Here is a 72,089-nt window from a genome sequence, read left to right as displayed (position 1 = left end):
CAGATTTATTGCATGTCAACATCTAAACCTCAACCAGGAAGGCGATCCACTCAGGGCGAGAGGCCAGCCTCCATTTTAGCACAAAAGCAGATCAGAAAATGAAGCTCTCTGCTGCTGGAGGGAACTGGCTAGTTAGTGATGTAAGCACTGGAGGAGCGCTGTGATTGGCCGAGGCCGGACCGCTCTGGACCAATAGCGGCGAAGGCTGCTGCGAGAGGGGCGCATCTATTGGAGGAGATTGTGGACAAGGGGAGGGACGTGCAGAGGAATTTTCAGCTCCTCCTTCCCACTCACTGGTCTCTGGTGACGGTCTGCAAAGGCAGGCCTCGCCACAGATCTTAGATCAGATTGACTTAAGTCTTTTCCACAGTTTAGCCATTAGCAGGGGTTTCAGTGTAATCTGACTTAGGATAAGCAGCTGGAAATAACTTACTCTGAGTGTGCCTAGAGAGAGAGAGAGAGAGAGAGAGAGAGAGAGAGAGACCCTGGCTAAATCTTCAAAGTCTTTCATTGTTTCCTCCTGTCATTTCTGCTTGGTTCTTTATCAAAGGGAGGTGGAGAAGAGGGTCAGATGGGGCCTGGATCTTTGGATTCAATGAGGAACAGGGACAAGAACAAAACACAAGGACTACTGAGGATGCAAACTCCAGTGGTTTCCAGGGAGAAGAGCTGCAGAAATCCAGTTCAAGCTATCCTATGATAAAATAATAATGGGAAAATCAAATAAACTACTAGACCCTGCACATAAAATAGATTGTCACACTCCCCAGTATGACCTAAATGAAACCACAGTGAACCACCTTTGATGTGAAGCCATCATGACTCACACATTTTTCAGAGCAATGACAGAATTTTCTGCATAGTGTTATTGTAAGTGACGTCCCATGTGCACAGCAAAAATTAGCAGCAAACAGGAAACGAAAGTGAGAATACAGAAAATTATATACACAGGAAACTGCTGCAGCTCCACACAGCGCCGACTGAAAGTTTATCTGATAGCTCAAACATGAAAAATTAATGATGAACACCACATGTGCTCATATGTCATGTCATGTGTTGGTCTTTAAACTGTACATGTTGTGCTTATTTCATTAGTTAATGAGTTTATTAGTTTTTAATGTGACTAATGCTGCAGTGTATAATTACTCCGACAACGATTGCAGCAGCATATCCAGCACTTGCAGACACTGAATGGATAATCTGCATTACCATCTTTATATAATGAAGTAGCTGTCCCTCTTTTCATGTGATTTATCAGAGGACACACAGAGCGAAACCACAACCACACCACAAGACAGACCATTTTTTTCATAACACCAAGACTCACAAAACCATGTTCACAGTCATTACAAAACAAAAGGGACTGTGCAGTTTTCCAACAATGGACACAGTCAGACAATGATTTCAAATGTAATGAAGAGCAAACCAAAGAGGTTGTGATGTTGCAGCTGAAACTACCACACAAAAAGCACCACAATCTGGGGAAACTTAGGGGTTGTAACTGCTTTGTCCCAGTAATCAAATATGAAAGAAATAGTATGGTGCAACAGACCTCATTTAAAGACATACAGCCAAAAAACTGTATGTATTAATTATTTTGACAGGTAAGTTTTCATCATGGCAGGTTTTTTTTTTTGTTGGAATCGTAAGTTCATTTTTGACTCTCTTTCTTTTGTTCTCTTTCCTTTAACGTATCACAAAGTGAAATAAAATACAAAAGAGAAAATGAAAAATACACGATGTAAGACGGAGGAATACACTAAGCAAAAAAAGGGAAACAGGATAGTAAGGGATGGGAGGGGGAGAAGAGGAAGGGCAAGTGTATCGCAGTTCTCACTCCTGGCATTCTCTCACTGAGGGGCCAAAGCCTCTCCAAGAGGTGCCATTACATTCCACAGCCATGACAGCGGGTGCCAGTATTTTCTGAAAGCTGCCACTTACTTCCTACTAGTTACTCGGCTGAGGGGAAATAAATGGCGTTGAAAGGCTGATTGATGATTAGAAAACCCTTGTGCAATTATGCTAGCACATGAAGAAAAGTGTGAGTTTTCATGGATAGATGTACACTGCTCAAAAAAATTAAAGGAACGCTTTGAAAACACATCATTATTTCAATGTGGGGAAAAACAAACTGGATATGAATATTGATATCGACTGGATAATGTGTTAGGAATGAAAAGATGCCACATTGTTTGATGGAAATGAAAATTATCAACCCCCAAGTGGGCTAAATTCAAGACACCCCAAAATCAAAGTGAAAAACTGATGTGGCAGGCTAGTCCATCTTTCTGAAATTCTTTGGCAGCAACTCAAAATGGTATTCAGTAGTTTGTATGGCCACCATGTGCTTGTATGCATGACTGACAATGTCGGGACAAGCTCTGAATGAGACGACGGATGATGTCCTGGGATGTCTCCTCCCAGAACTGGACCAGGGCATCACTGAGCTCCTGGACAGTCTGAGGAGCAACCTGATGGTGTCTGATGGAACAAAACATAATGTTCCAAAGGTGTTCTATTGGATTCAGGTCAGGTGAGCATGGGGGCCAGCTAATGGTATCAGTTCCTTCATCCTCCAGGAACTGCATGACTTCTCTTATCACATAAGACTGGGCATTGTCGTGTACCAGAAGGAATCCAGGACCACTGCACCAATGTAGGGTCTGACAGTGGGTCAAAGGATTTCATCCTGATACCTAATGGCAGTCAGAGTGCCATTGTCCAGCCTGTAGAGGTCTGTGCGTCCCTTCATGGATATGCCAATCAGACAGTCATTGACCCACCACCAAAACGGTCATTTTGAACAATGCTACAGGCAGCATAACATTCTCCACGGCTTCTCCAGACCCTTTCATGCCTGTCACATGCACTCAGGGTGAACCTGCTCTCATCTGTGAAAAGCACAGGGCGCTCGTGGTGGACCTGCCAATTCCTGTGTTCTATGGCAAATGTCAACCGAGCTCCACGGTGCCAATCAGCGAGCACAGGGCCCACTAGAGGACGGTGGGCCCTCCGACCACTCTCATTACATCTCTTTCTGATTGTTTGGTCAGAGACATTCACACCAGTGGTCTGCTGGAGATCATTTTGTAGAGCTTTTGCAGTGCTCATCCTGTTCTTCCTTGCACAAAGGAGCAGATACCTGTCCTACTGATGGGTTGAGGACCTTCTACGGTCCTGTCCAGCTCTCTTAGACTAACTGCCTGTCTCCTGGAATCTCCTCCATGCTGTTGAGAATGTGCTGGGAGACACAGCAAACCTTCTGGCAATGGCACGCATTGATGTGCCATCCTGGAGGAGTTGGACTGTCTGTGGAACCTCTGTAGGGTCCAGGTATCGCCTCATGCTACCAGAAGTGACTCTGACCCTAGCCAAATGCAAAACTAGTGAAAAACAGTCAGAAAACATTAGGAAGGAAAAAAATGTCAGTGGCCTTCACCTGTAAACTCATTCTCGTTTTGGGGGGTGTCTCATTGTTACCCCTCTAGTGCACCTGTTGTTAATTTCATGAACACCAAAGCAGCTGAAACTGACTAAAAACCTCCTCTGTTACTTACTTGACCAGATCAGTATTCCACATGTTTGACTGACTTGATGCAATACTTAGATTAAAAAGTGTTCCTTTATTTTTTTTGAGCAGTGTATATATATATATATATATATATACATATATCCATGAAAACTCACACTTTTCTTCATGTGCTAACATAATTGCACAAGGGTTTTCTAATCATCAGTTAGCCTTTCAACAGCATTAGCTAACACAATGTAGCATTAGAACACAGGAGAGATGGTTGCTGGAAATGTTCCTCTGTACCCCTGTGTAATTATTCCATTAAAAATCTGTCGTTTCCATCTAGAATAGTCATTTACCACATTAACAATGTCTAGACTGTATTTCTAATTAATTTATTATTATCATCATTGAAAAAAATGCTATTCTTCCTAAAATAAGAACATTTCTAAGCGACCCCAAACTTTTGAACGAACCTGTATATATATATTTTATTTATTAATTTAATTACTTTTCAAATATACCCTCAAACTAACGTTGGAGTTTTACTTGACAATCAGTATTGTCAGCTGGTTCTATAGTTGTTTTCTGGTAACAAATCCCATAAAAAAGTCCAAAACCAAGACTAAATCGATTCTACTATCAAATACTGTCGCCTACTATTTTTGCAGTGTTGTCCAAAAACTGTCATGCTATAGCAGTGGGTTCCATATATCTCTACCACAAATACACAAACTGTAGTAGTCTAAGCAACATATCTTACTTTTCACACAAAATCAGCTCTGGGGTCACAGTTTAACTCCAGTATAAAACATCCATCTATCATCTATACACTGCTTAATCTTCATTAGAGTCACAGGGGGCTGGAGTCTATCCCAGCTGACTTAGGGTAAAGGCAGAGGACACTCTGGACAGGTCACCAGTCTGGCACAGGGTTACATGGAGAGACAAACAAGCACATTCACATTTACAGACAATTTTACAATTACCTCAGCATATTTTTGGACTGTGGGAGGGAAAGTAGGTGCAAGGAGAACATGCAAACTCCAAACAGAAAGATCCTAGGTTAGGGTGACCATATTCTGTTTCTCTGAAAAGAGGACACACTTCCAGCCCCATTTTTAGGGGTTTTCCGTGGGTCAGGGGGCTTTCTGTGCTTCAAACTCAGTTAAACAGATATTCTGAATTCCCCAGAAAAGAACACTTTACCTGGATATACAGAAAAATAGCCCAAAACACTCACAAACAGTTGCTTTATAAATAATATATTTATTAATTTAAAGCAATTCTCCTAAACAATATAATCAGTCACATACAAATATGGCATGCTCTAGTCTTTAATAGTTATTGACTCAAGTTGTGTAGGAACACATGTATTCAGATGTTTAACAAAATAAGAAATAATCATCTCTCTTAAGTCTGACATTTACACCTTAGTTAGGAAAAGTGAGGTAGAGTACCATTCTTCAAAATAACCTCCCAATTATCAATTATGTAAAAATAGAAATAATGCCTCAAAATATTAAACAAAAAGAAAAAAGAGAGGTAGCCTATTCTTCAATGTTCAGTTAGCCCATTCTTCAAAATAATGTCTAATGGCAAATGAAAAAATATAGAAATAATGCCTCAAGTCAACAGTCCTTTTTTTCCTTCTTTTTCCTTTTCTTATTAGCTACAGAGACATAAGTCCCAGCTTTGCAGACTGTACATTCTGCCTCCCATTTGACATGACCCGGACGAAAACAGGGGTACTTTTTTCGCATTTCATCAGTGAAATGACATTTGCGTTTCGGCATTTTCTTTCGGTTCGAGTGTTCTCTCGCAATGTGCCTACCTGCCTGTCAGCCTGCGAGGAGTGAATGAGTGTGGAGCGTTCCGGGGTTCGGCTCAAACTCCGCCTCTCAGAGCGTGTTTCCAAAAGAACCATTCAACGTGAATGGTAACCGGCTCATTAATATTTATGTCCGTCGGATTACCAGCCAATCACGAAGCGCGTTCATCAGTCGGCTCATTAATATTTATGTTCGGCTCATTAATATTTATGATAAGGGAAAGTGCCGTATCCGTAGGCCACGGGCTACGGGTACGGGTCCGTATCTGTAGAACCTACCATGATAAATACACTGGTCTGTGACACGCTCAAGCTAGGCAAGATCAAAAACCCGGACATTTGAAGGACTTTATAAACGCCGGCCGGACAGGCCGGACAGCCTCTCAAAAGAGGACATGTCCGGGCAAAAGAGGACGTATGGTCACCCTATCCTAGGTCCAGGTCCAGGCCCAGATTCGAACTGGGGATTTTCTAGCTGCAAGGCAACAGTACTGACCTCAGAGACACTGTGCAGCCCCAGTGTAAAGCATCCATCCATCCATTCTCTATACACCACTTTATCCTCACTAGGGTCGCGGGGGGACTGGAGCCTATCTCAGCTGATTCGGGCGAAGGCAGGGGACACCCTGGACAGGTCGCCAGTCTGTCACAGGGCTACATATACAGACAGACAATCACTCTCACATTCACACCTACGTGCAACTTAGAATAATCAATTAACCTCAGCATATTTTTGGACTGTGGGAGGAAGCCGGAGTGCCCGGAGAAAACCCACGCATGCACAGAGATAACATGCAAACTCCATGCAGAAAGATCCCAGGCCCACCCCGGGATTTGAACCAGGAAGCTTCTTGCTGCAAGGCGAAAGACCATGAAACAATGAAACATCACGGCCACAGCTTTTCCATTTTTCAGCCAACAGATGGCAGCACAGGCTGTGGGATTTATGCAAGAGTCTTTTGAAACACCAACTCATCACTAAATGTTTTACTAACACCTGGAGCAGCATCTTCTTCATCAAATATGCATTGCTGTCCGACTAGCAACAGTCTGTCCACAGCAGCGAGTGAGTGAAACTGTGGTGTCTTTATATGAACGACCAAAACATAAGATAAAAATGTGATTGCTTACTAAAACATCTTCGATCACTATGCATTTGACAGGTTTCCCCCAATTCAATTCAGTTTGCTTTATTTGCATGAAAGGCATGTTGACAATATTAACAAGGCTTCCCCTCTCCCTGGAATACACAAAATACAAAGAGAACAGAAATAACTTTAAAGCCTGTGGCACTGAATGGCCATTTTGAGATGTTTGTGCAATAATGGAGAGCATTTAAAGCTACAAACAGAATCCATTTACAAATACCATCTTGGCAGCCTTGTTCAAGACTGTACTTTGATTCTCATCTCTCAGTGCTTGTGAGTGAGCTGTTGTTATGGTATTTGTAGTAGGTAGTAGATATAGAATTGCTTGTTTCTGCCATGCACAGACAAGTGTGTACAGCGTGGGAATACAGTGCTGAGAAATCTAATAAAAAAGTGAAAACAAATCAGTAGTATTGACAGTTTTTCCATGAATCAATTAATAATTTGATGGAAATGAATAAAGGAAAACAATCCAAGGGGACACTAATAAATGTGTTGTATTCCTATCAAACAATCAAAATCCCCAAAATATGTAGTTTAGAATGATAAAAAGCAGAAAACAAACCTGATAGAATTATTTTTGAAGAGACTACCACTGACTTACAGCATTTAGTACAACTGATATACACATATTCAATCGTCAAAATAATTTCTGGTAAATGTTTTCGTCCATCTATGAATTAAATTAATTATCTAATCTTTGAGTTTTAGTTCAGATGTGTATTATAATGTAAGCGCATTTTGTTCCAATTTTTAAAATGCATGATAAAGATACAATAATAATCATTTCGGCAAGATAAACAGTAGTTTAATCATTATTTTTTAGCAAAATCAGTTATCATTAATTGAACTCTCCCCACTGTGGACGTGTCTCCCTCCTGCCTGCAAATCCTCTCTGCTATACACCTCTATTGTTTCTGTGTAGCATCACCCAGCTCATCCAGGTATGAGAACAAAGCATAGCTGGGTATAGTTTACAGGAAACCACTTAGGCCAGATCCTGCCTGTAATGCTGTGTGTAAACAAAGAAGCCATGAAAGATTGATGCAAATGTTTCAAACCTCAATCTCGCTGTCTCGTCTCAGAATCAGAATCTGCATCAGCGCAGTGTGTTCTAATTGAATCAATCGATATGGAAAATGAAAACACTGACGGTGGCACCGGCTTGTTTGCTACGTATGTAATTATGAGGGTTAGTGTACTCATTGGTGATTACAAAGACAACACCGAAACAAGTAGCACATTGCTTGGTCTGACTGCATTGTAAATTGTTTATCTGAAATGATGCAAGAAATGTTGAGAGTTTACAGTTTAGGTTTGATTGGAGGCTAGATTTTTGGATGGTCCAGATTCCACCACTGCATTCTGGTCTGGGGGTAATATCTGTTTCTTCCAGGTACAGCTTGGAGATGCAGCTGATTGCACATCATTTGCATTACAGCTAAAGCTGATGGGCAGTCTGCTTTGTTATAAATTATGTAGTGAGCAAAGACCTCAAGGTTAAAAAGGCGGTTATGAGGATCCACCGAGGCTATGAATTGTTAATATGATTGCCTTCAGCCATATAGGCCAAACATGCAATCTAAGAATTCCAGATGAAGAGTAGCTTATCTCTGTATATGGCTCATTGCAGATGAGGAAAACAGAAGAGAGCAAGAAGAGAAAAGTGATAGTCCCTTATAGAGATATGTTGAAGGAGGCGTACCTGCCAGCGCAGGTAGTTTCTGCAGCTCTCTGTTAGCACTGAGGGGGAAAGAGGAAGTGCTGAACCTCTTCTCCCTCTTCATGGCCGAGTGTGACCCCGGTTGCTTTACCCTCATCAGCTGAGTTGCGGGAGGCACTTTCTTATTGGAGCCCTGCAGAAACAAGAGTCGCAGAGGAAGGGCTCCTGTTACTGGAGCAGGGCAGGACGAGGTAGTTCCTGCCCCAAAGGAAATGGCTCAGGAATCACTTTACTCAAGTCTCACTATGTAGTCCAAAAGTGGGGAGGGGGAGAGAGGAAGGGGGTAGAACTGGAGAGGAGAGGAGAGGAGAGGAGAGGAGAGGAGAGGAGAGGAGAAGAGAAGAGATGAGGGTGTCATGGTCAAGGGTCAAGTTCCTTTTCCGAATCAGATCGGGTGATTCTCAGCGAAGCAACCTGATCACGGCCGCCGGTGTACTGTACTGCATCTGTTGACAGAGTTTGTGATGGACCTCAGTGGACAGAATAATTGAGCACAGATGGAGCTGATAAAGCTGTCAGTGGGAACAAACAGCCGCTCCGGCAGTCAGTCAATCAATCAGGTCACTTCCAGTCTCCATGCAATGCAGCAACATCACTGAGAAATAATGAGGACAGAAATAGCTGCTACAATGCCGGGTATTGTACTCAAAAAGCCAACCAAGGCATGATGGGGTGAGACTGGGGGTTAAATGTTTTTTTTTTTTAAGTCATAAGATCACATCACATGAGCAACTTTCCCGGCATTTCATGTGGACAAAAAGTCAGTAGGCTTAAAAACAAAAGGCATGGGCATAGGAAATGTGGGGAAAAGAGGATATTTGAAGGTAAAGTGTGTGAGCTGTGGGAGACAGAAGGAAAATCAGTGAAGCTTCAGGGCAAAGATCAGAAGAAGTTTCCAGAGAAGCTCTTGTCTTGGGGCTACTAAGGTCGTTCTCTCATTTTAATACTAATACCATCACAAAAAAAGACTCAGCAAACTTATTTTTATTAGCAGTGCACCAGCATATAACAAGCTTTAGCCCAATAAGCATCTGTAAGCAGACACAGGCTACTTCTGAGTAGGTACTTACTCCACAGTGACCTTACTTTGTTTATATATGCTGGTAATGCATTTCTTAGAATAACCAATGCAAAAGTTCAAAAACACTTACTTCTTGGTCATCTGCAGGCCCATTTTTACTTCCAGATTTCTTAGATCTCCCAGATTTGGAGGATTCCTAAAGAGGTAGGATTAAAAAACAGCAAAATTATACATCCCATGATGCTGACATTGTAGTGCAATGGCATGAAAATCCACTTTACCTTCTCTTTCTTGCTCTTGTGAGGCATCCTGAGCTGGGAACCCCCGGTGTCAGCAGGGGGAAACTGTGGTCACACTGACAGCAGATGCCTGGTTAACACGTCTGTCTGCACACAGCTGATCAGCTTCACCGCTGACCGTCCAAACACCATGTGACCGAGGCCGGGACGCGACCAGCTGTCATCCTGCTTCCGCGGCGGCTGCGTGCCATGACTCAGGCTTTGCAGGAAGGATGTAGTTCATAACTGGAGAAAACACCCGTCTGTGTCCGCTGTCAACATCCAACTTAGTGCTGCCGCCGTGGCTGCACTTCCCGGTACCCTCCAGCTCTAACGGCAGTGGTGTGTCCTGTACCGGCAGCACTGACGGGTTCCTACCACAGGGGGGCACTGTTGTATCTGCAGAACACCAGGACAGTCTGGGGCTGTGAGGGACTATTTCCGACTATCGACTATTTTACCGATTAGTCGATTAATGTAAATGATTGCATTTCCTCCAAAAAGCAAATTAAGTTAAGTCATTGTCATTTCTACAGACCATTTAAAGCAACAGTCATGGTAGGAAAATACAATAAACAAACTTCACAAGTTCAGTTATTGAGGATAAGATCCTAAAATGTTATTAATGTTGTGAATTTACCAGAATGATTTCAATATATAGAATATAACCCTGACTACACAGTGGATCAGTGGTTAGCACCATCGCCTTGCAGCTATAAGATCTCTGCATGGAGTTTGCATCTTCCCCCTGTACACGCATATGGGCTTTTCCGACTTCCTCACAGTCCAAAAACATGCTCAGGTTAATTGGTAGCTCTAAATTGTCCATAGGTGTGAATGTGAGTGTGCTTGTTTGTCTCTATATGTAGTCCTATGATAGACTGGGGACATGTTCAGGGTGTCCCCTGCCTTCGCCTCAAGTCCATAGGCTCCAACCCTAATGAAGATTAAGCGATGAATAGATAATAGATGGATGGATATAACCCAACAAAAATCATCTCTGGGTAAGTTAACACTGATGGATGTAGATCGTTTTGTCATTTGATCATGGTACCAGTGAAATTGACAGTTTACATGCCAGGCAGGGAGAGACTGGGTCAAGGTGGAAGTACTGTTTCCAACCACAATAACTGTGGTGACGGAAGGAACCAGATCAGCTCATCAGACCAGATCATCATACCCTTGAACAATACAACCATGTTACATTCCAACTCACACACTCTTAAAAATAGTTGCATATGCAACTTTATTGATCGTAGTCTTGAGCCCTGTTGTTATAACATAAATCACATTCATTTATCAGATTCAGAAAAATACAGGTGCCCAGATAGCTCAACTGGTTGAGCAGCCGACACATGAACAGGGGTTATAGTCCCTGATGCAGCAGCGTGGGTTTGATTCCAGCTCGTGGTTCTTTACTGTAGGTCTTCTCCCTACTTTCCTCTCTGCTAACCTGTCCAATAAAGCCAAGAATTACTTTAAAGACATATTTCTCGTGGGCCATATAAAATGACGTGGCAGGCTGTATTTGGTCCACGGGCCTTGAGTTTGACACATGTGCCCTACAGTATGAGCACAGAGAGCAGGAGAAAAGCTCAACACTGAATAACATGTAACATCCTTCCATGCTTGTGCGTTTCTCTCCAGATGTTTTGCATTGTGCTGTGCTGCTGTGGTCTGCCACTACAATGCCGCACAGTGCTCAGATCATTCTTTATGTTTTGTTAGAATTTCAAATAGTTCCGTACTTTTGAAGCCTTGAGTGTTAAGAAACTTTTACACTAAACTGAGGCAAACTTTTCTGTCAGTGAAGCCAAGAATGACTTTCACAACAATGATACTGAAAAAAAACATTTGCTATGATGGACAAAAGTAAATAACAAAAAGTGCTGGTTAAAAATATCGATGTTGACTAAATGACAGCATTGAATATGCCAGTTCATCTCAGTACCTCCAGATGGGTCATGGGTTCTACAGGTTCTTTGATCACAACTCGAGACAGTTACACTGTGTGAACATTATCGTTCTATTAAAGCACTCTGTACAGATATTCACCTCTGTTTAAACTATATAATAGCGAACATTTTCAGTTTCAAATCGGCAGAGAGGTGGACTTCTCTGAGACCTAGCAGAAGTGAAAGTATCGAAGTCCAGTAAGTATAATGCTGCTTATTCTGCTTGTATGTGGATTTATTTCAGTCTCTACCGCTGACACAGTGCCAAGACGGCATATACATTCTTCCTCAGTCCTAGACTGAAGAAGATTAGTGGTCAGTGCTTGCCTGTTGGTCAGAAGTTGTATTTCAGCATTCTGTAACCTAAAAATGGCTGAAAAGTTTAGCTAACAGATTAATTTACTTTGTAAATTTGGCTACTACATGACCAAAATATTCAGTTTCTTGTGGCATTATGCATAGATAGGTAGCTGGTGTTTGTTTATCATTTATTAACTTACTCTGGCTAATACTGCGTAATCAGTAGGCAATTTAGCAGGTGATGAAATGGTTCATCCCTGTTTGTGTTTGCAAAATGATCAAAATGCATCGTTCTTATTAACCTGCCATCCTTCTTCTAGTACCAGAGAGAGAGCAGAGGCAGAGGAATTGTTTAATTGAATTTGTCTGTCAGGTCATGGTCCTTTGCGTGGCTGAGGTTTGCGCAGGTAAGAATCTATGGAGATGACCACAGCTTTGAAATATCAGTAGCTTGACTGTGCAATTACTTTATATGGTAAAAGATTCCAATGGGCCATGTCGATCATATGAATTCAAATGGGTGCAAGGAGAAACTTGAGAAAATGTGCCTGTCAGTCAGTTGGAAACAACAACAAGATGTATGGACTTTAAGACAGGCTGACAATCAGTTGGTGTTGGTTGGTGGTGGGTGTCTTCATTGGGCCATCCAGTGTGTCAAAAAATCACTTACTGAGTAATTTCATTTTGGATGTAAAGTTTGTAAGGTAATATTTATTGAATTTTAACTAAACCTTGTGAAAAATGTGGCTGTCCAGTGAGACTAATAAAATTATAATAACATGGTTGCACATTGGTTCCAGCAAGCTTTCATGAAACATTCATATGCCAAACCATCGGTGTAATTCAAATATCTTGAAAACAGACCCTCAAATGACCAACTGTGAGTATGTAAAGATGTCACAACATAGTATTGTAGGTGAAATAAGCATAAAATCAAATTACTTTCCATTTTTAGTTGAACAGTAAGATGCAACAAGTAGTTTTTGCTATAGTTTAACTCAGTAATAGTTTGAAAGGTAATGAACCACTGTCTGATGAACGTCAGCGGGGTTACTGTATTCGGTGCGGTATCTGGCTGGGTAAGTATGTATGTATGTATGTATGTATGTATGTGGCTATGTCCGTTCCGATATCTCTGCAAGTGCTGAAGTCAGGATAATCAAACTTGGCACTGAAGATCAGTGTAAGGTCCCCTGCTCAGTTGTGGAGTTACAGGTCAGCAGATCAAGTAGGAAGGGAGATATGTACGATGATCAAAATGGATACATATTGCATCATTTGTATAGGGAGGACAGGGTTTTCGCCAGTAGAGGGCGTGGTTCTGCCCTCTACCGAGGGCTTGTCTAGTTCTTTCTCTGAATGGCTTTTCCCTTGGTGTGTTTCTTGCCCATGTAACTTTGTTATGTCACTGTAATAACTATCTTTGTCCACAGGGTGGCAATGTTGCATCCTTTTGAACTTTGTGTCACATTCATTTCTTGTGGGTTGCATTTACTTTGAAGCAGGCTATTATGAAGAAATCAGTAAATTTTGCAATCTGGACGATTATTTCCTTCTCTATGTGTGTGTGTGTGTGTGTGTGTGTGTGTGTGTGTGTGTGTGTGTGTGTGTGTGTGTGTGTGTGTTTAGGAGTTTGTTAAAAATTCTGCAATGCGAATGTAACTTTGACAACCCAGTATCTGATTAGATTAAAATCAAGGTGGAAACATAGACTACAAAGTGATTTATATTAAATCAGTGTCAGTAAAATTATGCCTCTCGTTCAATTTCTTCACCCCCATCTGTTGGTTGAAAAATAAACTGCTCTGCTGAATCCCGAGAGAATACAGTTCACCAGTCTTGACACTTATTTTTTCCCCACATCCACAGCAAGCATGCATGTTTTATCATGCCTGATTAGACAAGAAAGTGCAGACTGACATAAGCAATGAACGCATGTGTGGGCTACCAGCAGAGTAGGACTGTTTCTATTCTGGTTGTTGATGCGGTACACTGGTGTGTATTGATTAGGTTGTGAGAGTGCTCTGTTCTCTGAATCATTGTGTTTCCATCTCTCCCTCCACCCATGGTCAGAGCTTCATCATCAACACTGCGTTATTACTGGATGATACGGCTCCCTTCATTTCCTGTCTCAGCAACAGCAGTGAATGCAGCAACATAGGGGAAGAAAGGATCTGCTTTTTTACGTGCATGCATGTGTGCGTGCATGGTTGGGTGAATGGATAACTGAGGCAGCACAATATGTTCTCCTTTGACAAAGAAATGCAATAAATGGGCTAGAATTTCACAGGCAGCTATTGTAATGAAGAATATTAGTGGTGTAAAGGAAGATTTGTTTGTCTGCAATAAATGATTCTTTTTTTCCCAGAACATCTGCCCAATAGCCTTCAGACTGAGGCCGAGTTTCCTCTCACAGATATTTCTTGTCTCTTTTCCCGATTCTTCATTAGGCAGCTCTTTGTGATATTGACCTGGTGTAAATTCTTTAACCTTTGCTACAGCTGCTCCTTTTTATTTTCTTTTTTTACACCAGCACTGTGTAGCACAGTGAAAGTTGCCAAAACACCAGCTTGTTTTCTAAGAAAGCTGTCCAGGCAATGGGGCTAATGAGTGGAGCTGCTCAACAAGAGCTTGTTTACTTTTCCAAGAGAGAGAAAGAGAAAGGAGCAAAGGCAGAGGGAGATGGACAGCTTGTTATAATGGAAGGGGTTTGCTTGGTAGAACAAAGGAGGGCCTGAGGGCAGAGATGGCTGGGCTGACTGTAATCACTGGGCTGTATCGCAGGTGCACGATCCACAATGATAACACAGAAATGTGTATTGATTGTGTCGCAACTTGTCACATACAAGCTGGCACTCATATGCCAGTCTGTTTACCTGCTTCCATCATGAGAGGGAACTGTGATTGTGCAGCAGATTGAATAATTTCATTTTTTTTTCTTCAAGAGGATGGATGATTTTGGTGATCCCTGGAGTTTTCATTAGGCACTACCAACAGGTCAAAAAATTGTGCAGCAGTTCAGTTTGTGAAAGGAAACCTTCCACAATGAGAGCCAAATTCTCATGTTTGGGATTTAAAAATAAGAGAATGCTATATGCCCTTTCAGGTAGTATAATATGTTTATGTTGCTTGATGTAATCTTTTATATTTAAGCTCAATGAATTTTAAAGCCAACGCAACCAGAAATCTGCAGACGCACAAGATAAGTGAACTATTTTTGAGCAGTTAGCTATTTAATCGGCAAGTTTTTTCATTTTAATAAATGATTAATTGTGCTTTTTGAAAATAAAAAAGTAAAACAATAACAAATGCAATATTTAGAGCAAGTGGCTAGCTCCAGGGGTGAAAAAAAATGTAGCCAACATGGAAGTGTGACCTGCAGTTCCTTGAATGGCCACTGGAAGCTGACTCCAAAAGTGAGTCAATCCCAATAGACCCCAATGTTAAAAGGTTCAATTTTATAGCAGAAAAAAACTGGTTTACAGCCTTTTTTTTTTTTAAACTGCTTTGGTCTCAGGAGCTGATTTCATCATCTCATGATAATTGTACCCTTTAATATATATTAAGACTTGAAGTTATGCATAATTAAGATCATGGTTTCTTGCCCCACCTCAATTTCACTCCTCTACTTTACTCATCTTTTTGGATTACCTGGGAGTGAGGAGGAGCCATGTGCTGCCAAGATGGTGACAGTTGAATCCAGCACACTGAGCTTCAAAAATTGCTATTCAGGGAACCTGTAGGTGACGTGACGTCACATGGAGGGTTGTCCATCTTTGGATGCACTCATGATTTAGAGCATTACATGTGAAACAGAGAGGGGTGTGTATCCATCAGTTTAGAAGCTAATTCATTACATTAACTGTAAAGATTTAAAAAAAACATTTGCATATTCTTGTCTGCATGTCTGCACCAGCATAAGGCTGAGATTGCTGTGTTTAAAAGAAAAACTCTTGGCTGAATGATAAACGAAGAGACAGATTCATTACTGTTTGTTTCTTACCACACAGGCAAGAGGAAAAAGCCATGTACTTGCTTCACTGTGCTACTGTATGTATGTTACCATGCATGATGTACACTGCTGGATGTTGACATGCTTATGTTTAGCATGATGGAGCACTGTCACTCTGTGCACAGAGATAGCTTCCCGGTGCTCTCACCTTGCCCCAGCAGACGGGTTTTATGTTGGGCTCAGAACACATCAGATTCTGGAAACTTCCTCCTCTGGGAAGCAGTTTTCCAGTTTCTCCAAGGTGACCTAATAGTCTTATCACCTGTAGCTATTTCCTACAGTCAGCTTGCTTTTTAATGCCAACTCTTATGGATCTCACTGCCTACAGCTCATGCTGTACCAGCTTCAACCTCTTTTCCTTTCCCCTGGGTGTTGGACGGCTCCCCAGACAGCTCCTCCCTGCATGGACTATACCCTTTTCTTTTGTGTTTCTGCCTTTTACAGAGATGGAGTTGGACTTTCAGACACCTTTTATCAGTCAGCCACAAAAGTTCACAGGACGAATTTAGGTTGGCTTTATATCCAAGTTCTTTCTACAGCTTCAGGTTCAACATGTCATCAGTCAAGTTGATGCAAAAATGTTTCAATATCAAATCAATCAACACATATTTTAAGGCAAAGGAATCAAACTTATATTGCCAAAAAATACTGAATGGGCCTTTCAGCAGTGGTATTACTATGCTACAAACATAAACCACTGACAATGTCAAGATACTTATGAAAAAAGAACGTTGAATCACAAGTGGAATGCAATGATGTATTTGACGCTAAACACCTTAAATACTGATTATATCTGAATGAAGATCTCAAGAACAACAGCTACTTTTTTTGTGCAGACAGATTTTGACCTACACATGGATGTCCACAGAGGGCTTCATGTGGACTCTTGAAGACTTGGGCAGATGATGACATTTATATGACTGGGACCCAAGCGGCTTGAAGAGGCAGAAAGTTTAGCATCGCATTCATATGAGTTAAATGCCAATTAAAACTTCAACAAAAACACAATCCAGACATTCAACCGGTGAGCTGTACATCACATTTTGGTCCTTATCATTCTACATGAAGATCCCTGTACAGTGCTGAAAGTAAAGAGAGAATATAAAGATCCTCAAAGTCAAAGTTTGTTTGTTAGCCTCCATCCATTACATGCCATTACGGTTGATGCCAGACAAGTCATTTCTAATCCAGAACTTCATTAAGAACAATTACTCCAACCGTTCAGCTCCAAGGCAGACATAATGGCTACTGACAGGCTGATTTCTGACACTTTGTTTTCTACAGATGCATGTCATCAAACTCACCTCTGTCTTGCTGCAGCAACTGAATTCCTTTTCAAAATGACAGTGCACTTTCTTTTGGAGCCAATAACTAAACAGCTCATCCACTTCAGGATCAGAAAAAAGTTTGAGAGACTGCCAGACGACTGCCTGCTAAGTCACAAATGTAATTGGAAGACCTTGTTATGTTTGTAAAATCCATCGAAGAGGAAATAAAATAGCTAGAATTTTCAAAAGAAAGCTGAAACATTTGTGTATTTGTGTCAGGATTAAATTGCACCGCACAGTTAGGGCAGCACAGTAATAAAAGTCCAGATATAGATGGAAGAAAAGAAACAAATTCAGTTAATGAAAAGGTTTTCCGAAAGGACCACAAATATCAATATCTTAAATTCTATCCACATCCTGAGTGCACAAACAGCATCTCTCACAGAATCCGGATTCCGGTAGGTCAGAAGGGTCTGACTTTAAAGAAAACCCTTCAGACTTTTTAATCAGGAAGCACCCACATGCATACAAATGCAAATATAGCACGCCTAACACAAGTGCTGCGTGAAGCTGCTCCGGTCTGATATGCATTTTCAGATCAGCATTGCTACTACTATGAATTTGTTTGAAGTGCATAGTGCTGTGAATCAAATACCAATACTGCTTTGTTGCTCAGCTAAGTCTTTGTGAGGAAACCTGAGATTTCTGTATTTTTTTTTCTCTTGAGCCTTGAGCTGAGGGGATAATATGATTACAGCACACATATTCCTTTCCTTTGGTGTGTAAAGGCTGCAAATGAATGCGTGTCAGATTACAGGAAGGAAGAAAAGCTCGTCAGAATAAAGTTAACTTATATCTGATTAAAGAAACTGTCATCACACAAGTACTGTGCAGGCATGAAAACATAGATAGACTTTAAAAAGAAATGTGATGCAAGCAAAAATGTGCACAAACACACATTGGAACCAGACTAGCATCGTAATACAGGTGTAAGCAATAAAATGGCTTTTACTAGCAGTTATATTACATGTCAGAAAAAGAAAGTGGGGCCACTGCTTTTTGCACCACCCTTAAGATGGAACTGTAATGGTAAATACTCTTATTTGTTTCCCGCTGACAGCTAAATGAGAAAATCAATACCATTCTCATATCACCGAAACGATTCACTTAAAGCCCGAATTGACAGCACTGATCCAGCACTCAGCTGCATCGTCATAGCAGATCTCACCTCTAGTCCAAACTGATGAATGAGGTTGAGAATGTAAAAAAAATCCTCGACAAAACAAGTAATGACCTTAAATCAGTGAAACTGTTTGTAAGACGACTTGAGCCAAGTTGAGAAATAAAATGTTTTCCGCTTTTCTAATAGCATCTGTACACCCACACATGCCTGCACCGACAAACACACATCACACTCAATGAAAAACACCCTCATAAAAATAACATTGGCCCATTTGACAAGGCCCAATTACTGTACAGAGCAACACGTGCAGGGTTCTGCCTTGTACAGCACCTATTGTCCTGTGTTTGTGACTGACTGACAGTCTCCAGGTGCAGCTGCCATCCCCATGTGATGTGATGTGTGTTCTGACACAGATTTGTCTTTTTTCTTCTGTAAAGAAGGAGCCTGGCTGAGATTTTCAGTCACTTTTAGTTCCTGCAGCTTATTCATCCTCCTGCCTTGGTGAGTGAAAGGATCACTCTTATCTGCTGGGATGAAATCTGCCGGCTCTTCAGTGCCATGGGGGACATCTCAACGGTGTAACTGAATCCCCTCTGTATGCGGGTCAGACCTTTCCTTTTATTTATTTTTTTTGTCTTCACCTGCCTTTATCTACTATATAAAAAAAGCTTTCAAAAAAGGAAAGACGGATAGAAAGGCCTGTCACAGCTGCAGGGCCATAAAGTGAGGAGTCAAGAGATTGAGGGCGAGAGAGGGAGGCTCAGACTTAGGGCAGGGATTGCATTTTTAATCAAATTCAGCAGCAAAAAATATTGCAGATTTCATTAGTTATTATCTAGTGTTACAGTCCAATAGTATATAGTGATTGAAATTTCAAAAATATAGATCTAGTGTGATACAGAAGCTGTATTGTTTTGTTCTTTGCAGCAATAGTAGAAGTGATTGATTTGGTTTCCAGCAGAAATCTGCTGCTTCTTGCTTACCTACATTAATGGAATTAAACACAGCCTGATTTGTGAAAACTCAGAGAACATGAACACAATTCATGACAAGATGTTTCTCTTCAGTATCAAGACAAGCTCTTTAGCATCCTACTCCTGTGGCTTTATCAAACTTGCAATGAAAAGCTTAAAAAACATATAAATGAGAATCTAAAATGTCATCTTTTCTTTCCAAGCATTCTTTTTCTTTGACACAAGTTGGTCCTTCTGTTACTTGCCATGCGCTACAACTCACTATCCAGCAGTTTGGTCAGAAAGTCAGGTGTGTTATGCTACTAGAAGTGTATGTAGCCTTGAGCTTTTAACCTCAAATGGAGGCTACAGATCCTTTATATATTTTTATTTCCAAATTTTTAGTCTTCAGTCCTAGTCGATGCTCAATCAAGGGACATGATACAGCTTGTTTTTTCTCGTAAGTGCAATGATAGACTCTGATGTCTAAAATCGGAGTTGCCATTTGAAGGATTCATTCTGCCTCATTTGGCCTTTAGTAAAGGTTTTTAGGGGAAAGGCTTGTGGCAGTGCAAGTCTGGAGTGTACTCCAAATGAACAAGTTCACACAATGTGCCACTGAACTTTCTATAAAGTCTTGAGCTTTTATAGCAGTTCAAAGAGGCAGCACTGAAAAGTGGGGTGTAAAGACAGCTACCACAGGGTGGAACATAATGAGACGAGGTTTTCTTTAAGACATAATGCAGAAAAACTGCCCCATTGATTGTAACATGTTCAATCACCCCAAAACCAAACTAACAGACACTAACTACCATTATTCTAATAGCATTTTCAAGTTTTAATCTAATGTTCAAATAACTTTTTAATGATATTTATCTTTTCCAGCAATGTTCCCATTAGGTTACCAGTGAGTTAAAACTTTTAGCTGCAACATTCAGTTGACATTGTCAAGAACACAGCTTATGATCCATGAAAACAAACGAGGAACGTTCTCAAACCAACATTCAGAAAATGTCTGCAAGATGTTACTGAGGCAGAGCTTTCTGCCTGCAATGTTCTCAGGACGTTTTTGGTGATGTTGTTGAGGAAACAACAGCTTCTGTAAAACATTCTCACAATGTTCCATGATAACAAAGGAGGAACATTTTCAAACCAACATTCAAAAAATGTTTTAAGGTGCTATTAAGACCTCAGATGACGGAACACCGTTTGTAAGACACTCATGTACTGTTATTTGATAAGAAAGGTGAAACATTCTGACTGCAGTTTTCTGAGGATGTTTTGCAGATGTTGTTGGAGCTGCATAAAAAAGAATCTATAAATGTTCCAACAGTGTTTCATGATGATGAATGTAGAATGTTCTCAGTGCCGCATTCAGTTTTGAGGTCAGGACATGCTACTCTATCAGTGTTATCACCATTTATTAGCATTTTTGGAACATTTTTGTTATCCTACTTTTAAGAGGAACATTCTGGGAACTAAAAGAAAACTTCCCACTGAAAATATTAGCAGAACTTTGCATAATTTTCTCAGAATGTTTATGGAACAAAATGCATTGTAGCTGGTGAGCACTTTGTTTGAAGCATATGGATGCTTTTCCGCTTCTTGAAACTCTGTGGTTCAACTGTTGAAGTCTTAAAACATCCATATAACTCTAGCATCGTACGAGCATGCAGATGAAAAGAGACAGCTAGCATTTGGCCTGACTCTTCGTCCTTGAAAGAAGTGCACACATGCAGATCTATTTTTACACAACGGCAAACTAGAAAACAGCAGCAAACTAAATGTGCTCCAGTAAACATACTGTATGTCCTCTGTGAGTCAGTTCCTTAGAGAGCTTGTGATGGTTTCGCTGTGTATCCTGTGTTGATGTTAAATGCGACACTTTGTTGAAAGTCGTGTTACCATAGAAACAAAGCAGGATGCAGGACAGGATACCTTGTGTATTTCTCACCATCAGCTCTCCAAATAGACTGTGATGCTAAACATCTTGTACGATGGTATTTTATTTCCGGAACCACATTTATCGTTGGCTCTTTTTTAAAAATAAAACTCATATAATTATCAATAGCACCATGAATGAGATGGAAAGGTTGTGGATTATGGTTGGGGCTTTTGCAGAAGGTCTCACTTCTCTGGAGTTTCTGTATTGCTTTCATGCACCACATTTCAGAAGAGATAAAGGCCCGCTGAATGCTTCTGAAATGAAATATCGCTCTGTCCTTCAGCCAGTCGGCGGTCGCTCTGACTCCTCTCTTCTGCACCTTTCTCGGTCCTATTCACATTTCTTCATCATATCTCTTCCTCGCTCCATCCTCCGCATTCTCTCTCAGACTCTGCTACTTCCTCGCTGCTGGGGAGTTACTCAGGTCAGAAAACGGGCCAGCTGCCCGGCCTAATCTGGCGAATACAGGCGACTGAAGACCAAGACAGAGGTTGACTGAAAGGCCAGCTTTTCCACGTTGATAAAAGGCTGTGCTCATACCTCCAATCAGATACCATCCAACTTGACCTATAAATGTACTTGACCGCCACAGAAAGAAGGGCTGCAGCTTCATATCTGGAAAGGCTCCAGGGTGATTCGACACACAGTTCAAAATCACCCTGCAGAAGAAGAAATTTAAATTTGACATTAGGACCTCAGAGCGACGGGAAAGATGAGGCTGTGTTCTGGCTGTTTGAAGCAGAAAATACGTATAAACCGTCAACAAGGAAATAATAATATGAAGCAGTTTTACATCAATCACCTGTCTTATAAATAAACAGCTACTAGAATGGGCAATTACATAATTGTACGATGCTGTATGTGTGGGGGCAGTGGATCGGTAATGAGTTTTTTTTTCAATTCATGTTTAAAACCTTTCATCACTGCAATGAATTTTTTGGGGGGAGCTGCATCTCAGCTCGAGGCGCATATTCAGAAATGTAAAATGTGATCCCTGCCAGGTATGGATTCGCATAATTAGCAATTAATGGGGTATTTGAAAATGTGCAGGAAACCAGACTTTCCTCTTTTGCCATTCCACGCTAATTAGTCTCTGTGTTTCTTTGTAGGCATTACAGTGTGTATGGAAATGACTTCCCATTTTATCTCGCCCCATGGTTGCATGGAAGCACTCTGCTAAGATAAGAAATTGGGATGAAATTATTTTTCTGGTAAAGTTAGGGAGGGAGAAGCATCTCATGGAGGGTTTCTGGTGCCCTTTAGGTCGAGCAATGATCTGATGGCTGCTTGTGAGTCGTTTAGTGAGCGTGTGTGTGTGTGTGTGTGTGTGTGTGTGTGTGTGTGTGTGTGTGTGTGTGTGTGTGTGTGTGTGTGTGTGTGTGTGCGTACAATTTGGCTGCAGGAAGCAGGCAGAAATTCTGGAGCGTTTACAGTGTTTCTTCCCTAAAGGATTTCTGTAGAGGCTATGGAGGTAGACAAGAAGATTTTCTGGAGTAAGAACAGATGTATTCTTACCTTTATCGCCACTATATTTAGCTGATGTATGTGTGGCAGTAAATGGCTCGTTTCTTATAACGTTCTTAGATGTTTTCAGCGGGAAGCTTCTCTTTTTTTCTTTTTGCCTTTTTATTCCCACAGCATGCTCTGAAGATAGGATAACATTCTCTAAAAACAGCCTCACATGTTTGGTTATAATGTCAGATCAACATGCTCGGACATTCTTTTAACGTTTTCAACAGGACATTTTTTGTTGTTTCCAAGAATGTCATTATTAGAATTAATAGAGTATTAGAGTAGAACAAAGTTTTTAAAAAACATTCTAAGCACCTTTTGTAGTAATATTGCTTAACCCTCATGTTGTCCTTACCAAAAAATGTTGTTGCCTTGTCTGAAAAAAGTCCAAAAATTCAGAAAAAATTTCCCCAAATTTATAAAAAAAATTGCAAAATCTTCAGGAAGAAAATTCCTGAAAAGTTTCCCTCAAAAATTTAATTTTTTAAAATAAAAATCCCCAAATTTGACAGTCAAATTCACTGGATTTTGGTTGATTTTTTTTCCTGAATGTTCTTAAACATTTTTTTAATTTGTTTTTTTTTTCACCAAAAAATGTTAAAAAATGTCCTAAAAACATTTTGAAAATGTGGAAGTTTTCAGTGTGAAAATATACATATTTTTTCCACACTTTTAAAACGGGTCAATTTGACAGGACGACAGGAGGGTTAAATGTTTTGATAACATTCTTAGAACATTATGATGTAACATTCTTAAAATGTATTCATGCTGAGTTGTTTGCTTTCCCAGATTGTTTTTTGTCTAATTATTAAAATTAAACACTGTCAAAAAAAGCTAATGCTTCTGTTTGTTTATCATCCAAGCTTGATAACACGTTCTTATTAGCCTCAGCCATTCTTTGAATTGATCAGCAACGCATGTTAGTATGCAACCATGCTAAACTCACTCTGTAAACTTGATGCCTGCTAAGCATCCACCATCACGTACAGCACCTTATTCAAGCTCTAACTGCTTGCTACCTAGAGAGAGGCAAGTAAAATCTATTGGCGTAGTAAATTTTGATTGATAGCTGCTACAGTGGAGGTCTGAAGGACGGGACATGTTTTATCCCTGGATGAGCTTTCCAAAGGAGCAGGAGTTATGAAGTATTTATTGGAGCTGTCACTGGATAGCGTAGGTGGATCACTGGGATTTGGTTCTCCACTCAGCGGTGCAGTTGCCTCTCATTATGTCCTGCTGTAACTGAATTTGAGCTGAAACCAAAGCAGCTATTAGCAAAAGCAGACATAACAGAAGACATTTATTGAAAGGAATGCTAAAGGTCATACGATTTAGGATCTCCAAATTTGGTTTCTTTAAGTGTGTGGTGACTGGGAAGAAAAGTACACACATTCAGCATGATAGGATATTAGGGTTAAGCCAGAACTAACTGAGCAATCCAATATTATTATTATTATTATTATTATTAATTACAATATTCCCATTATGGTAGGACTGAAGAGATTTGCATCTTTGGAAAAAAATATTTCTTGGTACCTCGGGATCTGTCTATAATTTGCTTCTGAATAATTAATGATTATTTTTCTCGTTATTACAAGATATTTTCTTCTCATAAAAGGTAAGAAATTTATGGTCATAAATTACAAGAAAGCATCTATGTATTTGCTTTGTGTGTTTGTGGTTTTGCATCTAGTCTGTGAGCACTGAACAAATAATAATCCAATCTAATAGTTGTTGGTTCTTTGTGCTAATGAATTAAACATACTGTTTAAAAAGTATCAAGATGATTATTTAATTAGTTTCATTCCTCATCTCTGGACGGACTTTGAAAACGTCTGCTTTTATTGATTCGAACAATGACTTCTTCATTAAATAAAGATGATTGCCATGCCTCATTCCATTTGGGTTCAACTGTGGTTCATCTGCTCTAAGCTAGATAGATCACTGACTGGAACAGAAAAGCCCTGGGCTCTCTGCGTGTCTGTTTGTGTATACGTGTGTCTCTCCTGACTTTCCTTCAGCCCTTCCCCTTTGGCTCTTCTCCCTTCACCTTAAAACACTGCATTTTCTCTGCCAGGAGCTCCTCCACATGATCAACATTGTTGTTAGCCGTACACACTGTTACTACGGAGTTGTTATGGTAGCCATTTCCCTATTTACTTATGTCTGCCCATCAGCCTGTCTTTCTGTGTTTGTATCTGTGCCATGGAATGTCACTTTTTTTCTTTGGATAAACATGCTTTTGCACACCAATCGGCCACGACACTGAAACCGGTGACGTGACGTGAATAGCATTGTTTATTTCATTACTGTGGCCATCCGTCAAAGGTGCGGGATGCATCAGGCAGCATGTGGTCAGTTCTAGAAGTCAATGTATTGGGAGAAGGAAAATTGGGCAGGCATAAGGATCTGAGGGACTTTGACGAGGGCCACATTGTGATGTCGAGACAACTGGGTCTGAGCATCTCCTTAAAAGCAGGTATTGTCAGAATATTCCTGGTCAGCAGTGGTTAGTACTTATCAAAAATGGTCCAAGGAAGGACAACAAAGTAAAAAGATCCAAGACGCATGTGAGAAATGAAGACTAGCACAAGTGGTCCAGCCCAACAGAGGAGCTTTTGTAGCATGAATTGCTAAAAAACACATCATCTTTGACAAAAAGCTGCCTGATCACACAATACATTCCAATTTGTGTATTAGACTGTATAGTTTAGATGGTCAGTGTCTCCATGATGGTTGCTGTTCACCATCAAACAATGGGAACACAAGTGTCAGACTTGGATCAAGGAGCAATGGAAGGTGGTCTGATTTGGCCTCACCCATCTCCAAAACGTTCATTGTTTGTTCTCCATCTTTATTTGATCTGCTATTATGCTGACCTCTACATCCCCACTATCACCTCCAATTGGTCGAAGCAGGTTCCTTCCCAATGTTGTCAATTGCTTACTCAAAGGGAATCCAAAGGGGGTTTGGATTGTGTGGTTCTCTGGTCTGAATTTGAAAGGTCTTTACCATACTATGTTACGTGCTATGAGATGACGATGAGATGTTGTGAATTAGCACTATACAAATAAAATTTAATTTAATTTAATCTAATGAATCATGTCTTCTTTTTCTTCATGTAGACAGCTTGGTAGAGATAGCCACAGGATGTATTATGAAAAGAAGGCAAGTGAAGGCAGTTTGATGCTCTTGACATTCATGTGGATGTTAGTTTGACATGTACCAACAACCTAAACATTGTTGCAGACCATGTACATCCCTTCATGCTAATAGTAATGCCCTGATGGCAGTAGTCTCTTTCAACAGGATAATTGTTCAGGAGCGGTTTGAGGAACAAGACAAGGTGTTGTCTTAGCCTCCAAATATTCCAATCCAATCAGTGGAATGCTCTAGAAGAACAAATCAAATCCATGGAGAGCCAACTTCGCAACTTACAGAACCAAAAGGCTCTGCTGCTTACGTCTTGGTTCCTGATACCACAGGACACTTACAGAGGTGAAGTCTTTGGATTCAATAAATCAGAGCTTTTTTGGCATCAAAATGTGTATCTGCATGATATTTGGCCGGTGGTTTTTATGTTGTGGTTTAATGTGTGTGGACATAGGCATGTTCAGCTTGACTGTCTTTCTCAGTTGTTATGGTAACTGATATCCCTCTCAAGCATCTTTTCCAACACAATCAAAAATGAGGTTTATAAGGTTAATCGGCTCTTCCATAGTGACAGCCCCATTTCCTTCATGAACATCTTTACCTGCCATGTGTTTGCTAATTGCTAAAGCCTCAGTGACCAAAATGTTACGGGGACCTTTAGTCACCTTTAATATCCTGACCTTTTCCTGTCCTGCATCTCAGAGTCACCCATAGAAGAGAATATCAAAGGCTAATTGTGGCAGGAAAACATAACATTGCAAGGCTCACATTGAAGGTACAACTCAAATCCAGTTTCAATATTAAATTGGAGTCTGACAGTCATAACCTGGGTTTCTATTATTTGTAACTCTCAACTAATTCCGGGAAACTCTACAAAGGCACATTCCAGTAAAGTCTGTAAGATGCTGAAGTCTTGCGCATGATCTTACTCCCGATGTGACCTTCATGTGTAACTGTTGAAAGTGGATTTTTAAAAATTTTTAAACAAAAACTGCTGCTTTGTTACAGTGCATTATTTGTCTCTAACTCCAGAATTCTTTCCAGACAGCTCCTGCTTTAAAAATGTATCACCATAATCACGAGACTATCTGTGACTGTGTACAGAAGACAAGACTAAACTTGTTGTATCAAAGACCTTTAGAAAGTAGTAGAAAGATGCAAAAGAGGGACAGAGAGGTCTCTGAAGGAGCACTATCTGAATATTTACTCTACAATTTGCTGCTTTTATGGAAAACCATTTCAAAGGTTCACAGGTCTAAAGTGATTGCAAGTGGACCTTGAAAGTTTTGTTTTTCTAAGTGCAGAAAGAATCCGAGACTGAAGTTGAATATAAAAGCTGTGGGACGTCTTAACTGAACACACACTGCTTTTGTGTAATAGCGCCTTACAAATTCTTTATTTCCAAAAACATTACGCTTAGTCAAGGAGCGTAAACTTCTTTAATGCAGTTGATTTAGAAATACAATGGACCCTGCTTCAAGAATCCTGTTTTTGAGCAGCTTTGGCCTTATGGAAACACAAAAGAGATGAGAGAATTTGTGCCATTTAACAATTTTCTTATGCTTAAGCTGAAATTTGGAGAGTAGGCCCTCCATAGTACAACTCATGTGCAATTTGCTTTTCTCCAAAAGTCGAAAAATACTTCATCATGCCTGAATTTTGAATTTGAATATGCTATTGAAATTAAATGACACAAAATATATAACTAGGACACACTAAATGCAAACCCAGACACTGCAGTACCTGTTAGAAAAGTTCTTACTTCTCACCACTCTTGTATCTTCAGGGTCTTCTTGCAGGTTTTCTCTACAGTATCACCCTCGTTGCTGCTTCTGTCTGACTTTTACTCAGATGGGACAGAAAAAAATGAAGAAAAAAAACATTTGGGTTTGCAAAGTAAAGTACTTTCACAAAAAATACAATTGAATGCACCTGTAAAAGCTACAAACGAAACACAGCACTCAATGTTTGGTTTTTGGGTGTCATAAATATTTTAACTGTACACTATATCGTTTTTCTGACATCCAAGCAACCAACGGTATGCTCCTGTGGAAACTGATGTGGCACCAGTGAGCTCTGCATTGTTTGAAAAGAAGTAGAAAGAAAGAGAGAGAGAGAGGGACAAGGCTTGAGCTTTATTAATTTTTTAATACTGATTTGTTCACGTCTGAGTTCTGCCCCCACAGCTATTTATCATGTTTTTAGTCCTTCAGTCTGCTAGCCAGGCTACTCCTGCTGCACAGCCCATTTTCTTGCTTGGTTAACCTCCATTCCGGTCTGAAGCTTTCTGTGGAATCAGCAAATAATGCTTTCCCCTAAGTCCCCCCATTTTTTCCCCTTTCTTTTTTTAATACAAGATCTTACCCCATCATCCACAACTGTATTTCAAAATCAAAATCTCTCTCGGTGTTGTACTGCAAGTTGCATACCTGAGATACAGTTTTTCCTGTAAACTTAGCGGTGACGAATGAGCACTAAACATAACATTACACGTCCCACTTAATAGATGTTGAAATAAACCATTAATAAACTCAGACTAAGCCTGTGCCAAATGACAGACAGCCAGAGAAATGTGTCTGATGCTCATACATGTTTTAAACATATGTTTTATCAAGTCCTGCTGGTCTGGCTTCATACGTTAAACATAAATTCTCAGCTTGTGTGAAAAATCTCTTTGTCTGTGTACACTGTGTACGGAGGAGAAAGAACAAAGCAATCACTGAAGCAATCAATCAGCACGGTCGTTTTATTTACTCTTGAATAAGCCTTATTTATTGTATTTGGAGTAGAACATTTCTCTTTTTGTATGAAAGGGAAAAAATCTGATATTGCATTAGGATTAATTCGTTGTTTTTCATTTTGGGGGGGCATTTTTTATTATTATAATGCACAGTGGAGAGAGAGAAAAAACAGGAAACATGGGGAGAAGAGTGGGGAAAGACTGCATTGGGACTATTTCTGTTGTTTATTGGTCACCTCCTCAACCAGTAGAGCTACAGGGGTGCCCCATTATGACTTATAATTCAGCTTAATTTGAGCCAACATGCAGATCCACGTTATTCTCACGTCGTACAGTTTTCTTTGTGTCCAAATAGTCCCTACATGAAGGAATCTAAACTGAATTTGAAATGTAAAATATTCACGGAGGCTCTTAAATCATTTATGTCCGATGTTTGTGATCGTCAGCTAAGTAAAGGTGTCTCTCTGAGTGTGTGTGGATGTTTATGCAATGACAAGATGTAGACCACACTGAACATGCATGTGTTTTAGATGTACAGAATGCGGTCTCCATGAGTGGGTGGATCGAGGCTTGTCAGATTGCATACGGTTTGTAAATCAAAATGCAAAGTCAATTGTGGACAGCACTCCATGTCATGTTGCAAACCCCTGCATAATTTATATACTGTATCCTTTCTTTCTAACCTACTGCAACTTTTTTTTTCCCTTTCTTTTCCCCAGAAATCTGACAGAGCATCTTCATCGTGTTTTGATATTTGGGTATTTGGTAAGACTAAAGAAAAGTTAAAGAGCCATTTTGACCGATGGTTCAATCTAGATGAAAAAGATGCAGAAAACTGAAGTGAAAATATTAGTTCTTAAATCAAGGTCAATTCATGCTTTCCTGTTCACGTCTGCAAGAGTCTGCGAATGTTCGTATGACATTAATCTGCCCAAGTCCACATGCAAACCCTTCCACGGACGACAAGAACAAAATTTTTGATTGGCAGGTGCTACTCACCTGACTGTGTAACTGTGGGAGGATATTATCCATTATCAACAACTTTAAAACTCATTAAGTGAGTTGTAAATGAAATAGTCACTGCTGGAGCGGAGGTGCTTTGATGGGTTCCATCAGACACAGTGAGAAGTTTCAGATTCTCCAGAAACCCTGTGTTATGTCCACCCACAGTGCTCATCACGCCTCCGGAATAATCACTGATGTTTTACCGTTTAACATGTATTTTAGTGCTTTATCCTGTAAAAAGCACAACCAGCTTCTCAGAAACATTCTTGTTCTTCTGTATGAAGGACAAAGCAACCCTTTAGTAGCATGCATAGAACCACATTTGTGACTTGCTCTTAAAGTCTAAACGGATCAATGCACAGGGATGCAGAAACCATGTATTAGCATGAGGGCTATTGCATTTTCATCCATGCTAGTGGTTCGCTTTCAGGATGATGATGTCTCTTGACCAGTTCACCACTTATGTTCAGATCAAACCTGCAGTCACTGTGATAATTCCTCTTTTCATCTGGTGCACAGACCAGTTTCTAAGTGAAAATGATAAGAAACTGATTTACACTTTGAACATATTAGTTTCTCGTTTGAATGCGGAGGAAACCTTCAATAATTTGCCTAAAATATCAGAGAAAGGTGAATAATCTGACATGCAATGTTCTTGCAAAGCATGTTGAGTATCTCTGATTCAGTGCCATCAGGTTAATATTTCCATTTGTCCAGCATTTTATATTTAGAATACTGTAATTTATGACCAAATACCTGCAAAACTTCAGATTCCTTAAGATTATTAATTAACCTGCTAAACGTTGACACATTAGCATTGTCATCGTGAGTGCACAAGTAGGATAATGTTAGCAACTATCTCAAAACGCTCACAACAACTGTTGGTGCCAGCTATTGTTTTTGTTATCTGAAGTACAATTTATGCATCAGAACAGAATGTACCTTGTGCTCCAGTGTGTCCAGTGTCCACTGTGGGTCCTCACTATCACTCTGATCGATCCCACTGTCAGTAAACTAGACCACTGTTACTGTCATTAGAGTACAGAAAATTATGTTTACCAGCAATTCAACACCATACCTAAATCGAAAATTGGGGATTATGTTGTGTCTACTTAATATTTATGGGACGTTGTGCTGTTAGCATCATCAAAACAGCAAAATGAACAGCGGCTGTAAGTTTGTCAGTCAGGTAATGCGGCGTGAGCATGAATAAATGAACCATGCCAATTGCACTCTGTAGTTTCGGATCGTGCTTCTTTGGCTGCTTCTGAGTTCATCGTAATTAAATTCGTGTGAGCTCCCAACTTGATTAAAAAGTGATGACAGCACTTCTAATGTTTTTACACTCCTCTGCATAAACAGCAATAGGTCTAATCCAAATGAGGTAAAGATTTTCTAAATGGGACTTGAGCTGATCTACCTGTGGTCCTTTGCGCTGGCTTTATAATGTAATGTATATGTTGAAGTAGTAGTCTATTACCCTTTGGCCTGACTTGGTTAAATGCACCTGCTAGACTCTTCCACGGGGGGCTAATTTTGTTTGTTTGCAGGTCTGCTGCTGGCTCTCTATTCACTTACCATCCACCAACTGATTTCCTCAGTGCTCCCTTTCAGCTTTACTCCTTACACAAGTTGAGAAGTGGCAGTTCCCATCTCATGAGGTTAAGTGCATTCTGACCTTTTGGTTCCACTGCTCTAGACAGCCTAACATTATCTGAAGCCATCCTCCCCTTCAAGCTGATCCAGAGAGACAGGGCTGCTTTTGGCCTCCTCTCTTTTTTGAAGCACATCATTTTTAGGAGGATTTAGCCCTTGCTTGATAGCGTACAGCAGGAAGAGACACATCTAAGGGATTTAAACCAAAGATGTAGCAACTGTGTGGTATTAGTCTGACCAGCTCAGCTGTGACAATGTTTCTTTAGCATCTTATCTTGGGATGTTATTCCTTTATTCTAATTTATTTCAGCTTTGATTCTACATGCTAATTAATTGAGACACATTTGCAGGCCTCAGTGATTCACAAAGGCGTAAATCAATAGCTGATGGGCTAATTGTGGCATGTATAATGCTGCATCCTGAATAATTAGGATCTACTTTTCTAATAGCGTTAAACGTGACCCCCCTACAGATTTGGAGAACAGATATAGTCTGTCTTCACAGTGCTCGGTATATTCACCGTGTAATTAATTTCACACTGTGAAGGTTACATTTGCCGTTAGTTTTCATGGCAGTTGATCATTTATTCAAAGATGAGCTGGTATGTTGAAAGGGAAATCTGAATGCATTTTGTCCACCTTTTTACTTCTGCCCTAATTAGCAATCAGTGCAACTAAGCAACAACTCAAACCAAAAACTTATCTTCCTTAGATGACTGAAGTAAAAAAAAATATGAAGGAGGCTAAAAGGATTCTGTTTTTTTTTGTTTTTTTTTTAACAGTAAAAAGGGACCACATGATTATTCACGTGCAGATGTGTATGTAGAAGAGGTCGCTTGTAGTGAAGAAGTTTGTCTTGGTTCCACAGAGCATTTATCTCACGTGTTTGCTTTTTGGTACATACTTTTACTATTTGGGTTCAGGCAAACACCACTCTCACAGTGCCATTTTTGGCAGCAGCAGACGGCTTCTATTTACTTTAAGAAGCTCTAACAAATCCACTGTGAAGCAGGCGAAGTTAGAGACCGCCTGATGAACAAAGTAACATTTCGTGGCTACAGACCCTGATTTGTTTTGTCAGAGTTGGTAGAGGCCGAAACAGAGCTAAGAGAGAGAGACTACTGCCTCCAACTGAATGCTATGTATCTGCTTTATGTGTGAATAATCTCCAAAGTGCTTCAGTTCCAAAAAAATGGACTCTTGCAGTTTCACCGTGTATCCAGGAGGTGAAAGGTCTTCAAGAACCAAAAAGAGGTTCAGTTGCTGTTTATTGAGGCTCTTAGAAAATCCATGACCTGAATGACTGTGAGCCTGCAATGATGTATAAGCATGTGTTTGCCAGATTGAGAGGTTAGAATAAGTCAATGTTATCAGCTTGTTTCCCAATTAGCCAACCAGTCTGTTGGAAAATACATTTAGCATATTACACACTGATGTTCTCCATTATGGAAATGACTTTGCTGGACTGAACAAAAAGAAAAATCAAACTATTAAAAACACATTCGGCAGCTGCAATGACAACCTCCCATTTAGTTTGTATGAGAGATGAACTCCTCTGCACAATGGGCAGATGGTCCAACCAGCTCTCTTTGGAAGTATAAACAAATGAACTGCACATTAATAATACATTTATTTTAAATGGCTAAGCTGATGGTCCTGCATAATTGCACTGGCTACCTCATTTACAGATCAGTGGAGAAGATACTGAGAGCACTGCTGGATATGGCACCACGAGGATGTGTATGTATACCTATGTGTATCTACAGCTGGTGCTCTGATGGACAAACATGAAGAATTGATGGCAGAAAGACATCAGCATCCATTAGGTCAGCCTGTGTTGTTGCTTTAGAGGTGGAGATGATAGACCTGGTGTATCTGTGGAGTGAGTCACCGACACAGACAGCGTGGTGTCTGTCTCAACACCGGGCATTTTGTTGGACAGCATCTTTGAAGTGTTTCCACAATCTCCACCTCCAATTGGAGAGAATAACAAAACATTTCTTTTTTGCTTCATACAGTGTACAGAAGCGAGTTTGAATCTTTTGGATACGATCATCCATCTCGTAAAATAAATGTGCGAAGAGTTCCTAAATTTCAAGTTAATTCATTCATATTGGTTGTTTGCCACCTGTTCCTTGAACTGATGCTCACAGATTCTTTGATGTAGCGGGCAGAGACAAACAAAACACACAAAGGTTGTTCAACTTTGAATTTTTGACTCCTGTTTTGTTGATTTTGCAGACTGACATCATGCCTTTGAGAAAAGTGTGTGTGCAAATCACTATGTAAAAGATTATTTTCTTCTGACAAGTGCCATAATTCCCATTCACCAACAATGACAGCTCCTTAAAGATGGAACATGAGTAGGTTATCTTTTAAGTTTTATTTTTTGTTTGCTTGATTTTCTTTCTCAAACATCTTCGATTTCTTTTTTTTAACCCACTCACCTGCCATTTTATATTCTTTCTTTACACCTTTAAACATAAAAAAAGTTATTTGGGAAACACATCCACAGTTATTACATTAGCCGTTATATCCTCAATGAAATATGGCACATACAATCCATCATCAACCACAGATTTCAGTCTACGGCTGTCAGGACTGAGGGTAACAACCTTTTTTTTTTCATATTCACCATCTGTGTATTCCTGTGATAACATAGCATCTGCTAATGACACTTTCCCACATGAAGGTAAAATAAGCATTTACATTAAGAAAGCAAACACATTAAATCCCTCAAACAGAATCATTCTCTGTATCCAAGCCTCATTGATAAGTTTGACCCTTCTTCTGACATTTTTTTTCGCTTGAGCAACATCAGTTTGGAGGAATGTCAGAGGGAATTATTTGTTGCTATGGCATTGTGTGCTATTTAACATTCAGAGTGGAAATGTTGCTTCCATTTCAGTCTCTGTAATGACGAGAAATGCCTCACTGGAGAATAGCATGTAGAAATGTCAAACCCTTGAAAATCCTCCCTTCTTCAAACACACATATATTACAGGAACTACCGTTACACACACTCACACACACACACCTCTTTCAAGTATAATTGCATATGTAGAGACAGTTTTTACTGAATCTTTAGAATACGGAGTCTTTCTAAGCACTTTACTGTACCACGGAAACATCATATGGGAGCAGCGGCATAAAGCATGACACAGATTTAGACAACATATATTTCATGGCTTTTCATTTCCCCCGGATTAAATCCAGTCGCTCTGAGTTTTGCTCTTTCCACACAGTCACCCTAAGTCCTTGTTTGTTTAGAATTTTTGCTCTTGTCCAAGAAATAACAGCAATGTCCCTGTGACCTGAAACAGACTTAAAACTCCCTTCATTTTTCTGAAGATGGGTTCCACAGTTTTAGAGATTTTCTCTTTTTAAAGAAGCATGCATCAGTCTATATGATAGATATACTGTATCTAAAGATCTATGGCACGCAGCGGATCGATGTTAAAAAAAAAAGATATAACATTTAGCATGTGCTTACAAGATGGGACATCTAAGTGTACAGTTCCACTATCATTATGATATATTATCTTCTTTTTCTTCCTGGAAATGCAAGTTTTAATCCACTCTGGGTTCTTCAGGAGCACCGTCTGAATTTGACGAGTTTTTGGAAAGCCTGCTTGAACTCATCATTGAATGCGGTGTAGATGACGGGATTGATAAGGGAGTTCAGGTATCCAAGCCAGGTAAAGATATCAAACAGCACCGGATCAAACCAGCAATCTTTACATATGGCCATGACGAGAGTGCCAACAAAGAACGGCAGCCAACAGACAATGAAGGCGCCCAGGATGATGCCCAGAGTCTTGGTTGCTTTCCTCTCCCGCGCTGCGCACAGACGTTTCCTCTCCAGCACGCTGTCTGCCAGCTTCACTTTCACACTATTCATGAACAGCGGCGATCCTCCCCCTCCTCCTCCGCCGCCTCCAGAGTGTAGGTGCGCTTCCTGGTGGGAGGCGGAATTAAGAGAACAGAGAGAGGAGCCTGCCGAGGTCTGGATGAGCTGTGCCGTGGTGAAACGCTTCCCAGACGACGACGGCGTCTTGAAGATGCGAGAGCGGGCCGCGACGTAAATCCGTCCGTAGAGGATGATGAGAAGCACTGTGGGAACATAGAAGGCGCCAAAGGTGGAGTACAGGGTGTAAGAGATCTGATCTGTATTCACCATGCACTCTGTCAGCTCCTCGTGGGCTTTGGCCTGCCGCCAGAAAAGTGGAGGCATGGAAATCGATATTGAAATCACCCACACTACCCCGACCATGATCGCCGCCCGGCGCATGGTGCGGCGTTTTGAGTACTCCAGAGCATCTGTGATGGCCCAGTAGCGGTCCAGCGCAATCACACACAGGTGCAGGATGGAGGCCGTGCAGAACGTGATGTCAGACGACAGCCAGATGTCACAAACAATCTGCCCCAGCGACCACGTCTTGCTGACAGTGTAGACGATGCTTATTGGCATGACTAAAATCGACACCAGCAGGTCTGTGACGGCCAGAGAGCCGATCAGGAAGTTGGCAGGTGTGTGGAGCTTCCTGGTGAGGAAGATGGTGGCGATAACGAAGGCATTTGAAAGCACCGTAGCCAAGGTGACGAGGGCCAGCAGAGCAGACAGGGAGACCTGCAGGCTGAGCAGCGTGGCCTCGCTCCACGGTGGAACTGTTGCGGTGTCAGGAATCTCTGTGAAGTTACTGGTGAAGTAGTCCAAAGAGCTGTTATCCAACTCCATCTTGCCTCTATGCCTTTAAACCGTCATTTGTATAAAGTTTAGACTCATTGCTGTAATCTTAAAAGTTCCAGCATGGCATCGAAGGAGGCTGTATCGTGGTTTGACACTGTTGGTTTCGGTTGCAAAAAAAATGCAAAACTTTGTCTTTTATCCTCCCTTCACTGAATGTTGTCCTCAATTTTTCAACCCTTTAATGTCTAAATAATTTCATACCAACCTTTAGCAAATGTCAAATTCCATCATTTCACGTTACAATTAATGATCCTGATGATGAATTGCCTTCAACCACTGACTAATTTGCCCATTTCACTTCTCGAGTATTGATTTGCTCCACTGGTGTAGCTGCAAGAGAGCCAGATCCTAATTTGTATTCCGCTCCCATCAGACAGACACGTCTTTTCTCTCTTCCCAGATCTGTTATCTCATCTCCCACCAGCAGCCAGCCGGCAACCACACCTTCAGACCAAGCTTTCCTATCTATCAAATGCTTTAATGGGCTCCTCCTTTTCAATAAAGCTAAGCGGGGAGCTGCATGTAGGAAGATGATGACAACAGATACAAAGGTTTGCTTGTTGTCTCTTTCTTATCTTTTCTCAAGTCCACATGAGGCCTCCTGATTTGAGGTTCGGACTGAAACTTGGCGGTGCCTGGTGTCTCTGATGATGCTAGGAAGCCAAAACACTACAGTGACACGACTGACATCAAAAGCGGCCGAGGAACAATTCTAGTTAGAAAGTCTGCCCATAGATAATTATTTGATATCCGCGGGGCTTTTTGGCAGTTATGTACAAGCTTGCTGAAATGCCACGATCAGCAGAGTCTTTATTATTTCAGGTTCCCAGTGTTAAACGCTTGTGTATTAACCGCTTCTTCTTCAGTGCATTGCCTATCAGATAAACTTTCACTTGTGCTGTTCGTACAGATTAGAAGGTTTAGTCAGGCTTTCATCCGGCTTCCTCCGAGGCATTTTCATCCTGGGTGAGACACATTGGAAGAAGAGAGAAAAATAGACAGAATATTAGTTATATTTCTTTAGTTTATCATCATCCCATTTACTATGTTGTGTACATAAACACACACAATAAACAAACATTAGATGAATCAAATATCCAACAGATTAGTGGCAATAAATGCACATTTGCAACTTTAAATGATCCAAATCTTCAGCAGAAGTTATAAAAGGCACTTAAGCGAAGTTAGCAAGAATTATTTTGCTGTACTAACTGCACTACATGATATTTGCAACAAATCCTCTGTCATTCAGTTGAAATTCTCAACATAAAGGCAAGTAATCTGCAACTTTTTAGTTCATATAACTGTTCACGGAGCTTGGAAATTAGAGCACAGTGGTACAAATAGAAACTGACCATGTTACCTCCAGCTAGCAGCAACAGAACATTATCACAGGATGACAAGCCGGCTTAATTTCATGAAGGAGATAGGAACTGAAATGTGGAAATGTAATATTATGTCCCAGAAGGTATAAGGACTTCAAATGACTACTAATTACTACATGAGGCATTCCCAGCGTCCAGCTTTTCATCCATATATTAGGGTTGGCTTAATGTATTATTTAACAGTGATTGCATGAGCAGTCCACTTGTAGTTCAACAATTTGTGAAGAACTCATGCACAGATAGTAAAATCTCGACAGAGTTTTGTCTAGGTGATGGATTTTATACAACTAAAACAGGGCAAGATTAGGGAATGAAATTAGACTTGATTCCTGAAACTAAGTCTGAATAACTGTCCATTTTTTTTCAGGCCATGTCAAATTTCACACGTCAACAAGCTATGAAGGGGTGCTGGAATATTAAGGAACAAAGCACGTTTAGCCAGAGTAATTACAACTATTTGCAGTTTCACATTTAACACATCCTCCTGCCAGCACATGATGAGTGTCAAGACTGATTTCCAAGTGAATGTTTGTTCCTGACTCTGCAAATCACCTCCATTAGCTGAAGTGATGATTGGCAGCTAGGTTCTTGAGGAGGATTATTGTGCTTCTGCTGTGACAACAAATGGGCATATTAAACAATAGACGAAAACAGTCCTGTCGCTGTAGTGCATTAATTTGCAAACACTTAGGCGAGCGCAAACATTTTTGTTTTGATACTCGGTACCGATTTGAAACCTTGTGCGGTTTATATGCTGTATGTCTTTATGTGAAAGGTTTGCTCTCAGTTCTGACGGTGAGAATCATTCAAGGAATACATCCTTTCGCTCACAAATAACTTTCATTCACTGATTTAGATCATTTGAAGGAAACAAAGTCTAAGCCCCTTCCAGTGGGGATTTGAGAGGTAGGATACACCTGTGGTTCCTCTTTCTAAGCTCCTACTGAAGCCTCCTGTCTCCTCGTCTTTTTGAGGTGCATTTAAGGGCTTGAAACTTTCTTTGCTTTCATTCTAGCAGGTTTGTGAGGCTGTACTGAAGCACGCTGGGTTAGAAGTAATGCTAACATCATGCTGCGATGCTCAGAATGACAATGCTAAAATGCTGATGTTTATTAGGTAGAATCTCCATCATCTTAACCATGTTAGTCTATTATGTTACTAGTTAAATAGTCAAACAAAAGCTGGGACTGACTGGAATGTTTTGCAAATATTTGGTCACAAACCACCTGATGATGGCACAAAATGAAATGGCAAAGGACTAAATTTTCTGGAAGAAATGTGAACATGGTCTGTACTTATACTGTACCATAGCAATCCATCTAGTTGTTATTAAACATTTCACTAGAATACATCCATTCTCTGAGGGCCATGAATGGCTGCACCAAATTTCATGGCAATCCATCTTATATTTGCTGGGATATTGTCTGACTTATCGGATGCAGGTTATGGGTATAAAGCCCGCCATGAGCCAATTATTTCAGTTAGCATGGACCCCTTTCCACTACCTGTGCGTTACCATTTTCTTTGCCAACAACCTACCAGACAAAAAATGAAACTCAGAGTAAATATTTTGCCATATATGTGGATCATGCAGTTGGGCTGCCTTGATAAACTTTTTTTTTTTTTTAAGATGGGCTATCCATTTTAGTCACAGTGCTCATCTCCCTGAATGCAAAAGATTCACCAAAAGAAAGTCACTATTTTGAGAGAACATCACAGCCACATCCTTTATTTAACCCCAACCATGATGAAGTTCTGTCATATTTTATGGTCTAGATTTTAGTGAAAAATGGTCTAACCCACAATCCAAATATAGCATTACAGTGGTGCTTCGAATGTTAGACCATATTGGAAAACACAAAAATTTAAACCCGTTTTTCTAACTACTAAGAAAGTGGCTTAAACCACTCTGCTTCCAAACCCTTCAGTTGTACTGACTCTCATCTGAATTTACTGTGTTGTTACCTCTGCCAGGAGGTTATGTAATCACCGGCGTTTGTCTGTTTGTCTGTTTGTCTGTTAACAGCATAACTCAAAAAGTTATGGACGGATTTTCACCAAAATTTTACAGAATGTCCGGAAGAGCAAAAGTAACAATCGATTAGATTTTGGAGATGATCCAGATCACCGTCTGGATCCAGGATTTTTTTGAAGGACTCTGTACAATTGAGAGATGGCCGCCAGATGGCCTGGCGGAGGTCTGCGCTCTCAGAGTGCTTTTCTAGTTACCTCCGCCAGGAGGTTATGTAATCACCGGAGTTTGTCTGTCTGTCTGTTTTTCTGTTAACAGCATAACTCAAAAAGTCATGGATGGATTTTCGTCTGGATCCAGGATTTTTTTGAAGGACTATGTACAATTGACAGATGGCCTGGCGGATCCAGACAGTGATCCGGATCACCTCCAAAATCTAATTGATTGTTACTTTTGCTCTTCCGGACATCCTGTAAAAATTTGGTGAAAATCCGTCCATGACTTTTTGAGTTATGCTGTAGACAGACAGACGGACGGACGGACGGACGGACGGCCTGGCAGAGGTATGCGCTCTCCGAGTGTTTTTCTAGTTTCCTTCTGTTTTTGCTGAGCAGCAAAAGCACATTCATATCACACTGTTACTGAGTGCAGTCAATTAAATTTCCTTCACGATTTACACGATAGCCAGTGACTCTGGGTTGACATATGCAATTACAGTCCAGTTCAACTTCAGCAAAGACTCAAGCATGACAAGACAACGGTTACCAAACGGTAGGTAGCAACCACTATAGGGGCAAAATTGTATTCACTTGATGATGGAGCATGGAAATCAGAGGTTTTCATATTTTGTCATTTTCAACACTGAAGGCAGATCTGTTAATACGAAGGAACAAAACCGTAATGTACAATTTTTGACTTATAGACTGAAAGACTGACAGTAGATTTCCTGTGGACTGTTCCTCAGGCCTTAATGTAAAGTTGGACGAGGCATGACTGTTACTGATTTAATGAGAAACAACAGAACAGAATATCTTCAGTTTTAGTTGTTGAAATTATTAATTCAAAGCTCCCTCACATCACACAACATAAAAGCATATGCTCTGTCCCTGCTTTGTCCTGCTCCAAACCTGCACCATGACATTCAAATGGCCAAGAGGGTAGTCAGCTACTGGGTGCCCTCCATCAAAAACATGCTGTTGAGCAGCAAAGAAAAGGGCAATGAGAACTGATTCCACCCGCCTAGGTAAATGTGGGCTTCACATCGAAATAAAAAAAACACAAATGACGGTCTAACTGAGCCCTGCTGATCTAAACTGGATCTTGTTTCAAAATTCTAAATGCTCTAAATGTAATTTTTTGAAACAGAACACTTTGAGTGGCATGATCACAATAATCGATACACAGTTAAGCTAAGTGTCACACAGGAATAATCCAGCGGTGAAGTATTGCAGGAGGCAGACGGTGGAGACCAAAACATTCTGAGCTTTAAGCTACACAGCACAATTTTTCTGCTTCTTGATGAGATTTCTTGGAAGACATGTAAAAAAAAAAAGCTTAAGCTAATTTTGTTATTCTTGTACTCTTAGGACATTACAAACAGAACATCGGGTGCAGATTTATTAGAACTGCTGGAAGGTGAAGCGTCACACAGCTCACACAGCTCACACTCAGCGTGACTACCTTACAGTCACACTTCATTGCATCAGTAGAGAAGACTGAGAAGTGCAGTGCTGGTAAGAACACTTAGTCCTAGTGCTGTGATCCTGAATGCACCGCACAGTGAGGCAGCTGGACGACTGTTGTGGACGGCACTTGCAGGTTAATTTCTCCCTGTTGCAAACTACTCTACGGTAATGTTTCTGGTGCATATCATATTCCACATACGCACACATGTGCAGTAGCATGTTTGATCGACGACTGAACAGCTTATCTGTTTACACATCAAACCAGTCAAGGACAAGGCTTATCTCCTAAGGGCCTGGTTTACCGCAGAGTGATTTAATGAGGTTCATAATGAATGGAGGAGAGGAAAAGATTTTCAATCAAGAGCAGGCCTTGCCTAAAATAGGCTGTATACTGTTTGTGTGAAACGTATTATGTCTACATCTGGCTTTAAAATCGAAGGTCTAATACAGGGAGATGCAGTCAGGCCTCTAAGGTGAGATGTGCATTTATCATCCTTAAAAAAGGTTGCTACTACAAAGCAAACAAAAACAGGCACAAAAATGTAGACTTTACTCATGTGTGAAGAGCAGAACTGGAGCACAGACAACATTGCATCCCTGCCTAGTCGGCCCCATCGCATCACACACCACTCACTACAAATCCAATTCATTCCTTTCAGGCTTGGGCCAAATCCAAGCAGATGCTGCAGCGTTCACAGCAGCCTGTTTGTTGGTCTGGGTGAAACAGCTAAACCCTCTGATCCTAGCTGGTCTGCACACACCGCATGGCCCCAGCAGAGATAGGCTAATTGATTTAGCTCCAAGGAGTACAGCCATCGCTACCTCCGCTGTCAGCTAATGTCTGGTGTTTGCTCAAGCGTGCACTAAATGGTAGGTGAGCATGGATGAGTGTGTGTGTTTGTGTGTTTGTGTGTGGGTGGGTAAGGGGTAGAAGTTTACATCAATGGAGACAAAGGTTGGGGCTTAATGAAGGGGAAAGGGGATGAAGGTAACGGGATGGGGTAAATGAACAAAACACTGAGATAAAGCAGTAAGGGTATCTGCTGTGATGCAGTTAAAATAGTGTCAGGTTAATTTTTATACTAATGTCTCTGAATGTTATTCTCTTACTGTCCTGCTACCACCGTATGATAAATGGCTCAGATTGGCAAAAATATTGATACGGCTGCAGTTAGTAGTCTATCTTGACTGCAAAATAATATAATCATGACTGAGTAACAGCCAGTGGTGTCAGCGCTGGGGTTGTTGGGACTGAGTGCAGCCTGACAGCAATACTTAGACACTCTTTAGCTTTAAAAATCAATTCAATTTTCAATTCAGTTTAATTTATTTAACATATGTCAACTCCCAGCGCTTCACATATTTTGAACAAAGAACAGAGAACTCAACATTCCAATGCTGCCTTTGGATTCCTGATGAGGAAGCAGCCGGTGATGGTGGGAAGAAATCAGAAAAAAAAAAAAAACTAACAGGGAGGAAATAAAAACTCCAACAGAACCAGACTCAGGGAAGGCAGCCATCTGCCTTGAAACAACTGCCAGGAAACAAGGAATGACATGTAACTTTGCCACGCAGCCCCTCTAACTTTGTGTTTCAGGTTAGCCCCTCGAAACTCCAAACAGTTTCGAAGTGTTCTATGCCAAATTTTTCTGCGCTATGGGAGCATCTCACTACAATATACAGTCCTGCACCACTTTAGAAACAGCACAAGTCTGCACAGCACTTCTACAGAAATAGAAAGAGCTCTAAAATGTCTTTCGTGCAATATAAGAAAGTTAAAATGCTAAAAATAAAACAAAAAAGAAAAATGAAAGTTGAATTTCTTTACAAATAGTGGAAACAAAGAGCGACTCTGCATACTATTGATGTCTCATTACTTACAGTTTAAATTTATTTTAACCCAGTGATCCCCTAAGTGTCCTTGGGTAAAACACAAAATCATAAGTTGCTCCTGATGGGAGGTGGGCATGTTGCATGGCTGCTCTGCCACCATTTGTATGTGAGTGAGTGTGTTTGTGTGAATGAGGAACAGATTGTAAAGAGCTCCGTGGAGCCAAGCTAAGGTTGAAAAGTGCCACATAAATCCAGACCATTTACCTGGACTGAAAAGCGAGGCCAGAGCGGTAGTGTCAAAAACTGCAGTTCCTTGAATGGCCACATGAGGTGACTTCCAAAATGGAGCCATTCCCATCCATCCATCCATCCTCTATACACCGCTTTATCCTCATTGGGGTGCTGGAGCCTATCCCAGCTGACTCGGGCGAAGGCAGGGGACACCCTGGACAGGTCGCCAGTCTGTCACAGGGCTACATATACAGACACACAACCACACTCACATTCACACCTACAGGCAATTTAGAGTAATCAATTAACCTCAGCATATTTTTGGACTGTGGGAGGAAGCCGGAGTGCCCGGAGAAAACCCACGCATGCACAGGGAGAACATGCAAACTCCATGCAGAAAGATCCCGGGAAAGCCGGGATTTGAACCGGGGATCTTCTCACTGCAAGGCGAAAGTGCTAACCACTACCTCACTGTGCAGCCCTTAAAAAAATACAACAATATATAAATACTTTCCAAATTGAATGCCAGAACTTATTAGCAAAAGAGATCTACATGACATTTCTGTCTTTTCTGCTTCTGTTTTCATGCATCGTTTTGAAAAGGACAATAAGCAATTGTATTTGCTTGATGAATTCAAATGTAGGACAAATGTAGGAAATATATATTTTACGCTTCCAGCACCCACTTCTGAAACCAAACCTACGTCTTTGGCTTCAAACAATAAAGATCGCTCCATTGGTGCTCGGAGGTGAACTGCATTTCAACAGTCTCCAAGCCGAGGTGCACTGCCAATGCCTTTGGCTTAATTTTGCTTATTATTCCAGTCAGTATGAAATCCAGGGTGCTGTTTGATTTTGCACCAGAAATGGGTTTTTTTTTTGGTACAATGTAGTTTGCTTAGTGCCATGAAAATACTGAATTATAGATTGCTGGACTGCATCATATGTGTGGAAATTAAACTATAAAATATAGATTAGTCGCAATCTTGAAACGTCAACAGAACCTCAGAAATGATAAATGTCAAAGCGTAGCCTAAAGGTTAGAGTGCATACAATCACATCAGACAGCTGGGAGATGGAGTCTATGCCTTTAAAATCACACGTACCTACAGCAATAGCTTTATAGCCACGTGGAATAATGGACACATTGTCATGAATGGTTGGCATGTATGAACTGCAAAATGCTGGCACGTCCTGCTGTAGTTCAGGAAACGGCAAATCAAATTGCATGCTTCTTAAGGTCTCAAGGGTTTATCACATTTCTGATGTTTGCAGGTTACTGAGAGCACGGAGAGTGCATGTTTTCCTCAAGCTACGTGGGCTCCACATGTGCAGAAGTATGCACATGTACAATCACACATACGTTGCACCACCTTTCAACCATCCGCCTACACATAGAAAAGACGTGAGCATGCATAATGAAAATACCAAACAATTATCCCTCATAGGAATTGGGGACAATGGAGAGGTTTACAGGTTTACATGTTGACTTACAGTGATTGACTGAAGTGCAAGACAATGAACTGCAAACACGGTGATAGTGTTCTGTTCAAACCTCAGGACTCATTATAGAGGCTGAGAAGGATAATCTCAGCTCTTCTGTAAGCCGATGGGAAGGGAACAGATTGTTCAAAATGGGACAGTTTAGCCTCTTAGCAAGAAAATTAGGAGTTTTTTCTTAATCAAAGTCCCCGATGTTTGTTGTAGTTACAGCAGCTTGTTAAAACTGGATTAAAAGCAGCGTCTGACAGCTCTTCCTCTCTTCATTTCTGCCCAGAATTAACTTTATCAGCACATCCAAGCCACCCACTGCACAGACAACCTTCCCCAAATGTAGTATTCACCACTCACTGTATGTGCATGACCCTTTGAAAGTGGAACAGGCCCAGTGCAAATCTAGGACACATGAGAAGCACCTTCATGGAGAGTGGGCCTGAGATGAGCAGATGCAGAAATGATCTGTCACAGTCAGTCTGTGTTTGGTGAAGAGAAGAGAGAGAAGCAGACAGAATAAGGATCTGCTTTAAATGTTGAAGATGTTGAATGATGAAGAGCTTGTGATTAAAACACTCTTAGTGCGAAAGAGATTTGGGATAGTGTAAAACAAAAAAAAAGCTAATGTTTTGTAATAGTTTTAACTTTATTTTTCAAATAATTGCCTGTTTTGTTGATTTTTTTCTTTTTTGCAAGTACAGATTATAACTTGAGAGATCACCAAAGAATATATTAATTTGAATCTTAACTAATGTTAAACAAATAATGTTAAGTAAAAAGGCCAAAATTGTAAATACTGTCCACATCACAACTCTGTAGGATATTTCATTTTTGTTAAATTAAGGATAATATCTAGAAAAATCACAAAATACGATAAATTACAGACTGACTGCAAAAAAAAAAAAAAAAACAAACAGTAGAATTGTAAGTCCTTTTAAAATATGTGACTGTAATATTACAAAATTTCTGTGGATCAAATTGATGAAAATAATCAAATTTTACAGACAGTTGCTGACCACTAAAGTTTGCACATTTTTAACATATTTTTTTCTGGAACATTAGGTGTCAAATGTTCAGCTTTTTTTTAATTTATTTATTTTTCTTTGTTTACTAATGTAACTAATGTCAAACAGTGCCTAACTCAGAGGCTTTGCAGTTTAATCAAATTTCACCTATTCCAGTATCTAAACTGAACCACCAACTTTTTACTCATACGCTAAATTAACCATTTTAACACAGTGGTTCACAAGTTGAGAGTTTGTATCTTGCTGCACTAATGTCAGAACTCATACTGCTTGGAAATATGCAAACGCAGACCGTCTCAGCTGTGGTTCTAACCACAGAACACTGTATTTGTTTCTCAAGCACAGAAGGGTTTCTGTGTACCCTTGTGCACAGCCAAACTGTGGGTTTATCAGATTCTAATCTAATCAATGCACGCTGAATGTTTGCAAGTAGGTACAAGTAAGTTCAAAGCTAGAGTTCATATCTGTCTCAGCGCCTTCAAACGAGTAGTGATTCTATCAGCCCAAAAAGATACGACAGCCCACTTTTTAGATGCAGGAAAAGAAACAAACTGACAAAGCTTCATGGTGGTAATAGTGTGTTGATGATAAAGTCCACTATAAACGCACTAAAAAATAGTTTGTTTATCTTGGATGTGTTACATGGCAAGTTTGACATAGCCAGACTTTCTCTGGGTTGGCTAATATTAAGCAGCATTAATTTTAATTAATGAATACTCTCTGTGACAAATATCAATTCACAAATCAATTTTCTAATCTGTGTTTGATTAGCTGCAGTACCAGCAGTGTAAAACAGACCTGGCAGCAAATCAGGATCGAGTTAAAAACATATTTATGTGTTTTCTGCATCACTGACTTAGTAAATGTAGGTTCCCAAGGCCGCATTAAACATACAGTTTGCACTACTATAACTGTCTGTTCAGTGGTGTTACTAACATACAGAATAAACACGTTTACATACATACAAACATAATGTACTCCCTCAGCAGAGAATCGACGATATCCATGCAGAATATGATCAGGACAAGAACTAATGAAAGGGTGGTGCTTCTTACAGTTGATTTACATCTCTAAACCTACTCCAGAGCAGGTGAAGCAGTGTGAAGCCTAAGGACTGTTTTCAAATTCATTTGCAGAAAATGCATAGATTCAGTGAGCTTAAGATACATAGTGAAAGCAAACTGCAGCAAGATGCAAGCTCTGTAAGTTACCACATTAAGTCTCACAGAGACTAAATGTTTATGTATTTTCATGTATAAGCTTAGCATGTGTATATGTGTGCATTGTCACATGAGCTGGTTAAAAATAGAAAACTCAGGCCCTCAAGGGGAATGGGGTGTCAGTCTATGGAAGCATCTCTGTCAGGAGATAGAATGTGGATTTCTCGATATGCTCATGAAAATTCCATGTGTTAAACTTGTTGAATTATGACAAATCAGTCAAAAAAACAAATGCGTCCACATCAGTTTGGACAAATTATATTGTTTTCCATGTTGCAATTTGCAGATTTACCAAGAACATCGGACTGGTTTTGTTCTAATGTTATCGCATATTGTTTTATGATGTAATACCTGTCAGCAGGGTTTTTGATATTGCAGCCAGTTTACAAGCCAAGCCTGATGCACCATGCAACTTATAGAATCCAAGAGGATGTGGATAATGTGTCCATCTAAAAAAAAAAAATAAAAAGGTGAATTTCACTTCAAAACATATTCAGAAAATATCCATTCATGTCCAGTGACATGTTGCATTAATCAAAGTCAATTGTATTGTCAATTCTGCCATATGTACAGGACATGTATGGGATTGAAATGTTGTTTCTCTCAGACTCTGGTGCTGACTTACAAGACTGCAAGGCACAGTAGAAAAAACAAAAAAGACACGAAGAAACAAGAAATGCAGTGCAATGGATAGTGCAGTGCTATGTTGGCTGGCTATAATGTTCATCATTACTTTCAGAATCTATTATTAAATTGAAAATGGGCAAATTGCAAGTTTTGCTGACATTACAGCAGCACAGTAGTGCAACCTTCCACTATTAATTCTATGCATTTTGAAAGATTTTTTGAGCTGGTCATCTTAAAAAAGCAAAAGACTGAAGCTCAGTTATCAGCAGATACCTGCAACAATATTGCATAAACATTACATTTTAGATTATTCACCACTGACTAGTAGTGAAACTCCAGAAGTTAAAAAGCTTTAAAGAACAATTTTGTCCCAGCTGAGTATTTTGTGTCCCCTGGAAACAGATTGCTATTTGCAATACTAGCAGCACATTCGTGCAGTAGGTTGTGTTGTGTGTATATGCAGTGACTTGGTCAGTTAGGATGAGCTGTGTGCATTTTCAAACTGATGATGTTTTCTACATTCATGTATTTCCACGTCTCTTAATTTACAGTGCATTGAGTTCTCTTGGCCTCCAAGCATTTGTTTGTGTAAAATAAGGAAATACACACTAACTTTGTCACACAAACACTACAGAAAGAAGTACGTCTGGACGCCGTGATGGGGACAGTCAGGATGTTTATGTAAGAGGAAGTGCCTCAAGAGAAATTCAAATCAACGGATAATGACAAACAGGAGTGCTTTTATCTTTACCTTTTATGTTCGAGTGTGTGCATAAGTCATAAAAGTGAAGGGGCAGTGATTCACTCGAGGTTGGAAAACAATGATCCATCCAGCAGACAGCAGCGGATGTTTGACAAGAGCACTGAAGAGCACAACATGAAAGCCTACTAGAGTTTAGTTTCCCCATATTGACAGAAAGTGATGATACAAAGTGTGAGAAGAAGAGTAAAGATAGCCAGTAGCTAAACATAGCAATGTGCAAACTGCTTGTATATACAGAATTGTGTGGGACAGATGATATAGGGTATGAAATTAATGTAATTGTGGATTCAAAGAAATAATGAAGGCTGGGAATAAGTAACAACCTCTACAGCTCAGATGCCTCATAAATTATGTTCAGGATTTGCTTGTGGACCAATTGTTGATTAGCTGTTTCATTAATAAAGAACTTTTGTGAGAGGTATCTTGATATCATTTTAAAATTTTGTTACAAAATTCATATTGTATTTTTGTCTGAATTCAAAGAACTGGTATTACAGAAGCAGGGCTTTAACAGTCGTCAGCATGCTAGTGGAATAAAACATTAAGAATCATATAGCCGACGGTTATCATGTACACTTAAATTGGATCAAAAATTGAGCCCTGCAGCGCTGTGCATGTTGTGAGGAGGATGAGCTGGAGTGAAGAGAAATGGTTCTGTAGCTGATCTGGTGAACAGTGGTCTCAACAGAGATGTTCTACTGTGGGCTGATTAGATCTCGGGGCAGTTTGTGCAGATAGTGCAGAAAAATGTTATCAACCCACTGCAAGGTCTGTGTGAAATGCACAAAAACATGTGGGGGTTTTGTGTACACTTTCAACAATAGAAAAGCTTTTACCTGCATTCAAAAAAAGACTGGAATTATTCAAAAAATGGTCAAAAGTAAGAGCTTCATCTGTCTAAAGGGTATTAATGTGAGGAATGTTCTTATAAATGTCAGTTTAGAGTAATTATTACGGACACACCGATCAATTGCTGTTTTTTAAAAGGGCTTAAAGTACTAATACATAATGGATGAACACACCGACACTCACTTTTGTGCCCTTTATTAAATTTTCTTCACATGAAGCGCTGTAAGTAGACTGACACTGCACTCCTTGTTATTGTTGTTTTGTTTGATTTTCTCCTTCCATGTGATTTTAAATGATTTAAATGTCAAAGCAATTTGAAATAGCCTTGTGTTTACAAATGTGCTTTACAAATAAACTTCTTTCTGGCATGGATTTCTTGACCACTTTTGAATATTCTGCAAAGGGGCAGTAATAGTTGAGGAGGAAAATGCAGACAGCTGAAGTTTTCGTGGACATGGTGTAACGATTTTATTGTCAATTAAGCTGGATGGATCCATGCACCACTGCAGAGCCGCAGAAGAAATGTGGGTAAGCCTATTTGTAAGTTAAAAAAGAACCGCAACTCTGACATCTTGACTTTGAATTTGCAAGAAGTGTTGAACAAAATTCGAATCAAGTTTCTGACAGAAAGACGGGGCTGTCAATTAACACCCTGGGCTGCTTTAAAAATTCAGAGAGGCGCTAACAACTAACTTCGTGTTCAGAGTGCGGTCTAGAATTAAACCCTAGAAAAGATGTACAGACTTTGAAAACTCACAAAAAGACGCTGAACGATCACAGCCAACTCCACTCATGTCAGCCCAGTTCTGTAGAAAATGTCAAATGGAAGCTTCACCTGCAAATTCCTAGCTTCGGTCTTCATGGTGTGCACTTTTGATTGACTATTTTCAAAAATGCAATCTATTAAGCAAACTTCAAACCTTCTTTGAACCTGAAACCGTTTTAAAAATTGTTATTCAGCCTCTATACAAGCCTGCTTACATTATGAACCTGTACAATTCTAAAACTCAAACAATGAGCCTGTTCTACAACTCAACATTTATAATAGTCGACTGACTAGCTTACATAAAACTGCAGTTGCCTTGCATTGCATACACCGGGCCATATTCGAGATTTTTTTCTGCATTTTCAAACTAAATTACTCTGAAGTTTGCTCAAAAAACGTGTTCCAAGTTACCAACTCTCTTAACTTGTTGCCAAATGCTGGTTTTAGGAGCGCCACCTGTTCATGAAGAGGCATGAGTTTGCGCGATTTTACTGATTAATATCTGCTCTGCACCGTTTGTTGGAAAGCCTCAAACAGGAAACTGTCATCAAAGATTAGAAAAAGAGGTTCAACTTTCTGCCTTTCTGCCAAAAGAACAAAAGACCAAAAACAAGTATCATCTGTCAATGCAGAAGAGGTAATTACTTAGCATGACTTGCATGAAAATATGTGAGTAACATCTCTGAGAAACATCTTTAAGAGACGGAGAAGCCATGATGTCAACATAATGTTACTTTTTGTATCATGAAACCATTACGACTGAGTCACATTTGTGTTTCACCGTGTGGACAGCTGGACAACATGGAAGTTCAAAGGCGATAAATGCTCAGAATTCTTTCAAATCACTGTTGCATGTCACTTCCCCGTTTGTATAACTGACCACTGTTTTCAACCATTTGGAAATGCAGATAAATAACAGATCCCACAAAAGTTAATGTTCTTCATTATTTTCAGTAGCAAAAACAAACAGTAAACCTGTTGTTGCTTGAATAATAATACTGTTCTTGAATATCATTAAAACTGCAACCACGACATGACAAATAGATTAAAAACACCAATATATAAACACTTCTACTCTACAGTACATATTGTATTAAGGCTCAAACAAAGATAAATTCCGCATTGCAAATTGAGATGTGCATTATGGAAGATAAAATCCACTCCTTCTACACACTTACAGTCAACAATTACAGACTACTGGACAATGCAAGACAGCAACCTGCCTCATCTGTCTTTGCATAATGGAACAAGGCATCTTCAACATGCAGCCAATCTCAAGACATTGACCACGAATGGTGTGCGTGGCTGCTGCTGTGAGAGTGACAAGTACAGGCTGGAATGGATTCACATATGACCCCTGCTGTCACTTTCATGGTAAGTGACAAATTGTCATGATCTATAATTACAACTTTCAACTGGAGGGCCCAATCTCTGGATTTGGCTCTAATTATCTAGATAGCCTGACTGCAGATTAGTCAGAGGTGGAGCGATACAGGAAGAAAAAAAAGAAATCAGACCAAGAGATAAGGAGAGGGAAAGAAAATAAAAAGACAGTGAGGAAAAAGGAGTCAGATAACAGAATTGAGGACTTAGAAGGAAAAATGACTTATTAAAGACATAAACCTCAGGTCTCTGAGGTTAAAGTCATCTGGAATGAAAACAAAACGTGAGTAACACTGTTCTGAGACGGTACAATGTGGTGGACTGACCACTCTGTTGAAACAACAGCGTAGAAATACAGAGCGAGAGAGTAGACACTGACAGAGGCATGCTATTTGGTGAGGGAAAAACCGCTTTCTCGCACCAAGTCCAATCCCTTGCGAATAATCCTGCCTGTAAATCCAATGGGATTACAGTCTCAATTTTCTGGATTGCTTTAACTCCAGTGTAAAGAGAAAACTCAGCAGCATAAAAAATGACAAGAGGATTTGATGAAAGGACTGAATTGTGCCATGAAATGGAGACTGAGCTGTTTGAACCAGTGTGTGAAAAAGGCAATGTGTGAAAGTGTGACCAATATATTGGAACCGGCCGATATCGGAGATGAATGAGCATCGTCATGCACATTGAACAGTGTGCACTGCTCTGAAATATTTTTATTACTATTTTGCAGATGATAAGTAAGGAAAAAAGATACTTCAGGGTTATTTAGCAATTATGTCATCACATTGTTTATACAGATGATCATATGATATTTCTAGCACTGTCTGCAGCACATGCAGCAGAGTATACACAGCTGAGCAGATGGTGGTATGGAGCAAAGTCGTGTCTCCACTGTTCGTTGTTAACTAGTTTATGTAAGACACTGCTGGAATGGTAATGAACAAGGATGCTATCATATTTCATTTTCAATATAATTCTACATTGTATATAAAAAACACAACGCCAAAATATGGACAATGGGATTTTTCACTTCCTAAAATTCAGTGTCAACATTACCTCCAAAAATACAGCATCCTTTGGACCCCAGTATATACAGGCTATTTCTACACACACACACACACACACACACGTTTTTTGGCCGCCATTGATGAATCGATTGAAGTCCAGATTTCAGGTTGAAGAAGACTGTTCACGAAATTTGCCAACTGTTGATTATCTGGTTAACTTCATCATAGTTTTGAGTACAGTGGTAAATGGGTTTTGTTTTTTTACACATTCAGCAGCTTCTATAAACATTTTCTTTTTCCTCCTTACATTGCTTGGATTAGTTACTTGGAAGTTTTCATAAAAAATACTGAATTGGACAGATCCTTGCATAACTCAGCTTATCAGCCCAACAAATTGCATCACACATTAAATACGTTTTCCATGTAGCTTGACAGGACTAATATTAACATGCTGTAGGAAACTCTGGCTGGAGTGATGGGAATTCCTGGGCTTGACGCTCATGACACCTTGTTGCATGTTGACTTTATGGTTGCTCCTTTACTTGATCTGTTTGACTTGTGCGTCATCATTGCGGTGACACATGAAGACATTATTTTGTAGGTAATGCCACCCTTGAGACCTCCGATCACGCCGACTTACAGCATATCCCTGACTTTATGAAAGTTTGTCTGCCAGTAGTTAGCTCTCTCTCATGTCAGCAGTTAAGCCAGTTAATGAGTTCGGTGTTGGTGCTCATTCCATCTTTCTCACTGCAATCCCACTATTTCCCAGTCATTATTCTGGTCTTAGTAGTTCTCCGTTTCTGGAAGAATTACCACACGAATATATACATGTGTATTTATACATAGCTTTATATGATACTTAAAAGCCTTATGGCGAAGATATGTTTTGAGGAAGGAGTGTTTTAGAGCTGAATGGTAAATTTTTCTTCACAGACGCTGCTCCACCATCTGCTCAGTTGTGATGCTGCTACTCAGCCAACTCACATCTTGTACTATAAACAGTGGACTGTGGGACAAACAATGTAAAGACAACACCACTGAATTACCTTTATCTGCTACCAGATCATGGAAAAATGACATGCTGGAACTACACGGTTTATACTGAGCAGTGACAAATGCTAAAACTGTACAATCCATCTATATATCTGCATCTTCTTCCCTCAAGTTTCAGTCCTACAGCTCACACAGTTGCCTCCAGGTTGACTCAAGAAATTCTTGTCATGGATTGCCAGACCCCAACAAACATGCAATACATAGCACAGACTGTGACAGACTAACTTCTGGTAGGCTACTGCCTGTGAATTACAATGAAGAAGCTGAGAAGAATAAGCAGTTTGTGCGTCACTGGAAGCCTCTATAGTGGCATTCATACAGTATCTATTGTGTCAGTCCTGATTTTACAATCAACCATTTGGTAAGCCTTAGAACTGAAGAAGCCTCTTGGATGAGAGGTGAAACGTGTTCACGGAACTTTCTTAAAGTCCAGTGGATTGATTTAAACTACTTTGGATAACCATGACCTGGATGAATGGGAACCTACACAGACATTTTGGTAAGGCTTGTCTCACTTCCTTACTGTTGTTCTGCCTTTCCATTCTGGCACAGCAGCAATGCAGTTTACAGTGACAGCGGTGGCACATTTACTTCTCAGCATTCATTTTACTTTTTAAAACAATGGGTCTTGATTTCAGATGGTAGTAGAGACAAAAACAGACTTCTCATTTGTTGCCAGACTCTGCTGAATTTGTCAGCTGAAAAGACAACTATCCATTTCCAGCTGGATAGATGATTATACTAATGTTAGCTCCATGGGTTGGATTAAAATGCTGCCTGGCCAACGCTTTAAGGTTTCAAGCTGGCACATTTTGGTACAAAATTTGTTGGCTGCATGCGATGACTGTATATGAAAGAGCCACTATATTGTCACCCATTGGTTTATAGGCTGCTGTTTGAACATTAAAGTAAGACCGGTACTGATGCTCAGTCTGGGGGCTCTGGCTACTGCCATCCTGACAGTGCCCGACTCCTCCTAATACCTGGCTAAACTGAAAATCAGCAAAGAGATGGACTGTAGTAAGTGGAACTAAGATGGGTCATATAAACATCTCTGTGTCATGGACTGTCCTAACAGTCTCTAAAAACTGTCACGTCTTTAATTATGCTTAACCTTGAGTCATCAAAACTATTTAAATGGATCATTTATATAAAAATTCAATCCCCCCACACAGTGAATTAGCTATAGAGACCAAAAGTGTCTTTGTGCCGAGCTGTAGACTGGTGTAAATTTGTGCATTTTAAAATAAAGTTTTTGGGGAATTGCTCCATTTTGGAAGTCACCTCATGTGGCCATTCAAGGAACTGCAGTTTTTGACACTACCGCTCTGGCCTCGCTTTTCAGTCCAGGTAAATGGTCTGGATTTATGTGGCACTTTTCAACCTTAGCTTGGCTCCACGGAGCTCTTTACAACGTGTTCCTCATTCACACAAACACACTCACTCACATACAAATGGTGGCAGAGCTGCCATGCAACATGCCCACCTCCCATCAGGAGCAACTTACGATTTTGTGTTTTACCCAAGGACACATAGGGGATCACTGGGTTTCCAATTAGCAGAGAACCTGCTCTACCACCTGAGCCACAGCTGCCCAAGAGGTTCTTCTTGAAAGGACACTGTGCACGTCCACCAAATAAAGACTTAATCACAAAGTAGCCCTACTCTAAAGCATATCTTTCTTTGTCTGTTTAACTCTAAATAGGACCAAATTTGCTAAACGAGAATCATGATGTACCGAAAGAGAGTTAAAACAACAACTGTGACCATAAACTTATTAGAAAAATGTTAACAGGGGAAATAAACCAAGGAAGAAGTAGGGTCCTTTCCTTCTAGACTTCTATGAAATTGAACTTCTTTTTGAAACCAGAGCAGTTGCCCCCTGTTGGCCATTAGAAAGAATGTGGGTTTAAGTCACCTCTACACTGACTTCACTTTTCAATCCTAGATGGAGGCTACCTTCATCTTTTATATACAGTCGGTAGCTGCATGCGACTTCGGTTAAAGTTACATGATAATCACTGCAGCAGACGTCCTGTAACACCACATTCAGCATATATTAAATTACATTTTGAGAAAATATCTACATGACCCCCTTAAACTTTAGGTATGGACTGCCTGTTTATTAGCAATGTAATGATGCACAAAATTCCAGATTCATTACGTAAGATAGTTTGGAGAGACAGCTGGGCATAAAAGCAGAGAAATAAATTTCTGTCATTTATTTTTCAAAACTGAAAAAAATTCCTCAGTATGTTATTGGGCAAATAGCAAATGCTGTCTGTCAATGAGAAAAGTCTTTGACCTGTTTAGACAAGTCCAATTTATTCATACTTAAACGAATTATTTCAGTTTCAGCTCAATATTTTAGAGTCAATGAAAACAATGTAAGTCCAGGAAACTGAGGAGAGACAAATTCTTATATTCTCTACATGAAGTAGAGTATACTGGAGAGCTGTTCTTCTATTCACACATGGTGTGCCCTTGAAACCATCAAGCATTAACTGCCTGTTCCTATATTAATTATTAAACCAGAATTTTACACTTTGATGAATGAGTTACAAATGGATCCTCTTTGTGATGTGCCTTCTCATGGCCGAGATGAAGGGAGAAAATTCCTCCATCACTGTGAAAGAAAATTAACATCATAATCCTGCGTAATTCGGTGTCATTAAGTGGAGAGTGGATATTAATCAGTGGGTCTGTTATTTTAATGGTTGGTCGATTTATTTCTCTGTCTTCAGTTGGACCCTGCTTGTTATGGTGTGTGTGTGTGCTGCTGTGTGTGTGTGCGTCTTCAAGTGTGCGTGTGTGTGTGTGCAGTGCTGCTTCAGTGTGATAGAATGGAGCAGAGAAAAAGGTGTGAGTGTGAGAGAGGAAAGTCCACGTGTGTCAGTCTCCCAAAGAAATGGAGGGACATTGTGTGCTGAAAAATACATTTCGTCAGAGCACAGTGCTGGTGATTCTCTTTCATTTTGCAGAGTATCTCTCACATCAGTCAGCTACTTAAAGCAAAAAAATGCAACGCTCTCTCTGCGAGGAGAGCTGCGGGTGGGCTTTTGAAAAGCTTGAGAGCACAGAGGACAGGTCTATATTTTCCACCCTGAAATGGACTTAATGCCTGGGCTGCTCACCTCTCCTCCTCACTAGCTAATGGCAAAAGAAGAATCTTCACACATTTCTTCTTAAGAGATGATCAGACAGCAAGGAGCTAAAAAAAAACTGGAAATCTTTCCAGTTTTTATCCTCTAACATCCTATTAGAAGATGGTATTAAAACCCAGCTCCACAACCAGTATACCACCAAATTACAACGTTTTAGTTCTGTGAATGTTTCCCCTAAATCATATGCACCAGCCTCATGGTGGTGAATTCCACTCTCCTGTCCTACATTTCTTTAATGAATTCAAATGTTAATGTGCTGTGCTGGAGGTAAACACTTTCAATATATTGCCATCATCATCATTAAAAGTCAGCCAGTGGCTTTTCCCTGAAAGGAACACTGTTTGTGTCCTACATGACACCTCATTATGAATTGAAAGCCTTTTTCTGAATAAGTTTAATCACAGATCAACTCAATCAGCCACAAGTCTGATCCCTTAACTTAAATCAGAGGTTTAAACAGTTATAAACAGTCAAATGCAATCATTTTCCAGTTGAAATTACTCTGCAGGTTCAGTTGTGTACACCTAAAGGGCAGGTCCGTAAAGTTTTACTAGGATGTAGTAAAGTGACCAAAATTGTTTTGTTTTATGCTTTTAAACATTTTTCCTTTGAGGGCATCACTCTCCTGTTTACACACCCTGGAAATCAGTTGTGGTACACTGAGGCTTCAAGCAGGTTTAAGCTTGTCTTTCGCATCTTAACACCAATGTGAAGCTCTGGCTGTTTCCAAATAGGGACTCATTTTTATGTCCTGTTACTTAGTGTGACCTCATCCTAGAATACTTTGTACCATCTTCTTTAACTCTGTAACATCTGTCACTAAAATAATCCTACCGGCTTCTGCACAGTGTCACTGTCAATCACAAGTGACCTTATCACACTCCGTTGCATCTTTTGTGTATTTTAGGATTCTCTGCTGCGCTATTTTGCCTTTTTAGGTTTCTATTTTTGCCTGTGGTATTTGCGTACTTGAGCAAATTTAGCAAGTAAACAGATTTTGTGTCCATATCATCTGCCGTGCGCCCTCAGATCCGTGCGTAATGGTAACCAATCATGGATACGTGAAGAGGTAAATAAAGAAAAATCTAACATAGTTGAGCTTACCATGTCTTTTTCTTCGTTTCGTGATGCTCGTTCCTCCTTGTATTTGATAAAAGCGAAGCAGAAAAGAAACCAGGGAATCCCGGGAGCGGCGTCCTTCATTTACGCACGTCCAGCACGAACAAACAGGATACAGACTGGTTACACTGAACGCGCACCAGCTTCTGTAGATGTTACTGTTATATATGCTGATACTGCTTCACATATCATCTAAAAGGAAGAGCGTACGTGTCTGTATACGAATGTAAATGATCGCAAACAGCGTCCAAAACTCGTATTCTCAATCGTCCGGCAAACTTCAGCGACTCGAGAACATTACTGTAAATTGTGATGTCGTTGCAAAAACGCCACTTTTTCCAGAGTTTAATCACCAGAGTGAGTGAAAAGTGGAAAAAAAACAGACAGAGAAAATGTTGTACCGGCGGATCTCTTGGTGATGCACCAGGACGCAGGTCGGTGTGGGTTTGACTCCAGCAACAATTAAGCTCCCGGGGGAGAGACACGGGGGCTTCCCGGTGCTGATGCGATTCACGGTGCTCCTGCGGGGATTAGAGAGGCGTCAACAAGTTGCATTCAAATACGCGTTTTCAGGAAGGTTTAGTTGGGACTGGCTGCACGGCAGAGCGCACTCTCTGCTCCCCCCCACGCACACTGCGAGTGTATTTACCCACTGCAACCACATGCGAGTGCTTCTAAGTAATTCACTTCATTTCTTAGACAGTCCGCCCCATCACTTTTGCAGCTTGTAGGCCAGAGATTCTCAAGATAAGGTGCATGGACCTTCCAGAGGACCCTGACAGTCCAAGATGGTACCACAGCAAAATAATCACTTATTGAATTATTTTGCAATGAAATTATAGACTTTTTTAAAAAAACAAACAAAAAAACACGTCCCTTAAAATGATTACAAGTCTGAGTTTAGACTTCACTGAAAAGTCTAACTAAAAGTTGTAAATTGAAGGGAACATATTTTTTGGTTCATTACCAGATTTAATTCTTATTTGCGTATTACACTTCAGTCTAATCCCCACAAAAAGTTGAAGAGTTTCTTACATTTGATGCATCAAAATATCACGATTTTAAAAGCCTCTTTCCACCACATTGCTCATATATAAAATATGGTATGAGCTTTAATGCTTATGCATCATAATATGTTATATAGTATATATAAAAGGAAACCATTTTGACCCACAGGGATGTTTCTGGAAGTCTGGATGGAACTAAATGTATGTGCTGCAATTGCACAGCCTTAGGGCCTACATGCATTCAGCATACAGCCTGTGTGACTTGGACTTTAACCCTTTTTAAAAATGTCTAAAACTGAGGAGTGCCTAACAATATGCCAGTGACCTCAATAGTATGTAATAAAAGAATGTCTGAAGGTTCTTTAAATGACACTGTGGCCATTAAATGAAGTGCAGTCAGCAACCAGTTCCTCATACTAGAAGAAAGCAAACAGTGACACCACATAGTGAAGACCAAACCTGATTGACTGTAATCATATAGACGAATGAAGTAATATTAACTAATGTCACACTGGTATTATAGTTTGATTATAAGCTATATTTGAGACTATAGACTATTTTTGATTCTTCATTGCTGACACAGCATCAAACAGAAGTGTGGAAACAGATCTGTGATTGGGTCTACTCCAAAAAGCTCTTGGTCTCATCGAAAAACAAGGGGCATAACTTCCGTTTTTGGGCATAACTTTTCACAAAAAAACCTTACATCACTGTGCCAAAAAGTCAAATGTTTGAAGAAATCAAAGACAAAAGGAGAGGAAAGCGTCAAGATGATGTGTTGTTACTCCAAGACAATGTGCCTCCACACATCATCAGGTGACAGAAGCAGCCAAATGAACACATAATTTTCCCATGAACCTTCCTCATCTGATCTGCACTCTCAATTCTCATTTGCGTGGATTGATGATCAGGTCATGCATGTTGCCGAGGAGTATCTGGAGGCTCAAGATGGGATCTTCTTCCCCAAAGGGATAGAGAAGCTTGAGCATCAATGGACCGATAAAGGAAACTATGTTGAAAAATAATGCAAGAACAATCTTTCTCCTGTGACGTTTTCTGGTGAGGTCGAGAACTTTTGGAAGCACCCTCATACATGAAACTATAGTTTTACCAACATTTTGTTTTTTTTCCACCTCGTTTCATCCATGAATCAAATTCCTTGCTGATGTTTATGTTTCTCACCATTCCCATTTGGCTGGATGGACTTCACTAGATCAAACTTTTTTTTCTTTGTTTTTTTGTGCTTATGTGGAGGTTGCGTTAGAATCTGTGCTGTGCTGGGAATCGGTCGTTTGTTGCACAATGTTGGAGCTGTAGGGGAGCGGAAGAGAGGTGTTGATGCAAGGCATTCGGGACCGAGCATAAACATTACATCCTTTGGATTTTCACACAAGATTTGTCTGTTACATAGAAATCAGTACACAGGCTGTTACAGGCAACCAAGAAAGTTGGCTAAGTTTTAGTTTGATTTACTCTCTAATCTGCTCAAACACTGGCAATAAAAGAGTGATTAATGCCTGCAAATTGCTTCACATTCTTTTTAAATTCAAAAAGGAACTATTCAGGCTACTTGACAGTAAGGTGAAACGTGTATTGCTGTTAGCAACTACAGCTTCATCTTCCTTTAAAATTTCCTTAAGTACATCATCTTTCTGCTCTGTTTCCTGAAGAAATAAACAGATAATTTATGAGATTTCTCAAAAAGAAACTCTTCTTCTAGGCAAAAAAGAGTGTCCTAAAATGATTCTACCTGATCCATACTAACTCACATAAGGAGCAGCCTTGTTAGTTCATTACACTGAACTGTAGTTTCTCTCCTATCGTCTGTATATATATATTTTTTTATCTTTAATTGAATCAATAGCAGCTCCTTGGAAGCTATTTAGAAGGTCCTTCAAGTATAGGAAATGTTAATGAAAAGACAGAGCACATTGCTTGCTCACATGCAGGCACAGGCATGCGCAAAGGGTTTATGGGCCATTTTATGTGGAAATAGGAGCTTTAAAGTGAACAGTTTTGTCTTTAATTGCATCATATATGTCCTCAGGAAATGGAGGGAACACATGGGGATAACATGCAGTGAGGGTTGTTTTTGGTTCGCACCCTTGAAATGGAGGTTTAAAAGTACCGTGTGGCGGTTTATTTACAGTGATAATCTGTTTTATTAAGGATTATTACTGAGCTAATGGACAAATGTTTCTTAATGAAATATGGCTGCTGCAGCTCTGTTAGAAACTACAAGCTTTTTTTTTTTCTCTGCAAGAACTGAGCAAAGGCCATTAATAGGTACCAAACTATCTCGGTCCCTGTGGACACATCAGTTCTTCTGACTAGTATTGCTGTTATAAATAGATTAAAATGCACCATACAGTGTTACCACACACTGATCAGCTACTACAGTAAAATCGACTGTTTTAAGGGCAAATAGAAAGATTCAAGAGGTTTATTGTCATGTACACAGAAACCAGGCAGTTACACTGTATAATGACCTTTCGCTATTACTGCCAATTACTAAATATAAAATAAGCAGACTTAAACTGACAGCAGCAGTGGTCATAAAGTGCACCATGCATTTGTAAACCAGGTTTGCATAATGTGACTATTGCAGTGGTGAAGTGAATTACAGTAGTATAGAATGCATACTGCAACAAGGTAAGCAGGTCTACATTATGTGTGTGTATAGAGTTCAGTGAAGTAGTCCAGCTCAGCGCGAGTGTGTAAGAGTCATTCACAAGCCTGATAGCCTGTGGGTAAAAACTGTTCATCAGCCTGGTTGTTCTGGATTTCACACTTCTGGAGCACCTGCATGATGGCAAAAGTGTTGGCTTTGTTGGGGGTGTAATTTGATTTGATGTTGAGGGCCCTCCTGACTACCCTGGTCTGGTAGGTGTCCTACAGTGTGGGGAAGGCTGCACCAGAGATGAGCTGGAGAACCTTCCTGTCCTGAGCTGTGAAGTTGCCGTGCCACACAGTGATGGATCTACTCAGGACACTCTTGACTGTACCGCTGTAGAAGTTAGACGGGATCTTGGCGAGCATACCAAACTTCCTCAGTCTTCTCAGAAAGTGCAGCCACTGCTGGGTCTTCTTTATGGTGTTACACATGTGGACAAAATTGTTGGTACCCCTCAGTTAAAGAAGGAAAAACCCACAATTCTCACTGAAATCACTCGAAACTCACAAAAGTAACAATAAATAAAAATTTATTGAAAATTAAATAATCAAAAACAGCCATTACTTTTGAATTGTTGATTAACATAATTATTTAAAAAAAACAAACTAATGAAACAGGCCTGGACAAAAATGATGGTACCTCTATAAAAGATTGAAAACTATTTGACCAGAGTGACATGATTAACTCAGGTCTGTCATTTAATTGACATCACAGGTGTTTCCAAACTCATAATCAGTCAGTCTGCCTATTTAAAGGGAGACAAGTAGTCACCCTGCTGTTTGGTGAAAAGGTGTGTACCACACTGAACATGGACAACAGAAAGCGAAGGAGAGAATTGTCCCAGGACATCCGAAAAAAAATGATAGACAAACATCTTAAAGGTAAAGGCTATAAGACCATCTCTAAACAGCTTGAAGTTCCTGTGACAACAGTGGCTCATATTATTCAGAAGTTCAAGACCCACGGGACAGTAGCCAACCTCCCTGGACGTGGCCGCAAGAGGAAAATTGATGACAAATTGAAGAGACGGATCGTTGGAATTGTATCCAAAGAGCCCAGAGCAACCTCCAAAGAAATTAAAGGTGAACTCCAAGGCCAAGGTACATCAGTGTCAGATCGCACCATTCGTCGTTGTTTTGAGCCAAAGTGGACTTCATGGGAGACGACCAAGGAGGACACCACTGCTGAAAAAAACTCATAAAAAAGCGAGACTGGAATTTGCAAAAATGCATGTTGACAAGCCACAAAGCTTCTGGGAGAATGTCCTTTGGACAGATGAGACCAAACTGGAGCTTTTTGGTAAGGCACATCAACTCTATGTTCATAGACTCAAAAACCAAGCATACGAAGAAAAGAACACTGTCCCTACGGTGAAACATGGAGGAGGCTCAGTAATGTTTTGGGGCTGCTTTGCTGCATCTGGCACAGGGTGTCTTGAAAGTGTGCAAGGTACGATGAAATCTGAAGACTATCAAGGCATTCTGGAGAGAAATGTGCTGCCTAGTGTCAGAAAGCTTGGTCTCAGTCGCAGGTCATGGGTCTTCCAACAGGACAACCATCCAAAACACACAGCCAAAAACACCCAAGAATGGCTGAGAGAAAAGCGTTGGACTATTCTAAAGTGGCCTTCTATGAGCCCAGATCTGAATCCCATTGAACATATGTGGAAGGAGCTGAAACATGCCATTTGGAGAAGACACCCATCAAACCTGAGACAACTGGAGCTGTTTGCTCATGAGGAGTGGGCCAAAATACCTGTTGACAGCTGCAGACCGCTCATTGACAAATACAGAAATCGTTTAATTGCAGTGATTGCCTCAAAAGGTTGTGCAACAAAATATTAAGTTATGGGTACCATCATTTTTGTCCAGCCCTATTTCATGAGTTTGTTTTTTTAAATAATTATGTTAATCAACAATTCAAAAGTGATGGCTGATTTTGATTATTTAATTTTCAATAAATTTTTATTTATTGTTACTTTTGTGAGTTTCAAGTGATTTCAGTGAGAATTGTGGGTTTTTCCTTCTTTAACTGAGGGGTACCAACAATTTTGTCCACGTGTGTATGTGTGTGATGAGACCAGGTGAGATCCTTGCTGATGTGGACACCAAGCAACTTGAAGGTTTTCACCATCTCTACCTCACTATCTCAGTCCCACCGATGTATATAGGTCTCTACTGTCCGCCCTCTTCCTTGGATCAACGATCATTTTCTTGTTGTTTTCTGCATTAAGGGACGGATTGTTGTCCTGACACTAGACCACCAGATCTGCCACCTCCCTCCTGTTTACTGTCTCATCCCCCACAGTGATCATTCCCAACGCTTTCGTATCGTCAGCAAATTTCATGATACTGGTGTTGCTCTGGGAGGCCGCACAGTCGTGTGTGAAGAGTGTGTACAGCAGGGGGCTCAGAACACAGCCCTGGAGGGGTCCCTGAGCTCACAGTTCTCCTTCACAGACGCTTTTGAGCTATGAAATTGACAGTTCTGACTTAAATTTCACCACCTATGTCCTCAGGAAATGGAATGAACACATGGAAATGAAAAACAGCGATGGTTGTTTTGGTTGAATCATTTGAAATACTTCCTCCTAAATTATTATGTGTACCTCAATTATTTAAGTCCATCATTTGAGGGCAGTAGAATTATAATTGAAGGTTTTTTCTTTAAATGTGTCTACTGTAGATACACTGATCAGCCACAATGTGAAAACCACCTAGCTATAATCTTATGCAAGTGTCACAGCAGCGCTCACCCATCGAGACCTCTAAAGGTGTCCAGTGATATCAGGTACCAAGACTGATCCTTTACGTCTTGCAAGTTGTGAAGGGAGGCTTCCAAGGATCATATTTTCACAAAACAACACCTTGACCTCTTTGTCATGTGCCTCAAACCATTACTGAAGATTTATCTCGCTGAAAGAAGCCACTGTCATCAGAGAAATATCATAACCACAAGAGAGTGCATGTGGGCTGCAACAGTTCTGATGCTCCTGTGTCTTATCAGTGGACGAGGGTCAGCAATGTGTACTCTGACTGCTCTTTGGCTGCAAAGTCCCATGGGTAGGAAGCTGTGATGCACACTGTGTGTTCTGATGCATGGTCCAGTCTTCATTCCCCATGGACATCGGTGAGCCTCGGCTGGTTACGACCCCATCTCTGGTTTACTGGTCATCTTTCCTTGCATTACTTCTGGTAGATATCAGCCACTGCATACTATGAACATACCACAAGACCTGTCATTATGAAGACCTAATTTTCTACCCATCGAACTTGTTCCTTGTCCAGGATATAGATTCTTAGTCTGCTCATTTTTCCTGCTTCCAATACATCAATTTCAATACCTGACTGTTCACTTACTGCCTAATATATCCCACCTCTTGACTTGTACCACTGTAATGAGATGATCAATCTTCCTCACTTCACCTGTCAGTGGTCTTAATGTTGTGGCTGATCAAGTGTACAGCCCTCCAAAAGAGGAACAAACAGGATATAATGTGCTTATTAGTGAGCCGATGGATGCATTTTGTAGCCTGTGGACAGAACTAGCCTAATTGTTTGAACCTTCTTGCAGTCTTTATGTTAAGAAAGAAACCAGCCTATTTGCTTGACAGTAGAGCATGATATATCTTGAATCAACAACTGGCAGGCCTGTAACATTAGAGTTATGAAATATTGCCGATAATCATACAAACATAGAAAGAAAAAATGGTGACCGTTTCCTTCAAATGGATTCTTATTTATACAGACCAAATTCTCAAAAATGATAAAGACCTCACTCTCACCATGGATTCTCGTCTGGCTATTTGAATCAGTAAAAAATAGTGCATTGAATAAGCTAGGAATGCAAACAAATACTACATAGTCAAATATCAAACATAGCTAACCACCCATGTACTGTCTAGTGTCTAATGGAGGCAGACAGAATAACTATAAACACTATATTTGAAGTACACATCGACTGAACCCAATGTAACTGTCACAGTAGCACCGTGTGGTAACTGTAGGACTCCAATAAAACCTGTCATATCTTTATTTGATTGACTGATGTATGAGTCAGTGGAGAATGAAGCAGGATAAGTGTGTGCATTAGACTTCTGGGGATTTGCCAAACAAGGAACCAGATATCTTTATTGCCCCTCCAATTTAAACGCTTTAAAGATCAAACTTACAGTCCCTCCCTGTTCGTAAAGCACAGAACTAAAGCATTATTGTATTATTGTCATACCCACAAAGCAACAACACACAGTACACTACCTCACAGGCCTATTGATGCACGATTTCCAGGAATAAATCCAATATTGTGAATTGAATTCCTGTTTGTTCACCAGGCAATTACATGATGAGAGAAAGGTTTTGGTGTGCACTTTCCAGCTGTGTCCCCAGAGGATCACTCCTTTACATTTTGGACACTCAATTAGATTTTCGCTTGTGCCTTCTGAAGGCTAAAAGGGCAACTTCTCACTTTAAATGGTAAATTGCCATGAACTTGCTGAGCACATTAACACTCCAAAGATTGATTCTGATGACCCTGAGGTCAATTCCAGCAACTCCACTCTCACACAAACTTTCAGTCTCACTCGACTGATGCTGCCTATCGTGTTCATACTTTATGACTAGACTGGAGCTTCTTGCAGCTTCAGGCAAGTATATGCTGATTAAACTAGGGAGCTAATTAATGCTACAGACAGGTCTTTAAAAATCTCAAAAACTGACTATTTTTGCCACAGGGAGTAGATAGTATTTAGTAAAAACTCTAGACATATCACGCTTTGAACTGATACAGCAACAAGTTAGCAAAAAGTTGCTTATTTTACATCCAGTATGTCATTACCTTTCATTTGGAGTCATGTTATGGCCACATAATCAATATAAATTCAAGAATAAGCATCTTGTAGCTCTGTTTTTGGGCTCAACCATCTTACAAGGAAGACTTCTAGTTATTTAGGTGCCACATTTACAAGGTGATCAATTGGTTCTGAATGCTTTTTCTTCTGAAATCAGTAGAGTGGTAAGTCTGAACAGCAACAGCAGGTTATGGACTGGACAGCTAAACGAAACCATCATTAGCGGTGTAAAACCAAACGGAGCTGCAAAATCAGGCTTTTAATAAATAATGGCTTTTAGATTCATTTCTATCAGTGACAAGTGTCACATTTATTGGGAAAAGCAGGATACTTTTTTGGGAAATTGCTTTTTTTTTCTTCTCTTTTTAATGAAGCCAGACCATATAGACAATTATAAAGCCTTACTATGACCATGTGTTTTGGGGTTGGCAGCGTCAGAAAGTATTGGTCTAACTTATTATTGGTTTGGTTTGCATGAGACAGTCAAGATATATACATGAAATATATAATATACTCATGTCACAAAACTTTTTACTAGCTCCATAAATGCTCTTTTCTCCAAAGCCAAGACGGCATCATGTCCTCTGGAGCCGCTACAACAACAGACAGGCTACCAGACTGACGGCAGCGTGTCGGCCGCAGAGATTACTATTCTTCAGCGAGAGCTTGAATGAGCTCATTTGTTTGCAGAGAGAGGTTCCCACTGGATTCTTCACAGAATACTGATGTCAAATAGTTTTTTGATAACTGTAAGTTCTCCGTTTCCCCACAGGGAGAGAACTTTAAAAATACTCATCAATTATGGATCTTAGAGTTTCAGACATAACAAAGATTATGTTGTTATTTTGCTTTGTTACTGGTCACCAGTTCACAACAAAGCATAATGAAGTACTTTTTTTTTTTTTTTTTTTTAATTAAATATGTTTCCTTTTGTGTAAAGATAACCCAAAGGCAGTTTGGCTGTAGAACTGTTTTTGCAGGGTTGGTAAAGTTCAAAAGCCAAGGTGCTGAAGTGAGAAAATAGAAAACATAGTAAACAAAGGCTGCAGTAAAACTGTTGTAAAAATATAAAGAAAGGGTACAATTAGCAATACTGTGTCTGCGGCAGTCAGGGAAGAATGTCATGACTACACTGCATAAACAAAAAAATTCTGATGAAATCCAAAAAAAATAGGCATTTTACGGTTTACCTCTAATCACGGGGCAACAACTAGAGGTGCACACTAAGTTCACTTGGACTCAAATGACCTTGTTTGTCTGTTGACATTTAAAATATGCGGCAAAGAGTACATTCTTTTACTTACTTTAAATGGTTATTTAGATTACCTAAAATTAACCATTTTTGACAGACATGAGCACCATAAAGTAGGTTCAATATGAAAGTAAAGGCAGAATAGTTCAGCTTTGAAAGATTTTCAGATATTTTCAATATTTTAAGGTAAGATGAAAAAAAGCTGTATTTTACTGACATGAACATGTGTTTTTCCTAGTTGCAAGTTTGTTCTTTTTGAGCTTAATTACTATGAACAAATGTAGTGTCTTCCTATTTCAGATAAATGCTGACACAAGGGTTTCCTTTAACACTGAAACCCATCACCCTGCCTGTCACATTAGTACGCTCAGCGTTGTACACCGTGGCTCTGATACTGCTGTCTAAACCACTGAAAGGCAAGACAGTAAGTGTCTGAATAAGTCAAATCCCATCATTGATTAAGTTGCAGGTTGAATGACAGGTCGACCAGCAGTAATCATACCAATCTGAGGGGCAGGTTTCTGATTTTTTCATGTAATTTGATGTAATGGAGAACAAACTTAAACTGTTTGATATGCTGTATGATTATCATTAATTATTATTAATGTTCAGCTGTCCAACATGCCCTCTAGACATTGTGGGCTGTATTTTACACAACTACAGCAACATCATGTAATCATTTGTACCTGAGCCACCCTATTTTCTATGATACACAAAAAACCAAAGCTTAATGGTCAGATTTTATAGATTAAAACTGAATATCAAGATTTTAAAACTATATACAGTGAACTCTATCGACAGTGCTGTTCATGGCGTCTTATATCTTTTTGCACTGGACTTCACTCCAGCTGTTTTTTAAGCTAAGGCCTTGAGATTGTGGGCATATTAGTGGTAATGATACCTCTTGATACCTTCATGGACATAAAATATTTATGCACAGCATGGTGTCAACATGTTTTCAGTATGCATGTGATAATAAGAGTCTTCAAAGTATTTTAGAGCTGGTTTAAAGTTGATATAATGCAGTCAGCATTTATGCACAAGGGCATATATCCCTGCAAACCTTTCATTTACATATTTTATACTCTACTTATTTCACCCACTTCCATTACAATCAAAGTAATTCAGGCACTAAACTGCCAGTCTCCATTCAGTTTCTGATTGTTCTTCACTTTTTGTTTCAAAGTTGTTTGGAACAGACAAAATTTCACTGAAAAACAAAAGTAATTACTGCACTTTTAATTTTCGTGGATTACAAAAATGCACCGAAGGCTGAATTCACAGTAAATTACTTGCCAAGGCGTATTTTTCTAAATTGGTATGTAGTCCGTGTTGCACACATTTGATTGCTTGTGAGTATGACTTGTGTATTCCAGCACAGAATAGATCATATTTGTATTAAGGGTTACCCAGTGAGCAAACACCTCCCTAACAGAAACACACATGGTAACAAACAGAGCAACATACAAAAATATGAGATATAACTGTTGACGTGAAGAATAAAATGTATGATTCACTCAGATTTCGACATGATTTGGCTATAAAAAGTCAAACACAGAGCAGAATGTAATTACTTGAAGAATATGCAGGGTGGTAGTAGCTGCCAGAGATGCAAAACCAGCAACCTCCAAACAAGACATGCTGCATTTCTACTTATGTCAGAACTGAGTGCATTCTCATATATTCTGCCACATAGGCATGGCCAGATGAGGAAACATGTTGCCAGTAGTAAGAATGGAAGCCACAGTGCAGACATTGTTGCCTGCTTCCAAGATAATGTCCTGATAAGAACAGGCAGCAGTGAAAGGAAACTACAGACTCAGTTACTGAATCTCAACCAACAGAAAATCCTGAAGTTGTAGCACAGCTGTAAAAGGAAAAAAACGTGCAGCACACAGCATGTACACAGACAGACAGTGACAGCTGTACAGTGTGATAAGCTCTTAACCGTCAATATACATCATATAAAAACTCCACACCCACTGCAGGTAAATTAATATTTAACTGACCGATTAATCCAAGCAATGAAAATTATTACTCCACAGTCTCAAGTCATTTGATTGAAATTAGGGCCTTATAATTATATAGTATAGAATTAGCATCCAGTATTCAAAATGTACACCATACCAAACCAACAATCTAAAGCTGCCAAGATATTTCAAGTTTCACGTCAAATGCTTCACTCTTGGTGGAACTCGACAAAAACCAGTCTTTAGGCTTTATTCTCTTGTCCATCCATTTAGTAGCTGTTGAGAGATTTTAATCTTGACTAAAATGTTGACCAGATTGAGCAATGGACCAACATTGCCTTCCTAGAGTCACAGCATGAATAAAACTTAAGCTTAAAGTGCATTCAGTCCATTGTTTTAGTTTCTTTAACTGCTTGATTCTGTTTGTTTGTTTTTTTAACTGCAGTACAGTCACCTCAAAAGTGTCCCTGCACACACACAATTACCGGTATATACTTTATTGCTTTATTAGTTTGACCAGGACTTATTTTACAGCGGTGTGTTGACATTAATACATTTACAGTAAATGGAGTTGCTATTGTCCTTTGATCAGTGGCACCTCCAAGGGTGGCCCAACCATAAAAGTTCACCTTAGAGTATGATAGGAAGTTGGTCAAGTTCATTCAGTGAAACTCTGATGTCCAAGTTTCAATTAATGCAACTGTGGTGTCTCAGTGCAAGTGAAGGCAACTTTAGATGACTGTAAAAGCTATGTACAGTGTATATAGCAGCCAGTCAGCTCTGTCAGGCCCTTTTATAAACCATCAGATGTCTTGAAAGACACAGATTGTGTGTCTTTAGTTGAATGCACACAGATACACATAAACATCTCCAATATCTCAAAACTCCTTTAACATATGTTGAATTTTGCCTCATTCGCTTTGTTTTACAAACTTAAATGTGCCTAACAATACAACTTTATTGCAACAAAGAGGTCAGATTAACAAGACTCACCAGCAGTAAATGCAATCCAGGACAAACTGCTAACAGCACCTTACGTTAAATTTCTTGCTTCCAGCTGTATGTAGGAGTCTTTCCTCTGAGTTTCTATACCTGCAGCATCAGAGAGCAAAAGGATCCATGCAAGTGTCTCCAAAGCAAGAATGTTGGGCTTATTTACACACATGGAATAACAGCAGTACCTTCAGTAATTACTTTTTATTTTTTCATAATGAACCATCTCCAATATGAAGGACAGGATTGGTCAAGATCTAAAGATCACAGTGCTTGCTTTTCTTTACTTTATACAAGTGAGGTTCACAGACACTCAGTTTGTAACCTACAGCTAAATCAGTCCAGCTATCATGATGCTAATTTAATGTGAAAATATGATCTGTTTTCAAAGGTGAAGATTTTTTTTTCAAGCTTCTTATTACAGAGATTTTCTTCTTTCGCAGTCTCACTGCAGGATATTTGCAAGAATGATGTTATTGTGTCAGAGTCACCAAAACAACTTCTGAAATATGGTCACAGATAACCTCACAACAATAAAAACACGTTTTTTTATTCCACAAGTGGCTGTGGTAAGATATATTATACATCATCATGAAACATGGAAAGAATTTCAGTGTATAAATCATAAATAAACTCTGGTTGTCTCACCTGTGGGTGAACTTTTTTCTTCAAATATGCTGCAGTATCTCCAGGCCTCTTATGAAGGGCGGCTCCTCAAATTACCAAAACATTAACTGTACCAGTATTAGTCAACAAGACGATTAATACCATTAACTGTAAAACAAGAAGCCAAAGTTTGCAGTAATTTCACTCCATATTCCTTAAGTCACATATTGACCTACTTTTCAACTCGCCTCTACACAACAGTGTATCAGGGCCTGTGGTTTTTTGTGTGTCAGCCCAAGACTTTAAGTGGCTCTGTCAGGACACCTCTGAAGATGTCTGGATGCATGTTCCCAAAGACAAGACACTAATGAGTTTTCTTTAATTAAATGGATTTTAAATAACTGTAACAGTGTGTCATTAATCATGTTTTCTGTGGACCTGGCTGAGAGACAGATTATTTGGTCTAATTTGCTGTGATTTGAAGTATGGCTGCTAAATGAAATGGCTGCAGGACCCTCGTCTCCCTGAAACCTGTTTGTGTGAAAGGCAGTAGCTATTGGGAGAATGAAAGTAGCACAGATAGACACCTGTGTGCACAAGAAACTTTCCCCCTGATGTTATGCATGATTTAGTCCCAAAGAGATTCTTTCCCCCCCTCAGTTTGCCCCAGGATGATGTTTCCACATGACTCAACTGTCCGATGCGGTTAGCCCTGGACCGTCCACAGACATCTGCACTCACATGTACACACAAATTACACTTCAGCAGTAAGCCGAGTGTAACTCCTGCTCCTTGCGCTTGTGCTGTGTGATGATAACGACGGGATCGGGATCAGCTCATTAATCCTTAGGCCAGATGCCACTGAAAGCTCCGGGAACTTTGCTCCTCAGCCACGGTCTTTCAGTTCAAATCCCACAAAGCTGCCAAACTGATCTTCAACTGCTGACTAGACAAAGGATTGGACGTTAGCACAGCCGGGAGTGTTTCACATCATAGTGGAACGTGATGCAGTGCTGACCTGAAAGCCATGTGAGGGATTGAAGTAAGAGTGCTACAGTGATTGACTTTTTGTGTTTTTTTCTCATATGAGAAAAAACAAAGCTGCTTCTTGCTAAAGGGCACTCGTTGAAATACTTTGAAATTCTAAATTTCAACCCTAGAGAGTTACTGGAGGACATAAGACTTTTCTAGTTTTGTGACTTTTCAATTTTTTTAT

At 40.0% G+C, this 72,089-nt stretch overlaps 2 protein-coding genes and 1 long non-coding RNA gene across 5 annotated transcripts in view; all 3 read right to left on the bottom strand.

Annotated features, from left to right (window-relative positions):
* Window positions 1–132, bottom strand: part of ppp2r5ca (protein phosphatase 2, regulatory subunit B', gamma a) — a 16,464-nt gene extending 16,332 nt beyond the window's left edge. Inside the window, exon 1 of one of the 2 annotated variants that reach the window (XM_022196936.2) lies at window positions 1–132. This exon is cut by the window's left edge and continues 72 nt beyond it. In XM_022196936.2, coding sequence (XP_022052628.1) covers window positions 1–22 — 22 coding nt within the window. In that variant the 5' untranslated portion in view covers window positions 23–132. The other variant, XM_022196952.2, reaches the window with a different exon arrangement.
* A 4,504-nt stretch (window positions 133–4,636) lies between these two features.
* On the bottom strand, window positions 4,637–9,873 carry LOC110952785 (uncharacterized). The gene is made up of 3 exons (XR_007945456.1): window positions 9,519–9,873; window positions 9,368–9,433; window positions 4,637–8,349 (listed from the first exon to the last, which is right to left on the bottom strand). It is a non-coding gene; the product is annotated as an uncharacterized LOC110952785 (long non-coding RNA).
* Window positions 9,874–33,564: 23,691 nt separating this feature from the next.
* htr1d (5-hydroxytryptamine (serotonin) receptor 1D, G protein-coupled) lies at window positions 33,565–58,186 on the bottom strand. Of its 2 annotated transcripts, XM_051956902.1 has the most exons (3): window positions 57,511–58,186; window positions 47,143–47,240; window positions 33,565–36,908 (listed from the first exon to the last, which is right to left on the bottom strand). In XM_051956902.1, exon 3 carries the CDS (start codon window positions 35,932–35,934, stop codon window positions 34,786–34,788), a length of 1,149 nt encoding a protein of 382 aa, XP_051812862.1. In that variant the 5' UTR covers window positions 35,935–36,908; window positions 47,143–47,240; window positions 57,511–58,186; the 3' UTR covers window positions 33,565–34,785. The 2 variants fall into 2 exon arrangements, with proteins under 2 accessions (XP_051812862.1, XP_022052679.1); XM_022196987.2 differs by lacking the exon at window positions 47,143–47,240.
* Between the last annotated feature and the right edge of the window lie 13,903 nt (window positions 58,187–72,089).

The sequence above is a fragment of the Acanthochromis polyacanthus genome, chromosome 1, assembly GCF_021347895.1.
Source record: "Acanthochromis polyacanthus isolate Apoly-LR-REF ecotype Palm Island chromosome 1, KAUST_Apoly_ChrSc, whole genome shotgun sequence".
In the NCBI taxonomy this organism is placed as follows: Eukaryota; Metazoa; Chordata; class Actinopteri; family Pomacentridae; genus Acanthochromis; species Acanthochromis polyacanthus.
Note: the sequence above shows the minus strand (reverse complement) of the source record. Positions and strands in the feature narration are given on the sequence as shown.

Bases quoted from the DNA above. Each gene is read 5' to 3' on its own strand.
- htr1d (XM_051956902.1), bottom strand. From the start codon at position 35,934: ATGGAGTTGGATAACAGCTCTTTGGACTACTTCACCAGTAACTTCACA.